The following is a 72,089-nucleotide window of genomic DNA, read 5'->3' as shown; positions in this document are numbered from 1 at the left end:
GTGTACAGGGTCTTTCATTATACACTCAACAGCAAAAAAAGGCTTTTGCATTCCAAGAGTCACTTACCCTTTGTGTTTCTAAGTTCAGGTCTTGACCCTGGAAATGAAGCTGCTGTCCACATCAGAGACGTATGAATATCAAAGAAGCTGGCAAACTGACGGGATAGCTGTGACTCATAAATTGTTACCACTGTTGGCTGGTTATATACCTAATTAATAAAAATCTGCAGTTGCCATTTCGCATAAGGTTCTGGATGCAAGGGGAGTGAGTACTGAGGAATTGGCTGAAAACAAACTTGAAAGACATAGAAAGGGAAACGTCCAAGACTGAGTATGGAGATGGGATCTTTTTCACGGCTGAGTACAAGATAAAAGGAAAATTAGTGACTGCTTGCTATCAGAGGCATATACATTGAGGAGTCTTCACAACAAAGGAGGAGGGAGTCTTTCATAACATTGCTTCTGACGTCACTGAAAACTGGTCCAAGGTGATCAGTGTGAGAACTTTGGAAGCAGTGAAATCGAGAAATGCAGCATTACACCTCTCCTTGACAGGAAATATGAACTTTTAAGTCAGTGTGAGATAAATAAGTCCTTGACTGACTGGCTCTTACGTGTTACTAGGAACATGCTATTTCTGTCTGACATTTGAGTGATTTAAAGAGACCAAATGAACGTTGAAGGTGAATCAGGCATGCTTGAGGGAGTTTAACACCTAAGAGTCAGTTTTTTTTGGCCAGTTCACTGCAGGGCATCAGTCTGTGTTTTCTGTTAAGAGAGAAAACAGAACTGGTATTATTCTTTAGGTGCTGTGTTGATCCAGACCATGAGACATTATTAGAAATGAAAGGCTCTGTAATGTAATGATACAGATTTCTATACATACAACAAAAATAAGTATACACACACACACACACACACACACACACACACACACACACACATATGCGCCATACATGTCTTCTGGGACTGTGCTACCTCACTCAGAATGATGTTTTCTAGTTTCATCCAGGTACGTGCAAATTTAATGATGTCATTGGTTTTAATAGCTGGATAGTATTCCATTATGTAAGTGTACCACACTTTATTCATCTAGAAAATCTATATTTATTGGGAATGGGCAGAAGGAAGCAAAGACAGCATGTAGTTGTACAAAATCATACAGTCTGTGGGAACTTTTGACCCATACCATAGAGAACTGGGTTATGTACTTTCCCAATGGGTGCTTTGTCCAGGGGATACAAAAGGGAGATGCAATTTTATGTTAAACCAAAGATGGCTCCAGCTGAGAAAAGATAGGGGAACCTTTGCCCTGCCATGAGAATATAGATATATTCTGATGGTATTAATCATTTCTCATTACTTATCTTTGACTTTTAGATGATCTATGCATTAAGAATTGCTTTATAAAATAAAACTTACCAATCTCCAGGAAGTATATAGGTAACACATATTGGGCTTGACATTTTCAGTATTTATTATTTTTTCTTCTTTTCTTTGGGGGAAAGCTATAAGAAGAGGATGCTGGGAAGATTGGGAAGTGAATGTAATCAGAATAAATTATAGGAAAATCCCAAATAGTCAATAAAATATTATGGTGATGAAAAATAATTGCCTTATTTAAGCTTTATGGTTATCATTGAAATCTATTTCTTTTACAACATAAATAGCAACTTAAGCATAGTTTGAAAAGTTTGTCATTGTGTTGTTTATATTGCCTGTCACTTTTACTTGTTTATCACTCCATTGTGAGTGCCTCATCTATGAGTAAACTTCATGGTTTTCATATGAACCAATATGCGCACTGTGAGGTATTGAGGAATCCCATAGTAACAAATATAAAATGTAACCACGTCTGTCAAAATTGTTGGGATCGTACCTTTTTATGTGGCTTAGGATGGAATTTTACTCCTGATTTTAAAGTATGCTCTGCTTCAGTCTCTCTTTAATTCCATGGATAAATGGCATCTTTTTTCACACCAGGCTACAATCATCTACCATTATTCTTTTGACTAGAGAAATATGACGGTATGTTGTAAAGGAAAATGCGATGAATCACCCAATGGGCTTTTGGAACCTCACAATCAGAATTGCTTTCTTATCACAAACTACAACTGGAATCCTGGGCAATTTCTCTCTTGTGTTTTACTATCTAGTACATTACTATAAAGAATGCAAATTGAAGCCCACGGATATGATTCTCTTGCATCTAATGGCTGCCAATGCCTTGATCACTCTCTCTGCAGGAGTTCCTCAAACAATGGCAGTTTGGGGACTGAACAAGTTCTTGGATGACTTTGGATGCGAACTCTTACTGTACATTCAAGGGTTTGCTCGAAGTGTGTCCATTTGCACCACCTGCCTCTTAAATCTTTTCCAGGCCATGACCATCAGTCCCAGGGCATCCTGTTGGAAAGATCATAAAGTTAGAGCTATAAAGTACACCGGCTGCTTCGTTTCCCTCGTATGGGTCTTGTATATCTTGATACATTTCATTTTCTTCGTGCACCCATTTATCAAAACGAATAACAAAAACGAGACAAGACTCCGGGACTTCGGATACTGCTGTATTGACAAGAATGACAGAATCAGTGAGTTACTCTATGTAGCATTGGTGATGTGCCCTGAATTATTTTTCTCTGTGCTCATCGCCTGGTCTAATAGCTCCATGATTGCGATACTGTTCAGACACAAGCAGAGGGTTCAGCACATCAGGAACTTTCATCATTCCAGCAGAAATTCCCTTGAGTTGAGAGCCACCCAGAACATCCTGGCTCTGATGTGCACCTTTCTGGCTTTTTATACCCTCTCCTCCATCTTACGAGGCTGCATTGCTCTTTTGTATACTCACAATTGGTGGCTGGTGAACATTAATCACCTCATTTCTCTGTGCTTTCCATCTTTTGCACCCTTTGTTCTTATGAATCATTACAGCAACGTGTGCAGACAGAGTTTCATCTGCACGAGAAATAGAAGTCACTTAATATTATTCTAAGTATGCAAATGGTGTTTTGTGTTGTCTCTAGCAGTTTTGTGATCTCGTTTTTTAAGAGTTGAGTATTACTCCGTTATAGGATATACCACATTTTCTTGATCCATTATTTGTTGATGGACGTTCAGCTTGTTTCCAGTTTCTGGCTACTATGAATACAGAAGCAATGAATATATACACCAATGCCAGATTTTAGAGAGATGCAGCAGTGCACAATTGATGAGGTTGTCAGAGGGTGGAAACAATGCTGAATTCCATCATGGTACAGACCTTGCAAAATACCAGATCCCTTCCATAGAGAGTGCTCATGCCTACTACAATTATGCAAGTTAATGGTTCTTGACATCATGTCAGTGGCTGGAAGCAATTCTGGGGAAGCATCACAGTACAGACCTTGAAAAATACGGTAACCTGCTGTCCTTCCTCTGAGTGCCACCAGGTCTCCCCCTCCAGGGGACATGGTCAAATATGAGGCACCAGAGTACATGTGAAAGTCATACCCCACTCTCCACTCCACTGTGGAGAATGTTCTGTCCATTGGCTAGATCTGGGTAGGGGTTTAAAGTTTACCTCCTGTATTGTCCTTGGCTAGTGCCTTAGTTTGAGCGGGACCCCTGGGCCCAAATCTGCCTATCATAATGTTCTACTTGTAGGCTTCTAGAACCCTCTGGATCCTTCTACTTTGCTATTCTCCCATGCTTCTCTCATCTAGAGTCCCAATAGGATGTCCTTCCCTCTGTCCCTTCTGAGAAGAGACTTCTTGATCATGTACAGGGGGAGGAAGTTCCCCTCAGGTACAGCCATAGGGGAGGGGAATAAGGGGAAAATGGGAGGGAAGGAAAAATAGGAGGATACAAGGGATGGGATAACCATTGAGATGTAACAAGAATAAATTAATAAAAAATTAAAAAAAAAAAGAAAAATACTGTATACTCTCATAAAGAGCTCTCTTAACAGAATGGTTTTTTTGCAGATTAGTAAGGACACTTCACACTTACCAGAGGAAAAATCCACCCAGATCACCTCTCAATTTTTAACATCTATGCCACAAATGCAAGGACGCCCATTCATAAAAGAAACATTACTAAAGATTAAATAACACATCAAGTTGCACACATTAATAATAGCAATGTCTCACCAATGGACAAGGAAGTGAGATGGAAAATAAAAGGAAAAATAAAGAAACTAACCAGTATTATTAATCAAATGGACCTAATAGATATCTAAAGAATATTCCATGCAGACACAAAGAATATACTTTCTTTACAGCATCTCATGGAACTTTCTCCAAACTTTACCATATAGTTGGTCACAAAGCAAGCCTCTACAGATATAAGGAAATTGAAATAACGTCTTGTATTTTTATCAAATCACCATATATTAAAGGTGAATTTCAACAAGAAAAGAAACAACAAAAAGCCTAAAAACTCATGGAAAGTGTGCAATCCTCTAAGCAATGGCCACTGGGACATGGAGAAAATAATGCAAGAAATTAAAGATTTTCAAGAATTCAAGGGAAATAAAGCCACAACACACCTAATCTCATGGGACACAATGAAAGTAGTGGTAATAGGAAAGTTCATAGCACCTTCAAGGCACCAAGTGACTTATTAAATAAATTGGAGAGCTCTCAAACTAGAAATTTAGAAGCATATCTGTACACTCTAGAACAAAATAAAAGCAAATACACCAAAGAGGAGTAGACAGCAGGTACAAATCCAACTCAGGGCTGAAATCAATAAATTAAAAACAATACAAATAATCCACAAGCCCAAGAGGTGTGTTTTTTAAAAAAGAAAATCAACAAAATAAACAAACTCTTCTACAAACTAACTAAAATTCAGAGAGACAGTTTCCTAATTAAAAAGACGAGAAATAAAAAGTGGAGTGTATCAACAGACAGTGAGTAAATCCAAAAAACAATTAGGTCTTATCTTAAAAAGCTGTATTCCACAAAATTGAAAATCTAAATGAAATAGATGATTTTCTTGATTGATAACACTTACAAACATTAAATCAAGACCAGGTGAACAGTTTAAATAGACCTGCAATCCCTTCGAAATTGGATCAGTTAATAAAAGTCTCCTAATCAAAAACAAAACAAAACAAAACAAAACAAAAAAACCCAAACAAACAAACAACAAACAAAAAACTTGATTAACATAGTAAAAATGGAGAGGATCCAAGGTGGCAGCGAGCAGTGTGGACCCTGTTTAGGAACTCCAGTAAACAATTCAGGGAACTGCACAGAATTCTGACCCGAGGTCCCCACACCACTGCAGCAGGAGTGCTCCACAGTTAGAAGGGACCAGGGTGCAGAGAACCTACGTGCTCCTGCACACGGGAGGAGCGCGGATTTTCTTTGACCTGAGCGGCAGCTGAAGTGGCAGTGGTGGCAGCAGCAGCCGCAGCAATGTCAGCGTCGGAGGCAGTGGCAGCTGAGGTTTGCAGCTCAGAGCCCTCTGGCGGAGGTGATTGGTGTGGTCGGCATTGGGAGTTCCTGCGGGAGAGGGGACCCTGGGCAGGATTTGGGCCTCCCGCGCAGTTTGAGCTCCGTGACCCTAGCTCAACTTGGCTCATGGCTCGTGACCTGAGACCCAAACTGGACTCGGTGCGCAATTCGGCCCCTGTGATCCAAGCTCAGCTCAGGGCACACTACCTTCGGGGAGACGCTAGCAGAGCTCAGCGAGCAGTTACGCTGGAGACACTAGCTCAACTCAGCTCACAGTTTTGCTGGAGACGCAAGCTTAGCTCAGCAAGCAGTTCAGCTGGAGACGCTGAGCTGAGCTTGGATCTAAGGAGCCGAAATGCACGCTGAGCTCAGCTAGTGTGTCAGCAGTGGAACTGCACTCATCAGAGAGGTTTCACCCAGCAACTGATGGAAACAGATGCAGAGACCCACAGCCTAACATGATGCATGGCTTGGGGAATCCTGTGAAGGAGTAGGATGAAGAATTAAAGGAGTCAGAGGGGTCAAGGACTCCACAGGAAAACCTACAGAATCAACTATCTTGGCACAATTAGTGACTCAGAAAGAATGAATTTCTAACCAATGAGCTTTCCTGGGACTGACAAAGGCCTTCTGCATATATGTCTTAGTTGTGTAGGATGAGCTTCTTGTGTGGTTCTTAACAGTGGGAGAAAGGGCTGTGTCTGACTCTATTGCCTGCTTTTGGGACCCTTTCCTCCTATTACCCTCCTACTGTCTAGCCTTGTCTACCTCAATGGGAGAGGATGCCCTTAGGCTTACTGCAATTTGATGTGCTGATGCTGGTCATTGGAGGCCTCTCCTTTTCTTAGGAAAAATGGAGGAGTAGACAGGGTGGAGAGACGTAACAAGGACTGAGAGGAGAGAAAGGATGAGACACTCCAGTAGGATGTTAGGAAAATAGATTACTTAATTGTATTTAAAAAAACAAACAAAACCAAAAGTTGCATATTTCTGACGTTTGTTCCTCAACTAATGCAGGGAAATTATTAGAAAATACAGAATGTGTATCTGCCTCCTATCTTGGACAGGGCAGTATTGTGTGACTTCGGATGTTATATATGATGCACAGTTCCTTCTTCTTACAATCTTCTATCATTAAAAAGCCAGAGACTCCTCCTCCACACATAGTTATTGTCTTAATAGTCTTCTCAAGCACAGTGGCTCAAAGACCTTTTTACATCACATCTAAAACCACGAACAAATGCAAATCTATCAAGTTGTTCATTAACTATTTTTTGTCGTATGTCTATAAAATTAACTAATCTATGTGGTGGAAAGATGGCTCAGTGTCTAAGAGCACTGACTGATCTTCTAGAGGACCTGGGTTTATTTATCAGCACCACATGGTGACACACAGCCACCTCTCATGCCAGTTCCTGCATCTCTGAGGTCCCTTCTGGCCTCTATGAGTCCCCGGCATGCATCTGTTACATGGACAGACACGCAGGAAAACACCCAAACACATAGAATTAATTAGCTAATTAATTGAATATAACTAATACAAATTTAATATGCAAACCTTACTTAGATGTGTAACTCAGACACTTAAAATACTAGTAGATATATTTGCAGAAATGGTATCTTACGTCACATATTGAATCTTCATCATTAAATACCTACTGATCTGTAAATAAAGAAACAATACACTATGATCCATAACTATGTATAGATGGAGAGGTGGATCTTTAGATAAAGTCACTTGCTGCCTTTGTAGAAGACCAAGGTTCGATTTTGTAGAACCCACACAATGTATCCCAATCACTTGTAACTCCAGTTTCCTGGAATCCAATGCCCTCTTCTGCCCTCAGTGGAAATTTCCTGTATACTGTATGCATCCATACTGTGGGCACTTGCATAAACCTACGAAGTGAGAATATATTTTTAAAAACTAATTCTATTCACAAATACTGAAGTTTTTCTGCAGACCCATCCCCTCACTGATTTGCTACTACTGCAAATTATAATTGTTGGGTGAGAGGGAATATGTCCCTTCAGAGTTTTTAGCCACTCAGGATCTACAAACTCCAGTGGATGTTCATATAGTTATGGATTTAATGACAACATTGATTATATTTAGTGGTTTATAAAAAAGAAAAATGAGGGGGAACTTATTGATAGGGGCCATGCAAGAGGAAAGGCAAAACAGCTTAGAACTAATGGAATGCCGTCCACCTGTTAGCACAGTCGCTATGGGTGTGCATCTGAGAGGCAGAGCCCTGAGGACAATGTGTTCTGAGGGCCTCAAGCTTTTGTGGAGTGTCATTTTGCTTGCGGCGCTCATGATCACCACTTCCCTTATATTCTTAGAGTTTTTTTTTTGAAAACTCTATGGGGATTTCTAGCCCCTCCTTGGGCAGTGTCATTGGCACATACAATATTAGTGATTGATCTTTTCCAAGCATTGCTGCTGGAGCCAGCTAATGATTCACCCACCAGACTTAGAAATAATTTAGAGATGTAGATTATTAATAAAGTTGGGTTAAAATGTTTTTGTTAGTGGCTTTCCTGTTAAAAATTTGGAGAACAATTTGAGGTTGGAAAGGCCTACTCTTGATACTAATGAAAGGGATTTTTTTTGAGGTCAGATAGCAGGAAGAATGGCATCCTGACTTGAACTGGCTAATGTGCTTCATTTGCTAAAGTTGAGTTTGTGACAAAAATTGATTATTAACTTCTTATACCTATTTTTGCCCTTTGATTTCTGAAATTATTTAAAGAAAATTTGAAGAATATAGATGTGCCTCCTGATAGTTTAAAGTAAAAATGGCTGATTGCTTTCTATATAAAAGTTTAGATTCGTGATTCTTTTAAGAATTTTTCTTTATAAGATAACATTGTAAGATGAATAATAAAATGATTACAGCCTGCGTTTTTTTCGCATTTTTAGTAAATAAAACCATTTGAGAAGAACATATCTTGCCTGCATACATTTTTGTCTATGTATAATATGTTGCTTACATATGATTGTATGTGGATTCTTGGGAATAATTTGTTTTTCACTTGTAAGTTCCTGTCTGTATTTTGTTACATTATTTTAAATGTTTTGGGATTCATGTTTAGGGCCCTTTTCCCATTTGGGATTAATTTTTGTGCAGAATTGTAGATACAAATGTAATGTCATTTCCATCACTGTGGAAATTCTATCTTCACAGTGCCCTTTGTTGACAATGCTTATTTTGATCCATCATCCGTTTTTGGCACATTTTTGAAATATTAAATGGCTGAAGATATATGTACTCATGACAGGGTCTTCAATGTTGTCTCTTTGGTTTACATCTGTGTATTTGTGTCTTTATAGCATTTCTCAAGATTGGAATGGTAATCCCCACAGCATTGATATTGATTGCTGTGGCTAACTAGGGTCTTTTGTAATGCCATATGAATTTTAGAATTATCTTTGTTTATTTCTGTAAAGAATGAGATATGGTTTTTCATTGGGAATGTATGTATTAAATGTGTAAAATAGACAGGTAGAAAAAATGGGTTACAGCTTCTATCCATCTGGACAGTCATGCACTTTGCCAAGACGGGGAGAAAGAAGCATAGCATTTGATGTTTGATCTTCGCTATTAGAACATATAAGTACCACAAAATAATGAATCTCATCATATATTGGTATACCCAAATACAGGATCAGACATTACATCACACAACATTATATTCAACATCTAAATATCTGGAAGAGCTCTAGGCATATTGAAAGTTAGAATGGGAACTGAACTCTCAAGTGTCTGAGGAAGTTGAAGACCAGGTAGCTTAGTTTTACAATGAAGCTTAATTCTTTATGGTTTAAGATGGTTTTAGGTCTACATAGGTGTGATAAGTGGATAATGACAATATGTGACAGAGATTGATTTTTGTTCAGAAATTTAGATGCTCCAAGATAGGAACGATGTCTTCTTCAAGGCTGACAAATACAAGTAGCCCAAACACTAAGAATGTAACATTTATACAATTCCTGATTGTGTTACGGTTCTTCTTGCCAGAGGTTGTATATATGTGTAATAATATAAATGTATGTGTACAAACATAAAATAATTTCAAGAAAACTTTAAACAAGAGACAGCATGGAGAAGGAGAAATAGCTCTTCGGTGTTAAGCTTTTGGCTTTCTACTCTTGGCATGTCATGTGACCTAGCTGGCCTTTTCCATCTGGGACATGAGCTGACTAGTAAATTAGTTGGGTGCTTTGTCTGCATTTCTGAGTTACTAGGATTTTACTCCAGCATCCTAGCTCCTGAGTCTTAATTGGTAAAATTAAGTGATTGCGATTCTCTTTCTTTAAAAAAACCGGAGAACATGTGAACTTTTTTCTTCCTGAGTTTGTGTGACCTGGCTTAATGTGATCCATTCTCAGTCCATCAATTTTTCTACACATGTCATGATTCCATGTTTCCCTGTAGTTGATGTAGTACATTTTATATATGAAAAGTATTGAATGTTGGATTTACCTGTTTATGGATAGGTAGGAAGACTCCATTTCATTGCTACAATAAATAAAGTAGCAAGTATACTCGATATTCAAATATTTCTATGGTATGAAATGGAGTTCACTGGGTATAGGCCCATGATTTGAATACTTCAATATAATCATAATTCCAATTTTTAGCTTTTCACCAAATCTCAAAACTGACCCCTGTAATAGCTGTATTAATTTCCCCAAATCCTTTTGCTGATGTTAGCATTATCATGATGCTAAACAAATAAAGACAGAACAATGACAAATAAGGATTATAATCCAATAGGCATCACGATAAAAATAATCACTAAAATGTTAGCAAACAAACTTCAGAGTCATGTCAAAACCTTCCTTGTTTGGGATAGATATCTGTAAGAGGTGGTGACAGACATTACTATTAATTTTGATAGGACTGGTGCAGTTTCTAGATGTTGTGACAGTACCACAGCCTTCTGAAGCATAAGTTCACGGCCGGACATGGTTTCAGTTTTCCTTGCAGATAGAATGTTGTCCCTAAAAGCTGGCCGTGATAGCCATAAGCATCCAAGCTGCCCTGCCAGAATGAACGCCACACGAAGCTTAGTATTACTGACAGAGTTCTTGCTGACCCCTTTGCTTATCAGATGGCCAAAGAGAAGACTCTCCCAGCAGCAGGTTGACGGATATGAGACTCAATATGGCCAGCCTGTGTCAGCTGCTAATTCAACAAGTTGAAACACTTCTTAGGTCATCTTTCCAACCTTTCAAAGACAAAGTGCCACCCACCTTTTTAAGTCTCTGTATTGACCTATGGAGGAAAGAGTGTGAATTATCCACTGCATACAGAGCAAGGCATATCACTTAAATAATTAAAATATGATTAAGAAAGATTATTCTTCATCCAGAACAATCTGAGTCGGGGCATGGCAGAGTAATGATTCATAAGGACAAAAGGCCCAAAACAGGGAAAACAAAGAGAAGTGAGGGTAGTGATGGTCACCAGCCACCAGTTGTGTTTGGGCAACAGAGCAATGCAGCCTCTTAAGAACGAGGATAGAGTATAAAAACCCAGAAAGATAGACACCAGGGACAAGATGTTCTGGGTGGCTCTGGACTCAGGGGAAGTTCTGCTGGAATTATGAGTGCTGCGGATGTGTTGAGCCATCTGTTTGTATCTGAACAGCAGGACAATCATGGAGCCACTGGACCACGCAATGAGCCCAGAAAGGAAGACTTCAGGACATACTATAAATGCTGCATAGAGGGAGTCGTTAATATAATCACGCCCTACAGTGGAACAGTATCCAAAATCTCGCTTTCTTGTCACATTTTTTGAATTTCTTTTGCTAAATGGGTACACAAAGAAAATGAAATTTATCAACAAATATATGAGCCAGATAGTAAATATGCAGCATCCAATGTACTTTTCCATTTTGACTTTATGATCTGTCCAATACGATTTCCTAGGATTGATTGTCATGGCCTGGAAGACACTCAAGAGACATGTGGTTCCAATGGACACACTCCGGGAAATTCCTTGAATGTAAAACATGAACTTGCATCCAAAGTCATTGAAGTAATGCTTCAATCCCCAAACTACCATTGTTTGGGGAACTCCCATAGAAAGAATGGTCAAGGCATTGGCTGCCATTATATGCATGAGAATCAAATCTGTGGGCTTCAGTTTGCATTCTCTGTAGTAAAGACCTACATAGTAGAAGATAAGAGATAAATTTCCAACAATTCCAGTGGTTGTTTGTGATAAAAAAACAGTTTTGATTGCCAGATTCCAGAAATCCATTTTGTGATTCAGCACTACTTCCTTTAGAATATGTCCACACAGTTTCTCTGGCTTAAAGGATAACTGTAAATAATTGCAGTTTGGGGTGAAAGAAGAATCCACTAATCCATAGAGCTACTGAGAGACTGAAACAGTGGGTCCTTTATACTCCTGAGTACAAAACTGGAAGAGACATATAAGAGCACCTCATGCAGAACTTCTTTGTAAGAATGATTACTTTCCATGTCTTTACTGTGAGAATGCTCAATAGTAATAACATACAGGGTGATGGAAGAACAGACAAAAAGTTCTACATGATATGAATCCTTCAAGATGATTTGATGTTGGTTAGTGAGAAACAATAAAAAACAAACATGAAGCAGGACATGCAGAATTTATTGATATTTGCTCATAATGGTGTAAAGGAAGAGCACTTTAATAATTATGACAAAAATTTTAATTTTGAATTTTTAAATTTGTTTTTAATTTATATATTCCCTTTACATCTTGGTCATAGCCTCCTCAATAGTCATCTTCCAGTTCCTCCCTCTCATACTCTTCCCACTATCTGCCTTGCCCTTGTCCTCAAAAAAGGGGAGTGCAAGCACACAGGCACACGCACTCACATGCACACACACACACACACACACACACACACACACACACCTCAGTACAACATCTCCTAAAAACACCGAGTTCGACCTTATGCACTGAGGCCAGACAAGGCAGCATGGATATGGTAAAGTAATCAAAAGCAGGCAACAGAGTCCATAGGCAGAAGTCACTCTACTTACTAGGGGACCCACATGAAGATCAAACTGATCATCCATCACATGTGTGGTGAGGGCCTAGATCTAGTAGATGTGTGTTCTTTGGTTGGTGCTTCCATCTATCCATCAGGCAGAAGAAGCTGTGAAGAAGGTAAAACACATTTGGAGATATTCTGAGACCTTTAGAGGCTATCAGATACTAGCTGTCTTTTCTCTATGTGTTGGTACTGCAGAGGCAATGGATACTGAACAAAATAGAAAGTATTCTTTGAATTAATCCAGGTCCAAAGAGATCACTAGCCTGTATTCTGTCTTAACGTAGTTTCTTTGCTTATGGCTATAACACATGTTTGTTTATGTGGGATAAACATGTGTTGAGCCAAAGAAAGTGTGATGCAGCTCATTAGATGGTTACAAAGAGCTTGTATGAAAGGGTGTGAGAAAACCAAGTAAATGTAATATGAGAGTAGAAGAATAAGTAATGTGACAAGGTTAATAGGAGCAAAAGTGAAAAAAAAAAGGTAGATCAACCAAAACACTAAATATAAAGAGGTTTTAAAGAAACTAGCTACTTTTATGTTAACTAAAACAAAAGAAAATAAGAAATGACCAAAGGGTGAAAGAAAAAAAGGAATACAAATAACAATCTTGTACATTTTTGTAAATTGACTAAGAGCCTTATAACTCCTCATTATATGAATGTGACTGCAAACTTTGTAGAACACTGGTCACATCTGCTTAGGAAGAAAAAATACAAACCTACATGCTAAGAACAAACCAGTGCTAAGTATAACAACAGTAATTTTTTTTGGTCAAAGATAGAAGAAATTATAATCCAGTATTCTCTTAGGTGCATAAACCAGGATATCAAATACATGTGCCCATATATAATTCATGATTAATTAATCAAAATACACATCATAAAATTCTATAAACTTATAGACTCCTGAAAAGTCGTACATTATTGTTTTATTCTACTGTGTTCCATGTGATGTTTCACTTGGAAAATTTCCGTGAGATGTATGGTTATGAAGTCACCAAGAAAACAAGAAAGTGATTTTGATTTAAAGTTTTCCTAGAATGGAGTTTGGTGGCAGCTGAGGTCTGTACATAAAATTCATGGAATTACATTTGAGAGCATTATCCCAACAGACATCATCCAATATTTGTGCACAATGATACTGACTGAGCTCTGATACCATGAATTAGTCTAAAGTAGTGATGGTACAAAAGAGGACTGCCCATTAGTACACATAAGTTGGAGAACACTCTTAGGACAGCAAATGTAATTCCTACAAGGAAAGGTAGGGTGAGACCCCCCCTGTAGAAGCCGACAGAAGCAACTGTGAATTAGTACTAGACCAAAACAAACAAACCAAGAAAGGGGACCATTGTTACATGCTGATACGCCACGCAAGGACAGTCAACAAGCCAGTCAAGAACTAGAAGAAAATTGTCTATAAGGCTTGGTATCTGTAGAAGTTAATATGAGTAGGATGGTGAGCTGGCTGAAATCCTTTTAATTAATGTGAGATGCCCTTGAATGTTCGGAGCCCTTCCAGACTGGTTTGTTCACCGTGGACAGTGTGATCCACAGAGGGTATAAGGAGTCAGTGAGGAAAGTGAGTCAGACCTGATGGTCAGTGGCTCTTGCACCTCTGAGTGAGTAGCAGTCAGATCACTTCTGCATGTCTGACTGACTGACTGTCATTCAGACTGCTTCTGAAACATTGAATGACTTCCATCATGGCGCTTCTTTATTTATACAGGGTTCACAGAACAAAAGGAGACCAAGGCTTATGCAAAAGGTGCACATTATGTGTTTGGGTTTTTTTTTCACTATATATCTAGGTTTACAAGCTCAGTCACAAATAGAATATACAACCTGAAAGGACTTTACTTTCATCAGTCCTATTACTCCAATTTAAAGATTCTAAAGAATGTGTCCTCCAAATATAACATATTTGTTATATAACAGCCTGCTTGTTTACAGTTTGAAAGCACTCCAGACAAACAGAAAATATCTGAGCCAGGCTTCTTAGGAATGGCAAATGCTAACACCAAACATATTTTACTAAATGTCTCATCATCTGTGCTGTAAAATAAGAAACATTTACTTTGGTCAATCAGATTCGACTTACATTGAGAGTATGACTAACCGAGGAGAGGTAAGTCGGGACATAGTTGGTCTTAACTATGATAGCACAATACTTACAATATGACCATACCTTTCCAAATTCAGATGGAAGATGCTTCAAATCTGTCATTGTATCAATGACCATTAAATACAGATTCAGTTACTAATGGCTCTAAAACCAGAAGATAAGTGAGATGTCAAATAAAAATACATTTCAATCCAGAAACAGATAGTATGCATTATCTACCCAGGACTGTCAGCTTCTTATAATTCCATTTAAATGTCCAATATGGGAATGAAATCATGATGAGTTCACTCCTCTCTCCTCTTTTTCTTCCTCCTCCTCCTATGACAGCTACTACTACTACTTTGATGATATACTAAATCTCATTTAAGGTAAAGTGAATAAGCACAATGATTTATTACAATAGTTCATCAGCACCGTTACAAATGGTCTGTAATGTCCTATTGTTGCCTCAGTCAGCCACAATTAGCAAATTATATCACAGCAAGAACCATCAGGAGCTGGAACAAAGCTAGGAAAACTGCCATTTCCACTCACCTCTTAGTTATGTAGCTACTCCTGTGTCTTCTCTCTCAGTGCTATGAATCTTTTTCTACACCAACTTCCCACTACAAAACTTGAACATATACTAAGTCCTCTCTTCTCTACTGACTTTGCCACTCAGACTGATAGCAAAGCACTCACCTGGATTCTTGCTTCTGCAGGGTGGTGACTCCATTCAGCACATCTCAGACTCATTAATAAGCAGAGCTGTGAGAGAGCCAGCTCAAGACCTGAGGGCGAGGTCTGTGTCACTGTGACCTCACCTCCCTGCAGAACTGCAATTTTCTTTTCATCGGTAGTGGTGATGACAATGCTGGCTTTGGGAGACAGAATTATTCATGAAACTTTCTCCAATTGTCAATTAACAAAAACTTTTAATAGTTCCTGGTGGGTTCCAAAGATGCAGTGTATCTGGGAAAGCATTGTGTTTTTAAGGTGCCTCAAAATTGAATGGGGCACTGGAAGGTGTTAGTAACATTGGAGTAACATGCATAAGAAATTGAACTCTTTATATCCCACTGTATATAGACTTCACTTACTGTTTTAACACAGATCAACGTAGTTCTTTTAAAAATATTTACAACAACTATTATAGTTAGTATTCTTTGTATATTTTATATAAGCATATGAGTTTTATTCAAGTGCACCCTTCAGTTTACAATTACAAAGTTTTGTATCCTTCCACCACTATCTTATTTTTATTTGTTTCTGTAGAGTAATTTTAACCCAGCACAATGGGCTACTCCAATTATGCCCAGATACCTTGTAGGTCTGTGTGCCCTAGGTGAAATGCAGACACACATTTAGCACACACCTTTAATAGGAAGCAGTGAAGGTCAATTTAATTTGTATAAGAAATTACCCATGTTTAAATGTGATATCTAATTGAGAGGCAGACAAAGTGATGAATCAGACAGAGAAAGATGTGACAGAATAGGCAATGCCTAACTTTCAAGAAAATAGAAAGGAAACACAGGCTACAGTTGGAAATCAATTTGGCAGTTTCTTTAAAAATTGGAACTATATCTAACCTCATGATACAGCTATATCACTCATAAGCATATGCACAAAATATGGTCCAGCATGCTACAATGATATCTGTTCAAGTATGTGCTTAGGAGCTTTATTTGTGAATGCCTGAAACTGGAAACACCCTAGATATCCCTGAACTGAAGAATGAATACAGAAAATGTGGTTCATGTATACAGTGCTTTATTAATCAGCTATCACAAACAATGGCATCGTGAAATTAACAGGCAAATGACTGAAACAAGGAAAGATCATGATGAATGAGGTAACCCACACTCATAAGGACAAACATGGTGTGTGATCACTCATAAGTGGATGTTAGCTGTACAATAAAGGATAACTAGTCAGCAACCCACAGAGTCAAAGAAGCTAAGTAACAGAGGCGGGGCAGTGTGGTTTTCTTGAATTTCACTGAGAAAAAGAAACAGGATAGACATCGTGGGTGGATGGAGAAAGATCCTGGACACGGGTGGGAGTGGGAATGGGAGAAGAGGGATCAGGTAGTGGAAAGATGGATTTAGAGAGTACAGGAAGAGGAGACTAGAATGGGGGACCATCACTGAAACAGTCTGGAAGCCAAGGGCAATAGAAACTCCCTGGACACCATGACAGTGACTTTAGCTATAACTCATAGTAATGGAGAATATGGATCCTTAATTAGCCATCTTCTCTAACCAGGAAAGACTTCCAATAGAGGTTTTGGCACTTCAACCCAGCTGCAAAATCTTGGATCTACAATTTGTCCTGCCAACAGGATGTGCAGAGACAGGAGCCTAGTATAATTATCATCAGAGAGATTTCACCCAGCAACTGATGGAAACAGATGCAGAGACCCACAGCCTAACATGATGCATGGCTTGGGGAATCCTGTGAAGGAGTAGGATGAAGAATTAAAGGAGTCAGAGGGGTCAAGGACACCACAACTAAACCTACAGAATCTACTACCTTGGCACCATTAAGGGCTCAGAAAGAATGAATTTCCAACCAATGAGCTTTCCTGGGACACAGAATATTAGTGATTGATCATTGAAAGGTCTTTCTGCTGCAGCTGACCAATGAGTGTACGACCACACTTAGAAATATTTTAGAGACGTAGATTTTAATAAAGTTAAGTGAAGAAGTTTTGTTAGTGACTTTCCTGTGTAAAATTTTGGGGAACATTTTGAAGTTGGAGAGGCACACTCTTGATAGTAGTGCAAGGGATGTTTTTGAGGTCAGACAGCAGGAAGAATGGCAGGCAGACTAGCACTTGCTAATGTGCCTTCCTTGCTAAAGGTGGGTGGATGACAAAAATGATTATTAATTTCTTGTACCCAATTTTGCCCTTTGATTTCTGAAAGTATTTAAAGAAATGTCAAAGGCTACAGATGTGCATCCAGATGTTTTAAAGTAAAAATGGCTGATTGCTTTTTATATGAAAGTTTAGATTTTTTCTTCTTTTTTTGGTTTTCCAAGACAGGGTTTCTCTGTATAGCCTTGACTGTCCTGGACTTGCTTTGTAGACCAGGCTGGATTTGAACTCACAGAGATCCACCTGCCTCTGCCTTCCAAGGGCTGGGATTAAAGGCGTGCACCAACATGCCCAGAAAGTTTAGATTTTTTTGTACTTTTAAGAGCTCATTTTAAGACTACATTTTAAAGTGAATAATAAAATGATTGGATCCTCTTTTGTAACCACAAAATACAGTATGCATTTTCCCATATTTGTAGTAAATAAAACCATGTGAGAGAAGCATATCTTGCCTGCTTACATTTTCTTAATATATAATAAGTTGCTTAGGTAGGGTTGTATGTGGGTTCTTGGGAATAATTTGTTCTCTCACTTGCAATACATAAGAATATGGATCATGTCTCCTTATAATTGTTGATTTGAAGAAACATAGGATGCAATCACGTTGTAATTTTTATATTGCTTGAAACCTTTTGCCATGATAGGGAAAAAATAAAGTTGTTGAGCTTAGTGTCATCCTCTGTGTCTTCTCTCTCTCTCTCTCTCTCTCTCTCTCTCTCTCTCTCTCTCTCTCTCTCTGTCTCTGTGTGTGTGTGTGTATGTGTGTACTCATGTCACATTCATTGTTGATGTCATATCTGTTTCTCAGGTAACAGAACACTGTTGGAGCTGGATTTCATAAAATTGGGAGGGAAGATGTTAGGAGAGATACAGGTAGAATTAGGAGGGAGCAATTAGGCATAGATAGATGATCATATTTCATTATACACATGTATGAAGTTTCCAAAGTATAAAAAGTATCAGAAGGTAATATCTATGGATAATGATATAATAATTCTATATAGTAGGTTTAAAAATGTGGTTTTTTAGAAATTTAATTCTTGAGTCTGTTTTTGGGTATGTAGGCATTGTCTTGATGTTCCTGTGTGACCTAGATCAAGATTAGGAGTCAGAAAGTAAAGCAGATACAGAAGATGATCCGAGTGTCTTACAAAAGCTATATTTTATGGAAAACAATTTTATTAAGGTTCATAGCATCTTATTTAGAATTTTCCAGAAAGGAGAAATGAAGAAATAATAATGGTAATAGTTATAATCATCATCATCATCATCATCATCATCATCCTCTATCATAAAATGAGGCAAAGTCAATGAGAAGCTAAATCAAACTATCCTGCCCAAATGAACACAAGATATTTCAAGGAAAACATCAAATGTCAATCACGCAGCATTCTTGGAGTTTAACCTTAGTTTTATGGTGTGCAAAAAAAAATGATATTTCTGATAATCAGAAACGGCAGCACCCTTAAGGCCTGCTCCAGCCAACACCTGGCTCTTCCATTGCATATTTCTGTCTTTAGAGCAGAAGCTGTGTCCCCTCTATATACAATCGACCCTCAGCGGAAGCCTTTGTCAATTGGATTCCTCAAATGTGCACATGTTAAGTGGGCATTGTGCAAAGTCAGCACTGTTACTGAAATCTTCCAAAGTATTAATGGTTAATGCGGCCATTAATAAATTAGGAGTACTTAAGAATCACTAATATGTATATATATTGTATTAAATATATTTATAACTTTGATATATTGAATATCCATGTTTTCATTGATTGGACATTCTATGAGGATGGATATCTCAGAATTCCCAGACTTGCATGCAGATCCTGTTGGATTCCTGGTGTGGTGCTTGTCAAGTGACTTGAAAACTACCACACATTGATGGACCTTTTAATTTTGAAAGCATCACAGCAACAACAGAACAGAATGTCAATAGGACAATATATATGTATTTTAAGTATGTATACATATGAAATCATCAAAGCATAATTTACACCAAAAAATAGAAAAATGCTTTTTTCTTAATTCTTTTATTTTGTTTGAATTAATAATTAAATATATGTTTGTATTCCCATTTTTCCATGGAAGGCTTCCAAAATATAATTTTATTTGCGTAAAACTGTAGCATCTTTCATCATAGCACATCATGTCTTTAAAACATGACTTACAAGGGAAGCATCTTTGTCATGAGCACGTTTGACTTTTACAGTGGTTGTATTTTTAATAATCTTTCTTGTCTTATAGATTTAATTAAGAAAGCTATCATATTCTAAGAAAATCTTTCTTTAGATAAATCAACGCTTTTCTTCTATTCTTAGCATAGTTCTCTTTTTTCAATTATTTAATTTAATTTAATTTTATTTTTTTAATAGGGATGGGATAACCCTTGAGATGTTACGAGAATAAATTAATAAAAATGTAAAAAAATTAAAAAATAAAATTTTTCTTAATTCTTCAGCAAAACTCTCTCTGTTCACAAAGTTCTTCCATACAGCTATACCGTGTAATTTCCTGTCTATATTTTCTTACATCATTTTAAAAGTTTTGGCATCCATGTTTAGGGGCCTTTCTCAATTTGGAATTAATTTTTGAGCAAACTCATGTCGTTTTCCTCACTGTGGAAATTCAATTTTCACAACACCAATTGCTGACCAAGCTTTTTTTGATCTATCATGAGTTCCTCGCACATTTTTCAAATACTAAATGGCTGAAGGTATATGTACTTATGTCTGGGTCTTCTATTTTGTCCTTTTGTTTACATCTATGTATTTATGGTAATGCCATACAATTTCATCATTATGTCTTTACAGTATTTCTTAAGATTGGAATGGTAATCGCTCCTGCATTGATACTGATTGCTCTGACTAACTAGGGCCTTTTAGAAGCCATACAAATTTTAAAATTATTTTTGTTTATTTCTGTAGGGAATGAGATGTGCTTTTTCACTGGGATTATATATATTAAATGTGTAAAATAGGGGGGAAATGGGTTACAGCTTCTATCCATCTGGACAGTCATCTGCTATGTCAATAAGGGGAGAAAGAAGCATAGCCTGGTATCCATTTAATCTTCGCTATAACAACATATGAATTACACAAAATAATGAATCTTGTCCCATATTGATACTTCCCAGTATAAGCTCAGACATTACATCACACACCATTATATTCTACATCTAAATATCTGGAAGAGCTCTAGGCATATTGACAGTTAGAATCGGAATTGAATTCCCAAGTCTCGGAGGCGATTGAAGACCAGGTAGCTTAGTTTTACAATGAAGCTTAAGCCCTTCTGGGTTAAGACGGTTTTAGCTCTAGATAAATGTGAGAAGTGGATACTGAAACTATGTGATGGAGATTGATTTACATTCAGAAATTCCTATGCACCAAGATAGGAAAGATGTGTTCTTCAGGGCTGTCGAATACGCATAGCCCAAACACTAAGAAGTAACATTTATATAATTCCTGACTGTGTCACGGTTTTTCTTGCCATAGGTAATCTATTGTATATATGTGTAATAATATAAATGTATATGTACACATATAAAATAATTTCTGGAAAACTATAAACAAAAGACAGCATGGAGACGGAGAAATAACACTTTGGTTTTGGGCTTTCGGCTTTCTACCCTTGGCATGTCATGTGACCTAGCTGGCCTTTTCCATCTGGGACATGAGCTGAATAGTAAAGTAGTGGGTGCATTGTCTGCATTTCTGAGTGAGTAGGATTTTACTCCAGCATCCTAGCTCCTGAGTCTTAATTGGTAAAATGTAGTGATTGGGATTCTCTTTCTTTAAAACAACCGGAGAACATGTACCCTTTTTCCTCCTGAGTTTGTGTGACCTGGCTTAATGTTATGCATTATCAGTTCATCAACTTTTCTACACACATCATGATTCTACCTTTCACTGTAGTCGAGTTATAGTACACATTATATACGAAAAGTATTTAATGTTGGATTTATCTGTTTATGTATATATAGGAAGACACCATTTCATTGCTACAATAAATAAAACAGCAAGGATAATTTATATTCATATATTTCTATGGTATGAGATGGAGTTCACTGGGTATAGGCCCATGATTCGAATACTTCCATCTAATCATACTTCCAATTTTTAGCTTTTCAACAAACCTCAAACTGACCCCCAAAATAGCTGTATTAATTTCTCCAAATACCTTTTGCTGACGTTAGCATTATCATGATGCCCAACAGATAAGGACAGAACAGTGACAAATAAAGTTGTTATCAAATAAGCATGTAGATAAAAAAATTCTCACTACAATATCAGCAAACAAGCTTCAAAATCATGTTAATACAATCATTCTTTGGATTGATATCTGTATGAGGTATGAGATATTACTCTTATGGTGATATTACTCTTGTGATGATACTACAGCCTCTGCAGAATAAGTTCATGGCCACACATGGTTTCAATTTTCTTTACAGGTGGAATGTTGGTCCCCTAAAACCGGCTGTGATAGCCATATGCATCCAAGCTGCCCTGCCTGGATGAACCCCACAAGAAGTTTAGTATTATTGACAGAATTCTTGCTGACCCCTTTGCATATCAGGTGGGAATTGAGAAGACTCTAATGTCTGCAAGTTGACAGAAATGAGACTCAAATGATATGGAAGCTCTTGTATGATCCTAATTAAACAAGTAGAAAAACTTGTATAGTTTTTTTTCTAATCTTTCAAACAGAATGTGCCAACCCCCTATTCAAGTCACTATTGACTTTTGAGGAAAGAGTGTGAATCAACCAGTTGATACAAAGCAAAACATATCACTTAAATAATTAAAATATGATTAAGAGGGTTTATTCCTTATCCGGAACAAGCTGAGTCTGGGCATAACAGAGTAATGATTCATAAGAACAAAAGGTCCAAAAGAGGGAAAACTAAGAGAAATGAAGGGAGTGATGTTCACCAGCCACCAGTTGTGTATAGACAAAAAAGCAAGGCAGCCTCTTAAGAAGGAGGATAGAGTATAAAAACCCAGAAAGAGAGACATGAGGGACAGGATGTTCTGGGTGGCTCTGGACTCAGGGGAAGTTCTGCTGGAATTAGGAGTGCTGCGGATGTGTTGAGCCACCTGTTTGTGCCTGAACAGCAGGACAATCATGAAGCCAATGGACCATGCAATGAGTCCAGAGAGGACGACTTCAGGACACACCACCAACGCTGCATAGAGGGCATCACTTATTTGATCACTCCACACAATGGAGCAGTATTCAAAATTTCGCTTTCTTGTCCCATTGTTTGTGTTTCTTTTGCTAAATGGGTACACAAGGAAAATGAAATTTATCAACAAGTACACAACCCAGATAATAAATATGCAGCATCCTGTGTATTTCTCAGCTTTTCCTTTGTGATCTGACCAACACGATTTCCTAGGATTGATGGTGACAGCCTGGAAGACACTCAAGAGACATGTGGTTCCAATGGATACACTCCGCGCACTTTGTTGAATGTACACTATGAAATTGCATCCAAATTCAGTCAAGAACTGCTTCCATCCCCAAACTGCCATTGTGTGGGGAACTCCTGCAGAGAGAATGATCAGGGCATTGGCTGCCATTAGATGCATGAGAATCAAATCTGTGGGCTTCAGTTTGCATTCTCTGTAGTAAAGACCAAGATAGCAGAACAAAAGAGAAAAATTTCCCAAAGTTCCAGTGGTTGTTTGTGATAAGAAAACAGTTTTGATTATCAGATTCCAGAAGTTCATTTTGTGATTTAGCACAGTTTCCTTTAGAGTCTGCCCACACAGTTTATGTGGTTTAATGAATAACTGCAAAAGATTGCAGCTTGGGGTGAAAGAAGAATCTATCAATCCATCGAGCTACTGAGAGACTGAAACAGAGGGTGCTTTATACTCCTGAGTACAAAGCCAGAAGAGAGACATAAAAACACTTCTTCCAGAACCTGTTTGTGAGAATGATTACTTTCCATTTTTTTTACTGTGAAAATGCTGAATAATTTTAACATACATAGTGATGGATAAGAGACAAAAAGTTTCATACAAAAGAATCATTCAAGATGATTTGATAATTGCCAGTGAAATAAATAAATAAATAAATAATAAAATAAAGAATAATAAAATAAAGAATAATAAAAGCAAACATGATGCAAACATTCAGAATATATTGATATTTGTTAGGAGTGCTGTAGCACAAAAGAACTTACAATACTACAAACTATTTTAATTTTAAATTTTATTTTTAATTTATTTATTCACTTTACATCCTGATTATAACTACCTCCATAGTTGTCTTCCAGGTGTTCTCTCTCTCATGCGCTTCCCCCTATCTGCCTTCCAGTTGCCCTCAGAGAAGGGGAGCACAACACACACACACACACACACACACACACACACACACACACACAGCGTGGATAAGGCAAAGTGATTGAAAGCAGGCAACAGAGTCCATAGACAGAAGCCACTCTACTTACTAGGGGACCCACATGAAGAGCAAACTGAGCATCCATCACATGTGTGTTGAGGGCCTAGATCTAGTAGATGAGTGTTCTTTGGTTGGTGCTTCCATCTCTCCATAAGGCAGAAGCAGCTGTGAAGAAGTTAAAACATGTTTGGAGATATTCTGAGACCATAGAGGCTATCAGATAATAGCTGTCTTTTCTCTATGTGTTGGTACTGCAGAGGCAATGGATACTGAACAAAATAGAAAGTATACTATTAAGTGTATTAACCCAGGTCCAAAGAGATCATTAGCCTATATTCTGTCTTAACGTAGTTTCTTTTCTTATAGTTATAACAGATATTTGTTTATGTGGGATAAACATGTGTTGAGCCAAAGAAATCGTGATACAGCTCGTTAGATGGTTACAAAGAGCTTGCATGAGAGGGTATGAGAAAACAAAGAAAATGTAATATGAGAGTAGAAGAATAAGTAATGTGCTTAAAACAGATAAGGTTAATAGGAGCAAAAGTGAAAAGAAAAAGAGTTAGATCAACCAAAGCACTAAATATAATGAGGTTTTAAAGAAACTAGCTACTTTTATGTTAACTAAAACAAAAGAAAATGAAAAATGACCAATGGGTGAAAGAAAAAAAGGAATAAAAAGAATCTTGTACATTTTTGTAAATTGACCAAGAGCCTTATAACTCCTCATTATCTGAATGTGACTGCAAACTTTGTAGAATACTGGTCACATCTGCTTAGGAAGAAAAAATACAAACCTACATGCTAAGAACAAACCAGTGCTAAGGATAACAACAGTAATTTTTTTGTCAAAGAAGGAAGAATTTATAATCCAGTGTTCTCTTAGGTGCATAAACATGTTATCAAATACATGTGCCCATATATAATTCATGATTAATTAATCAAAATACACATCATAAAATTATATAAACTTGTAGACTCCTGACAAGTCTTACACTATTGTTTTATTCTACTGTGTTCCATGTGATGTTTCACTTGGAAAATTTCTGTGAGATGTATGGTTATGAAGTCACCAAGAAAACAAGAAAGTGATTTTGATTTAAGTTTTCCTAGAATGGAAGTTTTGGTGGCAGCTGAGGTCTGTACATAAATTTCATGGAATAACATTTGAGAGCATTATCCCAACAGACATCATCCAATATTTGTGCACAATGATACTGACTGTGCTCAAATACCATGAAAGAGTCTAAAGTAGTGATGGTACAAAAGAGGACTGTCCATTAGTACACATAAGTTGGAGAACACTCTTAGGACAGCAAATCTAATTCCTTCAAGGAAAGGTAGGGTGAGACCCCCCCTGTAGAAGCCAGCAGAAGCAACTGTGAATTAGTACTAGACCAAAACAAAGAATCCAAGAAAGGGCACCATTGTTACATGCTGATACGCCACGCAAGGACAGTCAACAAGCCAGTCAAGAACTAGAAGAAAATTGTCTATAAGGCTTGGTATCTGTAGAAGTTAACATGAGTAGGATGGTGAGCTGGCTGAAATCCTTTTAATTAATGTGAGATGCCCTTGAATGTTTGGGGCCCTTCCAGACTGGTTTGTTCACTGCGGACAGTGTGATCAGCAGAGGGTATAAGGAGTCAGTGAGGAAAGCGAGTCAGACCTGATGGTCAGTGGCTCTTGCACCTCTGAGTGAGTAGCAGTCAGATCACTTCTGCGTGTCTGACTGACTGTCATTCAGACTGCTTCTGAAACATTGAATGACTTCCATCATGGCGCTTCTTTATTTATACAGTGTTCACAGAACAAAAGGAGACCAAGCCTTATCCAAAAGGTGCAGATTATGTGTTTGGTTTTTTTTTTCACTATATATCTAGGTTTACAAGCTCAGTCACAAATAGAATATACAACCTGAAAGGACTTTACTTTCATCAGTCCTATTACTCCAATTTAAAGATTCTAAAGAATGTGTCCTCCAAATATAACATATTTGTTATATAACAGCCTGCTTGTTTACAGTTTGAAAGCACTCCAGACAAACAGAAAATATCTGAGCCAGGCTTCTTAGGAATGGCAAATGCTAACACCAAACATATTTTACTAAATGTCTCATCATCTGTGCTGTAAAATCAGAAACAATTACTTTGGTCAATCAAATTCGGCTTACATTGAGAGTATGACTAACCGAGGAGAGGTAAGTCGGGACATATTTGCTCTTAACTATGATAGCCCAATACTTACAATATGACCATACCTTTCCAAATTCAGATGGAAGAGGCTTCAAATCTGTCATTGTATCAATGACCATTAAATACAGATTCAGTTACTAATGGCTCTAAAACCAGAAGATAAGTGAGATGTCAAATAAATATACATTTGAATCCAGAAGCAGATAATATACATGACCTACCCAGGACTGTCAGCTTCTTATAATTCCATTTAAATGTCCACTATGGGAATGAAATCATGATGAGTTCACACCTCTCTCCTCTTCTTCCTCCTCCCTCTCCTATGACAGCTACTACTACTGCTTTGATGATACACTAAATCTCATTTAAGGTAAAGTGAATAAGCACAATGATTTACTACAATAGTTCATCAGCACCGTTACAAATGGTCTGCAATGTCTTGTTGTCACCTCAGTCAGCCACAATTAGCAAATTATATCACAGCAAGAACCATCAGGAGCTGGAACAAAGTTAGGAAAACTCCTGCCATTTCCACTCACCTCTTAGTTATGTAGTTACTCCTGTGTCTTCTCTCTCAGTGCTATGAATCTTTACCTACACCAACTTCCCACTACGAAACTTGAACATATACTAAGTCCTCTCTTCTCTACTGACTCTGCCACTCAGACTGATAGCAAAGCACTCCCCTGGATTCTTGCTTCTGCAGGATGGTGACTCCATTCAGCACATCTCAGACTCATTAATAAGCAGGGCTGTGAGAGAGCCAGCTCAAGACCTGAGAGCGAGTTCTGTGTCACTGTGACCTCACCTCCCTGCAGAACTGCAATTTTCTTTTCATCTGTAGTGGTGATGACAATGCTGGCTTTGGGAGACAGAATTATTCATGAACTTTCTCCAGTTGTCAATTAACAAAAACTTTTAAGAGTTCCTGGTGGGTACCTCCAAAGATGCAGTGTATCTGGGAAAGCATTGTGTTTTTAAGGTGCCTCAAATTTGAATGGGGCACTGGAAGGTGTTAGTAACATTGGAGTAACATGCATAGGAAATTGAACTCTTTATATCCCATTGTATATAGACTTCACTTACTTTTTAACGCAAATCAACTTAGTTCTTCTAAAAATATTTATAACAACTGTTATAATTAGTATTCTTTGTATATTTTATATAAGCATATGAGTTTTATTCAAGTGCACCCTTCAGTTTACAATGACAAAGTTTTGTATCTTTCCAGCACTATCTTATTTTTATTTGTTCCTGTAGAGTAATTTGAACCCAGCACAATGGGCTACTCCAATTATGCCCAGATACCTTGTAGGTCTGTGTGCCCTAGGTGAAATGCAGACACACATTTCAGTGAAGGTCAATTTAATTTGTATAAGAAATTACCCATGTTTAAATGTGATATCTAATTGAGAGGCAGACAAAGTGATGAATCAGACAGAGAAAGATGTGCCAGAATAGGCAATGCCTAACTTTCAAGAAAATAGAAAGGAAACACAGGCTATAGTTGGAAATCAATTTGGCAGTTTCTTTAAAAATTGGAAATAGATCTAACCTCATGATACAGCTATATCACTCATAAGCATATGCACAAAATATGGTCCAGCATGCTACAATGATATCTGTTCAAGTATGTGCTTAGGAGCTTTATTTGTGAATGCCTGAAACTGGAAACACCCTAGATATCCCTGAACTGAAGAATGAATACAGAAAATGTGGTTCATGTATACAGTGCTTTATTAATCAGCTATCACAAACAATGGCATCGTGAAATTAACAGGCAAATGACTGAAACAAGGAAAGATCATGATGAATGAGGTAACCCACACCCATAAGGACAAACATGGTGTGTGATCACTCATAAGTGGATGTTAGCTGTAAAATAAAGGATAACTAGTCAGCAACCCACAGAGTCAAAGAAGCTAAGTAACAGAGGCGGGGGCAGTGTGGTTTTCTTGAATTTCACTGAGAACAAGAAAGAGGATCGACATCATGGGTGGATGGAGAAGGATCCTGGACATGGGTGGGAGTGGGAATGGGAGAAGAGGGGTCAGGTAGTGGAGAGATGGATTTAGAGAGTACAGGGAGAGGAGACTAGAATGGGGGACCATCACTGAAACAGTCTGGAAGCCAAGGGCAATAGAAACTCCCTGGACACCATGACAGTGACTTTAGCTATAACTCATAGTAATGGAGAATATGGATCCTTAATTAGCCATCTTCTCTAACCAGGAAAGACTTCCAATAGAGGTTTTGGCACTTCAACCCAGCTGCAAAATCTTGGATCTACAATTTGTCCTGCCAACAGGATGTGCAGAGACAGGAGCCTAGTATAATTATCATCAGAGAGGTTTCACCCAGCAACTGATGGAAACAGATGCAGAGACCCACAGCCTAACATGATGCATGGCTTGGGGAATCCTGTGAAGGAGTAGGATGAAGAATTAAAGGAGTCAGAGGGGTCAAGGACACCACAACTAAACCTACAGAATCTACTACCTTGGCACCATTAAGGGCTCAGAAAGAATGAATTTCCAACCAATGAGCTTTCCTGTGACATAGAATAGTAGTGATTGATCATTGAAAGGTCTTTCTGCTGCAGCAGACCAATGAGTGTACGACCACACTTAGAAATATTTTAGAGACGTAGATTTTAATAAAGTTAAGTGAAGAAGTTTTGTTAGTGACTTTCCTGTGTAAAATTTTGGGGAACAATTTGAAGTTGGAGAGGCACACTCTTGATTGTAGTGCAAGGGATGTTTTTGAGGTCAGACAGCAGGAAGAATGGCAGGCAGACTAGCACTTGCTAATGTGCCTTCCTTGCTAAAGGTGGGTGGATGACAAAAATGATTATCAATTTCTTGTACCCAATTTTGCCCTTTGATTTCTGAAAGTATTTAAAGAAATGTCAAAGGATACAGATGTGCATCCAGATGTTTTAAAGTAAAAATGGCTGATTGCTTTTTATATGAAAGTTTAGATTTTTTCTTCTTTTTTTGGTTTTCCAAGACAGGGTTTCTCTGTATAGCCTTGACTGTCCTGGACTTGCTTTGTAGACCAGGCTGGATTTGAACTCACAGAGATCCACCTGCCTCTGCCTTCCAAGGGCTGGGATTAAAGGCGTGCACCAACATGCCCAGAAAGTTTAGATTTTTTTGTACTTTTAAGAGCTCATTTTTAGACTACATTTTAAAGTGAATAATAAAATGATTGGATCCTCTTTTGTAACCACAAAATACAGTATGCATTTTCCCATATTTGTAGTAAATAAAACCATGTGAGAGAAGCATATCTTGCCTGCTTACATTTTCTTAATATATAATAAGTTGCTTAGGTAGGGTTGTATGTGGGTTCTTGGGAATAATTTGTTCTCTCACTTGCAATACATAAGAATATGGATCATGTCTCCTTGTAATTGTTGATTTGAAGAAACATAGGATGCAATCACGTTGTAATTTTTATATTGCTTGAAACCTTTTGCCATGATAGGGAAAAAATAAAGTTGTTGAGCTTAGTGTCATCCTCTGTGTCTTCTCTCTCTCTCTCTCTCTCTCTCTCTCTCTCTCTCTCTCTCTCTCTTTCTCTCTCTCTCCCTGTCTCTCTCTCTGTGTGTGTATGTGTGTACTCATGTCACATTCATTGTTGATGTCATATCTGTTTCTCAGGTAACAGAACACTGTTGGAGCTGGATTTGATAAAATTGGGAGGGAAGATGTTAGGAGAGATACAGGTAGAATTAGGAGGGAGCAATTAGGCATAGATAGATGATCATATTTCATTATACACATGTATGAAGTTTCCAAAGAATAAAAAGTATCAGAAGGTAATATCTATGGATAATGATATAATAATTCTATATAGTAGGTTTAAAAATGTGGTTTTTTAGAAATTTAATTCTTGAGTCTGTTTTTGGGTATGTAGGCATTGTCTTGATGTTCCTGTGTGACCTAGATCAAGATTAGGAGTCAGAAAGTAAAGCAGATACAGAAGATGATCCGAGTGTCTTACAAAAGCTATATTTTATGGAAAACAATTTTATTAAGGTTCATAGCATCTTATTTAGAATTTTCCAGAAAGGAGAAATGAAGAAATAATAATGGTAATAGTTATAATCATCATCATCATCATCATCATCATCATCATCATCCTCTATCATAAAATGAGGCAAAGTCAATGAGAAGCTAAAGCAAACAATCCTGCCCAAATGAACACAAGATATTTCAAGGAAAACATCAAATGTTTATCACGCAGCATTCTTGGAGTTTAACCTTAGTTTTATGGTGTGCAAAAAAAAATGATATTTCTGATAATCAGAAACGGCAGCACCCTTAAGGCCTGCTCCAGCCAACACCTGGCTCTTCCATTGCATATTTCTGTCTTTAGAGCAGAAGCTGTGTCCCCTCTATATACAATCGACCCTCAGCGGAAGCCTTTGTCAATTGGATTCCTCAAATGTGCACATGTTAAGTGGGCATTGTGCAAAGTCAGCACTGTTACTGAAATCTTCCAAAGTATTAATGGTTAATGCGGCCATTAATAAATTAGGAGTACTTAAGAATCACTAATATGTATATATATTGTATTAAATATATTTATAACTTTGATATATTGAATATCCATGTTTTCATTGATTGGACATTCTATGAGGATGGATATCTCAGAATTCCCAGACTGGCATGCAGATCCTTTTGGATTCCTGGTGTGGTGCTTGTCAAGTGACTTGAAAACTACCACACATTGATGGACCTTTTAATTTTGAAAGCATCACAGCAGCAACAGAACAGAATGTCAATAGGACAATATATATGTATTTTAAGTATGTATACATATGAAATCATCAAAGCATAATTTACACCAAGAAATAGAAAAATGCTTTTTTCTTAATTCTTTTATTTTGTTTGAATTTATAATTAAATATATGTTTGTATTCCCATTTTTCCATGGAAGGCTTCCAAAATATAATTTTATTTGCGTAAAACTGTAGCATCTTTCATCATAGCACATCATGTCTTTAAAACATGACTTACAAGGCAAGCATCTTTGTCATGAGCACGTTTGACTTTTACAGTGGTTGTATTTTTAATAATCTTTCTTGTCTTATAGATTTAATTAAGAAAGCTATCATATTCTAAGAAAATCTTTCTTTAGATAAATCAACGCTTTTCTTCTATTCTTAGCATAGTTCTCTTTTTTCAATTATTTAATTTAATTTAATTTTATTTTTTTAATAGGGATGGGATAACCCTTGAGATGTTACGAGAATAAATTAATAAAAATGTAAAAAAATAAAAAAATAAAATTTTTCTTAATTCTTCAGCAAAACTCTCTCTGTTCACAAAGTTCTTCCATACAGCTATACCGTGTAATTTCCTGTCTGTATTTTCTTACATCATTTTAAAAGTTTTGGCATCCATGTTTAGGGGCCTTTCTCAATTTGGAATTAATTTTTGAGCAAACTCATGTCGTTTTCCTCACTGTGGAAATTCAATTTTCACAACACCAATTGCTGACCAAGCTTTTTTTGATCTATCATGAGTTCCTCGCACATTTTTCAAATACTAAATGGCTGAAGGTATATGTACTTATGTCTGGGTCTTCTATTTTGTCCTTTTGTTTACATCTATGTATTTATGGTAATGCCATACAATTTCATCATTATGTCTTTACAGTATTTCTTAAGATTGGAATGGTGATCGCTCTAGCATTGATACTGATTGCTCTGGCTAACTAGGATCTTTTTCGAAGCTATATAAATTTTAGAATTATTTTTGTTTATTTCTGTAGGGAATGAGATGTGCTTTTTCACTGGGATTATATATATTAAATGTGTAAAATAGGGGGGAAATGGGTTACAGCTTCTATCCATCTGGACAGTCATCTGCTATGTCAATAAGGGGAGAAAGAAGCATAGCCTGGTATCCATTTAATCTTCGCTATAACAACATATGAATTACACAAAATAATGACTCCTGTCCCATATTGATACTTCCAAGTATAAGCTCAGACATTACATCACACAACATTATATTCTACATCTAAATATCTGGAAGAGCTCTAGGCATATTGACAGTTAGAATCGGAAGTGAATTCCCAAGTCTCGGAGGCGATTGAAGACCAGGTAGCTTAGTTTTACAATGAAGCTTAAGCCCTTCTGGGTTAAGACGGTTTTAGCTCTAGATAAATGTGAGAAGTGGATACTGAAACTATGTGATGGAGATTGATTTACGTTCAGAAATTCCTATGCACCAAGATAGGAAAGATGTCTTCTTCAGGGCTGTCGAATACGCATAGCCCAAACACTAAGAAGTAACATTTATATAATTCCTGATTGTGTCACGGTTTTTCTTGCCATAGGTAATCTATTGTATATATGTGTAATAATATAAATGTATACGTACACATATAAAATAATTTCTGGAAAACTATAAACAAAAGACAGCATGGAGACGGAGAAATAACTCTTGGGTTTTAAGCTTTTGGCTTTCGACTCTTGGCATGTCATGTGACCTAGCTGGCCTTTTCCATCTGGGACATGAGCTGAATAGTAAATTAGTTGGGTGCTTTGTCTGCATTTCTGAGTTAGTAGGATTTTACTCCATCATCCTAGCTCCTGAGTCTTAATTGGTAAAATGTAGTGATTGGGATTCTCTTTCTTTGAAACAACCAGAGAACATGTAATCTTTTTCTTCATGAGTTTGTGTGACCTGGCTTAATGTTATGCATTATCAGTCCATCAATTTTTCTACACACCTCATGATTCTATCTTTCACTGTAGTCGAGTTATAGTACACATTATATATGAAAAGTATTTAATGTTGGATTTATCTGTTTATGTATATGTAGGAAGACACCATTTCATTGCTACAATAAATAAAACAGCAAGGACAATCCATATTCATATATTTCTATGGTATGAGATGCAGTTCACTGGGTATAGGCCCATGATTCAAATACTTCAATCTAATCATACTTCCAATTTTTAGCTTTTCAACAAACCTCAAACTGACCCCCAAAATAGCTGTATTAATTTCTCCAAATACCTTTTGCTGACTTTATCATTATCATGATGCCAAACAGATAAGGACAGAACAGTGACAAATGAAGTTCTTATCAAATAAGCCTGTAGATAAAAAATTCTCACTACAATATCAGCAAACAAGCCTTAAAATCATGTTAATACAATCAGTCTTTGGATTGATATCTGTATGAGGTAACTGATATTACTCTTATGGTGATATTACTCTTGTGATGATACTACAGCCTCTGCAGAATAAGTTCATGGCCACACATGGTTTTAGTTTTCCTTACAGGTGGAATGTTGGTCCCCTAAAACTGGCTGTGATAGCCATATGCCTCCAAGCTGCACTGCCTAGATGAACCCCACAAGAAGTTTAGTATTATTGACAGTATTCTTCCTGACCCCTTTGCATATCAGGTGGGAATTGAGAAGACTCTCACGTCTGCAAGTTGACAGAAATGAGACTCAAATGATATGGAAGCTTTTGTCTGTTCCTAAGTCAACAAGTAGAAAAACTTGTATAGTTATTTTTCTAATCTTTCAAACAGAAAGTGCCAACCCCCTATTCAAGTCACTGTATTGACTTTTGAGGAAAGAGTGTGAATCAACCAGCGGATACAAAGCAAAATATATCACTTAAAGAATTATAATATGATTAAGAGGGTTTATTCCTTATCCAGAACAAACTGAGTCTGGGCATAACAGAGTAATGATTCATAAGAACAAAAGGTCCAAAAGAGGGAAAACAAAGAGAAATGAAGGGAGTGATGTTCACCAGCCACCAGTTGTGTTTAGACAAAAAAGCAAGGCAGCCTCTTAAGAAGGAGGATAGAGTATAAAAACCCAGAAAGAGAGACACGAGGGACAGGATGTTCTGGGTGGCTCTGGACTCAGGGGAAGTTCTGCTGGAATTAGGAGTGCTGCGGATGTGTTGAGCCACCTGTTTGTGCCTGAACAGGAGGACAATCATGTAGCCACTGGACCACGCAATGAGCCCAGAAAGGAAGACTTCAGGACACACCACTAATGCTGTATAGATGGCATCACTTATTTGATCACTCCATACAATGGAGCAGTATTCAAAATTTCGCTTTCTTGTCCAATTGTTTCTATTTCTTTTGCTAAATGGGTACACAAAGAAAATGAAATTTATCAACAAGTACAAAATCCAGATTATAAATATGCAGCATCCAGTGTACTTCTCAGCTTTTCCTTTGTGATCTGACCAACACGATTTCCTAGGATTGATGGTGACAGCCTGGAAGACACTCAAGAGACATGTGGTTCCAATGGACACACTCCGCGCACTTTGGTGAATGTATAATATGAAGGTGCATCCATATTCAGTCAAGAACTGCTTCCATCCCCAAACTGCCATTGTTTGGGGAACTCCTGCAGAGAGAATGATCAGGGCATTGGCTGCCATTAGATGCATGAGAATCAAATCTGTGGGCTTCAGTTTGCATTCTCTGTAGTAAAGAGCGAGATAGCAGAACAAAAGAGAAAAATTTCCCAAAATTCCAGTGCTTGTTTGTGATAAGAAAACAATTTTGATTGTCAGATTCCAGAAGTTCATCTTCTGATTTAGCACAATTTCCTTTACAATACGTCCACACAGTTTATGTGTTTTATTGTATAACTGCAAAAGATTGCAGCTTGGGATGAAAGAAGAATCTATAACTCCATAGAAACAGAGGGTCCTTTATACTCCTGAGTACAAAGCCAAAGGAGACACATAAAAACACCTCTTCCAGAACTTCTTTGTGAGATGGTTACTTTCCATGTTTTTACTGTGAAAATGCTCAATACTTTTAATATACATAGTGATGGATAAGAGACAAAAAGCTTCACACAAAAGAATCATTCAAGATGATTTGATAATTGCTGTTGAGAATGATAAATAAATAAATAATAAAATAAAAAATAATAAATTAAATAATAATAAAAGCAAACATGATGCAAACATTCAGAATATATTGATATTTGTTAGGAGTGCTGTAGAACAAGAGAACTTATATTACTATAAACTATTTTAATTTTAAATTTTATTTCTAATTTATTTATTCACTTTACATCCTGATCATAACCACCTCCATAGTTGTCTTCCAGGTTCCTCCCTCTCATGCGCTTCCCCCTATCTGCCTTCCACTTGCCCTCAGAAAAGGGGAGCACAACACACACACACACACACACACACACACACACACACACACACACACAACCTCGGAACATCAAGTCCCAAAAGAACTGAGTTCATCCTCATCCACTGAGGCCAGACAAGGCAGCCTGGATAAGGCAAAGTGATTGAAAGCAGACAACAGAGTCTATAGGTAGAAACCATTCTACTTACTAAGGAACCCATATGAAGATCAAACTGGGCATCAGTTACATGTGTGTTGAGGGCCTAGATCTAGTAGATGTGTGTTCTTTGGTTGGTGCTTCCATCTCTCCATAAGGCAGAGACAGCTGTGAAGAAGTTAAAACACATTTGGAGATATTGTGGGGCCTTAGAGACTATCAGATACTAGCTGTCTTTTCTCTATGTTTTGGCACTGCGGAGGAAATAGGCACTGAACAAAACTGGAAGTTTTCTATTAAGTGAACTTATCCAGACGCACAAAGATCCCTAGCCTGCATTCTGTCTTAACGTAGTTTCTTTGCCTATGGTGATAACAGATGATTGTTTATGTGGGATAAACCTGTGTTGAGCCAATGATATTTTCATGTGGCTCCTTAGACGATGACACAGAGCTTGTATGAGACACGGTGAGGAAACAAAGAAAACATAACATGAGAGAAGAAGGATAAATAATGTGCTTAAAACAGATAAGGTTAATAAGAGCAGAAAGAAAAATGAAAGAATTGGGTCAGCCAAAACTGTAAATATAAAGAGTTTTTAAACAAACCAGCTACTTTTAATTAACAAAAAAGAAAAGAAAAGAAAAAAGGAGCAAAAAGTGAAAAAAAATAAGAGCAATAACCTTGTACATGTTTGTGAATAAGCCAGGAACCTCATGACTTTGCTTTATCTGACCGTGCCCACAAGTTCTGTAGAATACTCATCCCATGTGCGTGGGCAGAACAAACGCAAACCTGCATGCCAGTAACCCCAGTGCTAAGAATAACAACAGTCATACTTTTTGTCAAAGAAAGAAGAATTTATAATCTATTCCTTTAATCTGCTGTGTTCCCTGTAATGTTTCCCTTGGAGAAAATCCATGAGATGTATGGTTATGAAGTCACAAAGAAAACAAGAATGTGATATTGGTTTAAGTTTTTCCTTGAATGGCAGCTTTGGTGGTAGCTACGTTCTGCACATAAAATTCATGGAATCACATTTGACAGCATTGTTGCAACAGACATTATCCAATATTTGTGTACAAAGATACTGCCTGAGCTCAGATACCATGCATTAGTAGTGTAAAGTAGTGATGGTACAAAAGTGGACAATGTGTTGGACTGCCCGTCAGTACACCTAAGGTGGATAACACGCTTAGGGCAGCAAACCCTATTCCTAAATGCAGAAGCAGGTGCTTCTTTATTTGTACAGTTTTCACAGAACAAAAGAAGACTAATGATTATCTCAGCGGTACAGATTATGTGCTTGTTTTTTTTCAATACCTGTCTAGGTTTAAAAGTCCATTCACAAATAGAAAATACAACCTGAATATATTTTATTATTGTCCATCCTATAACTCCATTTTAAAATATCCAAAGAATGTGTCCTTCAAATATAAAATGTTATATAACAGCCTGCTTTTAGAATGGCAGTGTTTATAGTTTGAAAAGACCCCAGACAAACAGAAAATATCTGAACAAGTCCTCTTGGACTAACAAATACTAAAACCAAACATCTTTTACTAAATGTTTCTTCATCTGGGCTATAAAGTCAGAAACATTTGCTTTGGTCAATCAGATTCTGCTTACATTTAGAGTATGACTAAGCAAGGAGAGATAGGTTGGGACATATTTGGTCTTAGCTATCCTTGCACAATACTTTCAATGTAAGTTCTCTTCCATGATACCTTTCCAAGTTCACATGGAAGAGACTTCAAAAGAGTCATTTTACCAATGACTATTAAATACAGAATCAGTTACTAATGTCTCTAAAAGCAGAATATAAGTAAGGTGGGAAATAAAGTATGTTTACCTCCGGAAACAGATAACATACTTGACCTATCTAGGACTATGAGTTTCTTATATTTCCATTTAAATGTCCAATATGGGAATGAAATCATAATGAGTTCATTCTTTCTCCTCTTTCTCTTCTTCTTCCTCCTCCTCCTCCAAGAACTACTACTACTAAGATACACTACATGCCATGCAGGCTAAGGTGAATTTTCACAATGATTTATTACAATAGTCCTTCAGCACCTTTACAAATGGCTTGCAATGTCCTGTCTTAGCCTCAGTCAGCCACAGTTGGCAAATCAAATCACAGTAAGAACCAACAGGAAATGTGACAAAGTTAGAAACACTTCTGTCATTCCCACTCACCTCTTAGGTATGCAATTATTCCTATGCCTTCTCTCTGAGTTCCATGGAAATTTTTCTACACCAACTTCCCACTACCAAACTTGAACATATACTAAGTTCTCTCTTCTCTGCTGACTCTGATACTCAGACTGATATCAAAGTACTCACCTGGATTCTTGCTTCTGCAGGATGGTGACTCCATTCAGCATATCTCAGACTCATTAATAAGCAGGGCTGTGAGAGAGCCAGCTCAAGACCTGAGGGCGAGGTCTGTGTCACTGTGACCTCACCTCCCTGCAGAACTGCAATTTTCTTTTCATCGGTAGAGGTGATCATAATGCTGGCTTTGGGAGACAAAATTAATCATGAAAGTTTCTTTGGTTGTCAATTGACAAAGACTTTTGAGACTTCCTTGTGAGTACCTCCAAAGACACAGTGATTAGGGGAGGCACTGAGTTTTCAAGATGTCTCAAAATTGAGTGGGTCACTGGAAGGTGTTAGTAACACTGGAGTAACATGCATAAGATATTGAAGTCTTTATATTCCATTGAATATAGACTTCATTTGCTCTTTAAATACAAATCAACTTATTTCCTTTAAAAATTTTATAACATTTTTCACAGTTAGTATTGTTTGTATATTTTATATCAGCCTGTGAATTTTATTCAAGTGCACCCCTCAGTTGAGAATTACAAATTTTTGTATCTTTCCACCACTGTGTCATGCTTATGTGTTCCTAAAGAGCAATTTTAACCCAGCAAAATGTCTACTTTGATTATGTCCAAATACCTTGTAAGGCTGTGTGAGCTAGCTGATATGCAGACACACCTTTAGCAGATACCTTTAGTAGAAAACAATGAAGATAAATGTAATTTGTAGAAGATATTACCACTGTTTAAATGTGATATCAAATTGAGAGGCAGACAAAGTGATGAATAAGAGAAAGATTTGACAGAATAGGAAATGCCTAACTTTCATGAAATTAGTAAGGAAATAGAGGCTCCTGTTGGAAACCTATTTACAGTTTCTTAAATATTGGAAATTGATCTATCCTCATGATCCAGCTATCCCACTCATTAGCATGCAGAAAATATGTTCCAGCATGCTACAATTATATTTGTTCAACTATGTTCATAGGAGCTTTATTTGTGGTAGCCAGTAACTGGAAACAACCTACATACCCCTCAATTGAAGAATGGATACTGAAAATGCAGTTCATGTATACAGTGCTTTATTAATCAGCAATTACAAACAATGGCATTATGGCATTTTCAGGCCAATTATGAGAACAAGTAAAGATCATGCTGCATGAGGTAACTCATAGCCATAAAAACAATCATGGCGTGTGATCACTTATAAGTGGATATTAGCTGTAGAACAAAGGATAACTAGTCAGCAACCCACAGGGTCAAAGAAGCTAAGTAACAGAGGAAGCAGTGGGGGATTCTTGAATTTCACTGAGAAAAAGATACAGGATAGACATCTTGGGTGGATGGAGAAGGATGCTGGACAGGAGTGGGACTGGGAATGGGAACAAGAGGGATCAGGTGGCGGAAAAATGGATCTACAGAGTACAGGGAGAGACGACTAGAATGGTAGCCCATGTCAGAAACAGTCTAGAAGTCAAGGGCAATGGAAACTTCTAGGAAACCATGAAGGTGACTCCTAGTACCAGAAGGTATGGAGCCTTAATTAGCCATTTTTTTCTAATCAGGAAAGACTTTCAATGGACGTTTTGGCACTTCAACCCAGCTACAAAATCTTTGACCTACAATTTGTCTTGCATACAGGATGTGCTGAGACAGGATCCTAGTATAATTATCATCAGGGAGGTTTCCCCAGCAACTGATGGAAACAGATGCAGAGACCCATAGCCTAACATGTCACATTGCTTGGGGAATCCTGTGAAGGACTAGGATGAAGAATTAAAGGAGTCAGTGGGGTCAAGGACACCACAAAAAAACCTACAGAATCAACTATCTTGGCACCATTAGGGGCTCAGAAAGAACGAATTTCCAACCAATGAGCTTTTATGGGACTGACAAAGGCCTTCTGCACATCTGTCTAAATTGTGTAGCATGAGATTCTTGGGTGGTTCTTAATAGTAAGAGAAAGGGCTGTGTCTGACTCTATTGCCTGCTTTTGGGACCCTTTCCTCCTATTACCCTCCTACTGTGTAGCCTTTTCTACCTCAATGGGAGAGGATGCCCTTAAGCTTACTGCAGTTTGATGTGCTGATGCTGGTTGATAGTCATTGGAGGCCTCTCGTTTTCTTAGGAAAAATGGAGGTGTAGACAGGGTGGAAAGAGGTAGGAAGGACTGAGAGGAGAGGAAGGATGAGAAACTTCAATGGGATGTAAGGAAAATAAACTAGTTAATTTTATTACAAAAAGTAAAATAAACAGAACCAACAGTTGCATATTTTTAATGTTTTTTTCCTCAAGTAATGCATGAAAATTTTTAGAAAATACAGAATGTGTATCTGCCTCCTATCTTAGACAGGACAGTATTGTGTGACTTCAGATGTTATATATGATGCACAATCTCTTCTTATTACAATCTTCTATCAACAAAAAGCCAAAGAGACTCCTCGTCCATACAGTTATTGTCTTTGTGGTGCCCGTGCCACCGTGGTATCGAGTCAAGGGCGAGGGACTGCTGATTTAACTCTCTCTCTCTCTCTCTCTTTCTCTCTCTCTCTCTCTCTCTCTCTCTGTACTTCTCTCTGTCTCTCTCATACACACACACACACACACACACACACACACACACACACACACACACACATTAACACAGCGGGTCCTTAGTGCTAAGAGAGCAGCAGCCACAGCAGCAGCCATGGCTGCGGTTTATTCTTCTCCTTTCCAGAGTTCCAAAGAGACTTCTTACAGGCAGCAAAACAGGAATTCCCCTCCCAGGTGAAATCCCTCAAGTGGTGATTGCACACAGGAGGCCAAGTCTAAAGGAAGGGAGGGGTGCGTTCTCACAGCAGTAAACATGACTAGTTAACCAAGATAAACACAGACATGGAAGCTGCTAGAAACAGAACATGGAACAGCAAGACAGGCAGGCAGCCCAGTCGGGCCTGGTTCCTATACTCTTAGTATTCTCCTCAAGCACACGGGCTCACAGAACTTTTTACATCACATCTAAAACCATGAACAAATGCAAGTCTATCAAGTTGTTCATTAACTATTTTTTGTCGTATGTCTATAAAACTAACTAATCTATGTGGTAGATGGATGGCTCAGTTTGTAAGAGCACCGACTGATCTTCTGGGGGATCTGGGTTTATTTATCAGCACTCACATGGTGACACACAGCCACCTCTCATGCAAGTTCCTGCACCTCTGAGGTCCTTTCTGGCCTCTATGAGTCCCTGACATGCATCTGTTACATGGACATACATGTAGACAAACACCCAAACACATAAGATTAATTAGCTAATTGATTAAGTGTAACTAATATAAATTTAATATACAAACGTTACTTAGATGTGTAATTCAGAAACTTAAATACTAGCAGATATATTTGAGGAAATTGTATCTTATATTACACATAGAATCTCTATCACTAAATACCTCCTGATCTGTAAAAAAAAAAAAAGAAATATATTATGATCCATAACTATGTATAGGAAATGGAGAGGTGGATCTTTAGACAAGGTCACTTGCTGCTTTTGTAGAGGACAAGGATTTGATTTACAGAAGCCACACAGTGTATCCCAGTCACCTGTAACTCAGGGTCCATGGAATCCAATGCCTTCTTCTGCCCTCCGAGGAAATTGCCTGTATATTTTATGCATACATACAGTTGTCAGTTACATTAACATATGAAGTGAAAATTGATTAAAAGAAAGAAATCTATTCACACATGTTGACGTTTTTCTCCAGACTCATCCCCTCTCTGATGAGCTATTGCAACTTAAAATTCTTCAGTGAGAGGGAACATGTCTCTTCAGGGCTTGTAGCAACTCTTGGGCTCTACAACTCCAATGGATGTACATATATTTACAGATTTAATGACAGCATTAATTATATTTAGTGGTTTATAAAAAAGAAAAATGAGGGGGAACTTATTGTTAGGGGCCAGGCAAGAGGAAAGGCAAAACAGCTTAGAACTAATGGAGTGCAGGCCACCTGTTAGCATAGTCGCTATGGGTGTGCATCTGAGAGGCAGAGCCCCGAGGGCTGTGTGTTTTGAGAGCCTCAAGCTTTTGTGGAGTTTCATTTTGCTTGTGGCGCTCATGATCACCACTTCCCACATAATCATAGAGTTTTATGAAAACTCTATAGGGATTTCTAGCCTCTCCCTGGGCAGTGTCATTGGCACATACAATATTAGTGATTGATCTTTTCCAAGCATTGCTGCTGGAGCTGACTAATGATTCAACTACCAGACTTAGAAATAATTTAGAGATGTAGCTGTAAAGTTAAATGACTGGCATTCTCTTTCCTTAAAATAAATGGAGAACATGCAGGTTTTTGTCTTGCTGAGTTTGGGTGCCCTGGCTTAATGTTATCCATTATCAGTCCATCAATATTCTTACACATGCTATGATTATGCCTTTTAATGTAGTAAAATTATAGTGCATTGTCTATATGAAAAGTGTTTAATGTTGGATTTCTCTGTTCATGCATATGCATGAAGGCTCCATTTCAATGCTATAATAAATAAAGCAGCAATGACAATCGATATTCAAATATTCCTATGATATCATATGGAGTTCACTGGGCACAGGGCCAGCATTTGAACACTTCAGTCTAATCATAGTGGCAATTTTTAGCTTCTCAGCAAACACCAAAACTGACCTCTTTAATAGCTGTATTAAGTAGTCCAAATAATTTGGGTTGAAGTTAGCATTATCATGATGCCAATCAAGAAAGACAGAACAATATCAAATAAAGTTATTATCAAATAAGCCTGATGATAAAAAATTCTCACTAAAATAATAGCAAATAATCTTCAAAATCATGTCAGAACAATTGTTCTTTTGCATTGATATCTGCATGAGGTAACAGATATTACTTTTATTTTCTATGGGACTGATGAAGTTTCTAGAAGTTATGACGGTAGTACAGTCTTCTCAAGACCAAGTTCATGGTCAGACATAGTTTCAGGTTTCCTTACAGGTACAATGTTGGTCCCCAAAACTGGCTGTGGTAGCCATATGCATCCAAGCTGCACTGCCTGGATGAATGCCAGAAGAAGTTTAATATTTTTGATAGAGTTGCTGCTGCGTTCGCTTATCATTTGGGCATAGAGAGGATTCTCACAGCTGCAAGTTGACAGAAATGAGACTCAAATAATATCTCAGGTTTTGTTGTTCTATAAGCTGAAAAACTTGTATGGTCATCTTTCTAACCTTTAAAATACAAAGTGGTACTTACTTATTTAAATCACTGTATTGGCATTTTGAGGATATAGTGTGAATTAACCAGTGGACACTAGGCAAACTATATCACTTAAATAATTAAAATATGATTAAAAGGGGTTCTTCCTTATCCAGAACAAACTGAGTCTGGGCATAACAGAGTAATGATTCATAAGAACAAAAGGTCCAAAAGAGGGAAAACAAAGAGAAATGAAGGGAGTGATGGTCACCAGCCACCAGTTTTGTTTAGGCAGCAGAGCAATGCAGCCTCTTAAGAAGGAGGATAGAGTATAAAAACATAGAAAGATAGAGACCAGGGACAGGATGTTCTGGGTGGCTCTGGACTCAGGGGAAGTCCTGCTGGAATTATGAGTGCTGCGGATGTGTTGAGCCACCTTTTTGTGTCTCAACAGCAGGACAATTATGGAGCCACTGGACCACGCAATGAGCCCAGAAAGGAAGACTTCAGGACACACCACTAATGCTGCATAGAGGGTCTCACCAATTGGAGCAATCCCTACAATGGAGCAATATTCAAAATCTCGCTTTCTTGTCACATTTTTTGTATGTCTTTTACTAAATGGGTACACAAGGAAAATGAAATTTATCAACAAGTACAAAACCCAGATAGTAAGTGTGCAGCATCCAATGTACTTCTCAGCTTTGCTTTTATGATCTGTCCAAAACGATTTCCTAGGCTTGATGGTGACAGCCTGGAAGACACTCAAGAGACATGTGGTTCCAATGGACACACTCCGTGCACTTTGGTGAATGTATAATATGAAGGTGCATCCATAATCAGTCAAGAAATGCTTTAGCCCCCAAACTGCCATTGTGTGGGGAACTCCTGCAGAGAGAATGATCAGGGCATTGGCTGCCATTAGATGCATGAGAATCAAATCTGTGGGCTTCAGTTTGCATTCTCTGTAGCAAAGACCAAGATAGCAGAACAAAAGAGAAAAATTTCCCAAAATTCCAGTGGTTGTTTGTAATAAGAAAACAATGTTGATTGCCAGATTCCAGAAGTTCATTTCGTGATTCAGCACTATTTCCTTTAGAGTATGTCTACACAGTTCCTCTGGTTTATTGTACAGTTGCAAATGATTGCAGGTTGTGGTGAAACAAGAATCCACCAATCCACGGAGCTCCTGAGAGAGTGAAACAGAGGGTCCTTTATACTCATGGATACAAAGCCAGAAGAGACGCGTAAAAACACCTCTTCCAGAACTTTTTTGTGAGAATGGCTACTTTCCATGTTTTAATAGTGTCACTGCTCAAGACTTACAATGTGCATAATGATGCAAGAAGAGACAAAAGCTTTTACACAAAATGAATCATTCAAGCTGACTTGATGTTGACCAGTGAAAATAATAAATAAATAAACAGTAAAACCAAACATGATGTAAGACATTCAGAATGTATTGATATTTGCTAATAATGCTGTATAACAAGAACACTTTAATAATTACAAGAAATTATTTTAGTTTTTTAGTTTATCTTTCATTTATGTATTCACTTTACTTCCTGGTCATAGCCTCCTCCATAGTCATCTTCCGGTTCTTCCTCTCATGCACTTCCCCCTATCTGTCGTTCCTTTGCCCTTAGAGTAGGGGAGCACAACAACACCAACACCAAGGACACACACACACACGAACACACACACACACACACACACACACACACACACACACACACACACACCTTGGTATCATGTCCTAAAAGGACTGAGTTCATCCTCATCCACTGAGGCCAGACAAGGCAGCCTGGATAAGGCAAAGTGATTGACAGCAGGCAACAGAGTCCATAGACAGAAGCCACTCTACTTATTAGGGGACCCACATGAAGATCAAAGTGAGCATCCGTTCCATGTGTGTTGAGGGCCTAGATCAAGTGCATACATGTTCTTTGGTGCGTCCATCTCTCCATTAGGCAGAAGCAGCTGTGAAGAAGTTAAAACACGTTTGGAGATATTCTTAGACCTTACAGACTACTAGATACTAGCTGTCTTTTCTCTACATGTTGGCACTGCAGAGGCAATGGACACTGAACAAAATAGAAAGTATTCTATTAAATGAATTAACGCAGGTCCAAAGAGATCAGTAGCCTGTATTCTGTCTTAACATAGATTTTTTTTATTATGGTTATAACAGATGTTTGTTTATGTGGGATAAACATGTGTTCATCCAATGATATTTTAATACAGCTCCTTAGATGATGACACAGAGCTTGTATGAGACACAGCGAGGAAACAAATAAAACATAATATGAGAGTAGAAGGGTAAATAATGTGCTTAAAACAGCTAAGGTTGATAAGAGCACAAAATGAACAAAAATAATTGGATCAACCCAAAATGTAAATATAAAGAGTTTGCAAACAAACCAGCTACTTTCAAGTTAACTAAAAAGAAAAAAATTTAAAAATGAACTCAAGTGGAAAAAGGGAATAAAAATAACAACCTTGTACTTGTTTGTAAATAAGTCAGGAACCTTATATCTTTGCATTATCTGAATGTGACCACAAGTTCTGCAGAACGTTGATCCCATTTGCTTGGGAAGAACAAGTACAAACCTGCATGTCAATAACCCCAGTGCTAAGAATAACAACAGTAATATTTGTTGTCAAGGAAATAAGAATTTATAACCTATTGTTTTGTTCTACTGTGTTCCATGTAATGTTTCATTTGTAAAATTTCCATGAGGTGCATGGTTATGAAGTCACAAAGAAAACACAAAGAACTGATTTTGATTTAAGTTTTCCTCGAATGGCAGTTTTGGTGGCACTTGAGGTCTGGACATAAAATTCATGGAATTACATTTGAGAACTTCATCCAAACATAAATCATACAATATTTGTGCACAATGATACTGACTGATTTCACATACCATGCATTAGTGTAAAGTAGCGATGGTACAAAATAGGACAATGTGTTGGACTGCCCGTCAGTACACTTAGGACAACAAACCCTATTCCTACAAGGAAAAGTAGGTGCCTCTTTATTTATACAGGGTTCACAGAACAAAAGCAGACTAATGATTATGCCAAAGGTACAGATTATGTGTTTGGTTTTTTTCACTATATGTATAGGTTGACAAGTTCAGTCACAAATAGAAAACAAACCTGACAAGGTTTTTACTTTTATCAGGTGTGTAACTCCAATGTAAAGAATCCAACGAATGTGTCCTCCAAATATAACATATTTATTATATAACACTCGACATGTCATGTAAGGTAAGGTGAATTATCACAATGATTTATTAAATAGTCCTTCAGCACCTTTACAAACAGCCTGGAATGTCCTACAGTACCTCATTCAGCCACAGTTGGCAAATCAAATCACAGCAACACCCAACGGGAACTGTCACAAAGTTAGGAATACTTATGTCATTCCCATTCACCTCTAAGGTATGCAATTAATCCTATGCTTTCTCTGTCAGTTCCATGGATCTATTTCTACACCAACCTCCCACTACCAAACTTGAACATATACTAAGTCCTCTCTTCTTTGCTGACTCTGCCACTCAGACTGATAGCAAAGCACTCACCTGGATTCTTGCTTCTGCAGGGTGGTGACTCCATTCAGCACATCTCAGACTCATTAATAAGCAGGGCTTTGAGAGAGCCAGCTCAAGACCTGAGGGTGAGGTCTGTGTCACTGTGACCTCACCTCCCTGCAGAACTACAATTTTCTTTTCATCGGTAGTGGTGATGACAATGCTGGCTTTGGGAGACAAAATTATTCATGAAACTTTCTCCAGTTGTCAATTAACAAGGACTTTTAAGAGTTCCTTGTGCATATCTGCAAAAATAGAGTGAATTTTGGATGGCATTGGGTTCTTATAGTAGCCTCAAAATTGAATAGGGCGCTGAAAGGTGTTAATAACATTGGAGTGACATGCATAGGAAATTGAACTCTATATATCCCATTGATATAGACTTCACTTACTTTTTTAAAGAAACAAATCAACTTAGTTCTTTTATAAATATTTATAACCACTGTTATAGTTAGTATTCTCTGTATATGTTATACAAGCATATCAGTTTTATTCAAGTGCATCCTTCAGTTTATAATTACAAATTTTTATGTGTTTCCACCACTATCTTATTTTTATTTGTTCATGTAGAGCAATTTTAACCCAGCACAATGGGCTACGCCAATTATGTCCAAATACCTTGTAGGTCTGTGTGACCTAGGTGAAATGAAGACACACCTTTAGCACACACCTTTAATAGGAAACAGTGAAGGTAAATTTAATTTGTAGAAGGAATTACCCAGGTTTAAATGTGATATCTAATTGAGAGGCAGACAAAGTGTTGAATCAGGAAAAGAATTGACCGAATAGGAAATGCCTAACTTTCATGAAAATAGAATGGAAAAAAAGGTTACTGTTTGAAAACAAATTGGCAATTTCTTTAAAAATTGGAAAGAAATCTAACCTTGTGATACAACTACTCGACTCACAAGCATATAGAGAAAATATGTTCCAGAATGCTACAGTGACATTTGTTCAACTATGTGCATACAAGCTTTATTTGTGGTAGCCAGAAACTGGAAACAACCTAGATACCCCTCAACGGAAGAATGGAAACCAAAAATGTGGCTCATGTATACAGTGCTTTATTAATCAGCTATCACAAAAAATGGGATCATGAAATTTGCAGGCAAATGATTGAAACAGGAAAGATGCTGCTGCATGAGGTAACCCATACCCATGAAGACAAACATAGTGTGTGATCACTTATAAGTGGATAGTAGTGTAATATAAAGGATAACTAGTCAACAATCCACAGAATCATAGAAGCTAAGTAACAGAGGGAGCAATGGGGGATTCTTGAATTTCATTGAGAAAAAGTAATAGGATACCTTTTTGATCATATGTTTGTATAGTTGTTCCCTGATTGGTAGAGCTGAGTGGGAAGAATTAGTAAGTGTATCTTTGTTGGATCCCGATTTTAGGTTTCAAAATACTCCTGTTATTCCCAGAATACTTGTTCTGCTTCCTAATTGTGAAGTAAAATGTGAGCTCTTGACTGTTCCTGACCCCATCCTTTTGGTCTGTCAGTATATACTCTAACTTTGTGGAACCCTAAGTCCAATTATACTCTTAAAAAAAAGACATAGGATAGACATCTTGTGTGGATGTAGAAGAAAGCTGGACAGGACTGAGACTGGGACTGGGAGCAAGAGGTATCAGGTAGGGAAAAGTGGACCTAGAGAGTGCTGGGAGAGAAGACTAGAATGGGGGCATATCTCTGAAACTTTCTAGAAGCCAAGAGGAATGAAAACTCCCAGGACACCATGAATGTGACTTTGCTGTAAAACCTAGTAATGGATAAAATGGATCCTTAGTTAGCCATCTTCTCTAACCAGGAAAGACTTCCAATAGAGGTTTTGGCACTTCAACCCAGCTGCAAAACCTTTGGTCTATAATTTGTCCTGCCTATATTATGTGTAGAGACAGGAGCCTAGCATGATTATCATAAGGGAGGTTTCACCCAGCAACTGATGGAAACAGATGCTGAGACCCACAGCCTAACATGATGCATGGCTTGGGGAATCCTGTGAAGGAGCAGGATGAAGAATTAAAGGAGTCAGAGGGGTCAAGGGCACCACAAGAAAACCGACAGAATCAACTATCTTGGCACCATTAAGGGCTCAGAAAGAACAAATTTCCAACCAATGAGCTTTCATGGGAAATAGAATATTAGTGACTGATCTTGTCCAAATATTTCTGCTTCAGCAGAGTCATGATTCTACCACCGTACTTAGAAATAATTTATAGATGTATATTATTAATGAACTTAGATTAAGATGTTTTGTTAGTGGCTTTACTGTATAAAATTTTGGGGAACAATTTGAAGTTGGAGAGGCACACTTTGATAGTAGTGCAAGGGATGTTTTGAAGTCAGACAGCAGGAAGAATGGCAGCCTGAGTAGAACTCAATGATGTGCCTCTATTGCTAAAGGTGGGTGGATGACAAAAGTGATGATCAATTTCTTATACCCATTTTCGCACTTTCATTTCTGAAATTATTTAAAGAAACGTTAAGGAATATAGATGTGCATCCTGATGGTTCAAAGTAAAAATGGTTGCTTGCTTTTTATATAAAAGGTTAGATTTCTTTTTCTTTTAAGAGTTCATTTTTATAAGATTACCATTGAAGATGAATAATAAAATGATTGGATCCTTTTTTGTAACCACAAGTTACAGCCTGCGTTTCCCCCTCATTTGTAGTAAATAAAACCATGTGAGAAAACCATATCTTGCCTGCTTACATTTTGTTAATATATAATAGGTTGCTTAGATAGGTTTGTATGTGGGTTCTTGGGAGTAATTTGTTCTTTCATTTGCAAAACATGAGGTATAGAATCATGTGTTATTGTAATCACTGATTGGAAGAAACATAGGATGCAATCACATTCTAGTTTTTATATTGCTTGAAACCTTTTGACCCGACAAATAAGCTGAAGGAAAAAATAAAGTTGTTGAGCTTAGTGCCATCCTCTGTGTCTTGTGTGTGTGTGTGTGTGTGTGTGTGTGTGTGTGTGTGTGTATGTGTGTGTGTGTGTGTGTACTCATGTCAAATTCATTGTTGACCCCATATCTGCTTCTCAGACAACAGAACACTGCTGGTGCTGGCTTTGATAAATTAGAGGGGGAAGATGTTAGGAGAGATACAGGTAGATTTGGAGCGAGCAGTTAGGCATAGATAGATGATCCTACTTCATTACACATGTATGAAGTTTCCAAGGAATAAAAAGTATCAGAAGGAAATACCAATGGATAACGGCATAATAATTCTGATAGTAGCTTTAAAAATATGGTATATTTTCTATTTAATTCTTGAGTCTGCTTTTGAGTATGTAGGCATTGTCTTGTATGTTCCTTTGTGACCTAGATTAAGATTAGGAGTCAGAAAATAAAGTAGATCCAGAAAGGGTTCTGAGTATCTTACAAAAGCTATGTTTTATGGAAAACAATTTTATTAAGATTTATAGCATCTTATTTAGACTTTTCCAGAAAAACAGAAACGAAAAATAATAATGGTAATAGTAACAATAACAACAACAACAACAATAATAGTAATAATAGACTATTATAAAATGAGTCAAAATCAATGGAATGTTGAAGCAAACACTCCTGTGCAAGATGAACACAAGATATTTCAAGGAAAACATTAAATATCAAGCACACAGCAGCCTTGGAATCTAACCTTAGCCCCTTAGTGTGGGAAAACTTGTTTCTCATAACCAGAAACTGCAGCATCCCTAAAGGTCTGCTCCAGCCAACATCTGGCTCTTCCTTTGCATATTTCAGGCTTTAGAGAAGAAGCTGTGTCCCCTCTATGTACAATAGACCCTCAGGGGAAGCCTTTGTCAATTGGATTCCTCAAACCTGTGCACATACCTAACTGACTACGTATGCAAAGTCACCACTGGTATTGAAGTATCCCAAAACATTAATGGCTAATATGGCCATTAATAAATTAGATGAACTTAAGAATCACAAATATGTACATGTATTGTATTAAATATTTTTATAATTTTGATATCTTGGATATCCATGTTTTCATTAAAGTGGACATTCAATGAGGATGGATATCTCAGTATTCCCAGACTGGCACGCAGATCCTGTTGGATTCTTGGTGTGGTGCTTGTCAAATGAGCAGAAGAAGTACTGCACCTTGATGGACCTTTTGATTTTGAAAGCATCACACCAGCAACAGAGAAGGATGTCAATGGAATAGTATGTATGTGTATAAATATGTATACATATAAAATCATCAAAGAACAATATATATGAAGAAAAAGGAAAAAATTTTTCTTAATTCTTAAGCAAAAGTACCTCTATAAAAAAGTACTTCCATAGAGCTATACCATGTAAGTTCCTGTCAATATTTTACTATAGCATGTTTAAAGTTTTGGCACTCATGTTTAGGGCCCCTTTTCCATTTGGATTTAATTTTTGTGCAAACTTGCCGATACAAAAGTAATGTCATTTTCCTCACTGTGGAAATTTAGTCTTCACAGCGCCATTTGTTGATAATGCATCTCTGAACCATCATGAGTTCTTGGCACATTTTTCAAATACTAAATGCCTGAAGGTATACGTACTCATGCCTGGGTCTTCAATTTTGTCCTTTTTTTTTACATCTGTTATTTATGGTTATGTCATATAATTTCATCATTATGTCTTTATAGTATTTCTTAAGATTGGAATGGTAATCGCTCCAGCATTGATATTGGTTGCTGTGGCTAATGGGGTCTTTTGTGATGCCACATGAATTTTAGAATTATTTTAGTCTATTTCTGTAAAGAACGAGATGTGGTTTTTCATTGGGATCGTATATATTGTACAATAGACAGGTAGGAAAAATGGGTCACAGCTTCTATCCATCTGGACAGTCATGTGCTTTGCCAAGATGGGGGGAAAGCACCATAGCATGGTATCCATTTGATGTTTGCTCTTTGCTATTAGAACATATAAGTTCCACAAAATTATGAATCTCATCATATAATGGGACCAATATATAAGCTCCGAGATTACATCACACAACATTATACTCAATATCTAAATATGTGGAAGATCTCTAAGCATATTGACAGTTAGAATGGGAGTTGGATTCCCAAGACTCTGAGTGGGTTGAAGACCAAGTAGCTTAGTTTTACAATAAAGCTTAATTGCTTAGGTGTTAAGATGGTTTTAGCTCTAGATAAATGTGATAAGTAGATAATGAGAATATGTGATGGAGACTGATTTACGTTCAGAAACTCTGATGTACCAAGATAGGAAAGATGTCTTCTTCAGGGCTGTCGAATACACATAGCCCAAACACTAAGTGTGTAACACTTATACAATTCCTGATCGTGTCACGGTTCTTCTTGACAGAGGTAATCTATTGTATGTATGTGTAATAATATAAATGTACACATGCAAATATAAAATAATTTAAAGAAAACTATAAACAAAAGACAGCATGGAGATAGATAAATAACACTTTGGTTTTAAGCTTTTGGCTTTCTACTCTTGGGATGTCATGTGACCTAGCTGTTCTTTCTATTTGGGACATGAGCTGAGTAGTAAATTCAGTTGGGTGCTTTCTCTGCCTTTCTGAGTTAGTAGGATTTGACTCCAGCATCCTAACTCCTGAGTCTTTATTAGTAAGGTTACGTGATTGGGATTCTCTTTCTTTAAAACAACCGGAGAATATGTACTTTTTTTCTTCCTGAGTTTGTGTGACCTGGCTTAATGTTATGCATTATCAGTACATCAATTTTTCTATACATCTTATGATTCTATCTTTCACTGTAGTCAAGTTATAGTACACATTATATATGAAAAGTATTTAAGTTGGATTTTTCTGTTTATGTATATGTAGGAACATGCCATTTCATTGCTACAATAAATAAAACAGCAAGGATAATCCATATTCAAATATTTCTATGGTATAAGAAGGAGTTCACTGGGTATAGACCCAGGATTTGAATACTTCAATCTAATCATACTTCCAATTTTTAGCTTTTCAACAAATCTCAAAACGGACCCCAAAATACCTGCATTAATTTCTCCAAGTACTTTTTGCTGACATTACCATTATCATGATGCCAAACAGATAAGAACAGAACAATGACAAATAAAGTTATTATCCAATAAGCATGTCGATAAAAATTTCTCACTAAAATATTAGCAAAGGATCTTCAAATCATGTTAAAACAATCAATCTTCTATTGATATCTGTATGAGGTAACAGATATTACTTCTATGGTAATATTACTCCTGTGATGGTCCTACAGCCTTCTACAGAACAAGTTCATGGCCACACATGTTTTCAGTTTTTGACAGGTAGAATATTGGCCCCCTAAAACTGGCTGTGATAGCCATATGCATCCAAGCTGCCCTGCCTGGATGACTCCACAAGAAGTTTAGTATAATTGACAGAATTCTTGCTGACCCCTTTGCATATCAGGTGGGTATTAAGAAGACTCTCACAGCTGCAAGTTGACAGAAATGAGACTCAAATAATATGGAAGCTTTTGTCTATTCCTAATTCACCAAGTAGAAAACTTGTATGGTCATCTTTCTAATCTTTCAAACAGAAAGTGCCAACCCCCTCTTTAAGTCACTGTATTAACTTTTTGAGGAAAAAGTGTGAATCAACCAGTGGATACAAGGCAAAACATATCATTTAAATAATTAAAATATGATTAAGACGGTTTATTCCTTATCCGGAAGAAACTGAACCTGGGCATAACAGAGTAATGATTCATAATAACAAAAGGTCCAAAAGAGGGAAAAGAAAGAGAAATGAAGGGAGTGATGTTAACTAGCCACCAGTTGTGTTTAGGCAACAGAGCAATGCAGCCTCTTAAGAAGGAGGATAGAGTATAAAAACCCAGAAAGAGAGACACGAGGGACAGGATGTTCTGGGTGGCTCTGGACTCAGGGGAAGTCCTGCTGGAATTATGAGTGCTGCGGATGTGTTGAGCCACCTGTTTGTGTCTCAACAGGAGGACAATCATGTAGCCACTGGACCACGCAATGAGCCCAGAAAGGAAGACTTCAGGACACACCACCAATGCTGTATAGAGGGACCCACCAATTGGATCAATCCCTACAATGGAACAGTATTCTAAATCTCGCTTTGTTGTCACATTTTTTGTATTGCTTTTACTAAATGGATATACAAGAAAAATGAAATTTATCAACAAGTACAAGACCCAGATAATAAGTGTGCAGCATCCAATGTACTTCTCAGCTTTGGCTTTATGATCTGTCCAACACAATTTCCTAGGACTGATGGTGACAGCCTGGAAGACACTCAAGAGACATGTGGTTCCAATGGACACACTCCGGGCAATTTGTTGAATGTACACTATGAAATTGCATCCAAAATCAGACAAGAACTTCTTCAATCCCCAGACTGCCATTGTTTGGGGAACTCCTGCAGAGAGAATGATCAAGGCATTGGCTGCCATTAGATGCATGAGAATCAAATCTGTGGGCTTCAGTTTGCATTCTCTGTAGTAAAGACCGAGATAGCAGAACAAAAGAGAAAAATTTGCCAAAATTCCAATGGTTGTTTGTGATAAGAAAACAATTTTGATTGCCAGATTCCAGAAGTTCATTTTGTGATTCAGCACAATGTCCTTTAGAGTCTGTCCACACAGTTTATGTGGTTTAACGAATAACTGCAAATGATTGCAGGTTGTGGTGAAAGAGGAATCCACCAATCAATAGAGTCACTGATAGACTGAAACAGAGGGTCCTTTATACTCCTGAGTACAAAGCCAGAAGAGACACACAGAAACACCTCTTCCAGAACTTCTTTGTGAGAATCTTTACTTTCCATGTTTTTACTGTGAGAATGCTCAATCCTTATAACATACATAGTGATGGAAGAACAGACAAAAAGTTTCACATGATATGAATCACTCTAGACAATGGACAGAACACTCTCCACAGTAGAGTGGAGAGTGGGATATTACTTTCTCACATACTCTGGTGCCTCACCTTTGACCATGTCTCCTGGAGGGGAAGACCTGGTGGCACTCAGAGGAAGGACAGCAGGTTACCAAGAAGAGACTTGATACCCTATGAGCATATACAGGGGGAGGTAATTTCCCTCAGGAATAGTCATAGGGTAGGGGAATAAGGGGAAAATGGGAGGGAGGGAAGAATGGGAAGATACAAGGGATGGGATAACCATTGAGATGTAACAAGAATAAATTAATAAAGTAAAAAAAAAAAGAAATGTAAAAAAAAAGGTGATGTGATGTTGGCCAGTGAGAAAAATGAATAAATAATAATAAAATAAGTAATAAAAGTAAACATGGTGTAAGATTTTCAGAATATATTGATATTTTTTAGGAATGCTGTATAACAAGAATACTTATAACACAACACTCTATTTTAACTTTTAAATTTATTTTTAATTTATATATTCACTTTACATCCTGATCATAACCTCAAGAGTCATCTTCCAGTTATTCTCCCTCTTATGCACTTCCCTCTATCTGCCTTCCCCTACCTCAGAAAATGGTAGCACAATACACAGACACACAGACACACACACACACAGACACACACACCTCCCTACATCAAGTCGCAAAAGAACTGAGTTCATCCTTATGCACTGAGGCCAGACTAGGCAGCCTGGATAAGGCAAAGCAATCGAAAGCAGGCAAAGTGTCCGTAGACAGAAGCTACTCTTATTACTAGGGCACCCACATGAAGATCAAACTGAGCATCCATTACATGTGTTTTGAGGGCCTAGATTTAGTGGATGCGTTTTTCTTTTGTTGGTGCTTCCATCTCTCCATAAGGCAGAAGCAGCTGTGAAGAAGTTAAAACATTTTTTGAGATATTCTGAGACCTTAGAGACTATCAGATACTAGCTGTCTTTTCTCTATGTGTTGGCACTGCAGAGGGAAAGGATAAGAAACAAAATAGAAAGCATTCTATTAAGTAAATTAATCCAGATGCACAAAGATCCCTAGCCTGTATTCTGTCTTAATATAGTTTCTTTGCTTATTCTTATAAGAAATGTTTCTTTATGTGGGATAAACATGTGTTGAGCTAATGATATTTTAATGCAGCTCCTTAGATGATGACACAGAGCTTGTATGAGACACGGTGAGGAAATAAAGAAAACATAATACGAGAGTAGGATAAATAATGTACCCAAGTCAGATAATGTTAATGAGAGCAGAAAGAAAAATGAAAGAATTGGATCAACCAAAACTGTAAATATAAAGAGATTTTAAAGAAACCAGCTTCTTTAAGTTAACTAAAAGAAAAGAAAAGAAAACGGAACAAACCATGAAAGAAAAAAGGAATAAGAGTTACAATCCTGTACATGTTTGTAAATAAACCAAGAACCTTATATCTTTGCATTATCTGAATGTGCCCACAAGTTCTGTAGAAAACTGATGAGATCTGCTTGGGAAGAACAAATAGAAGCCTGCATGCCAGTAACCCCAGTGCTAAGAATAACAACAGTAATGTTTTTGTCAAAGAAAGAAGAATTTATAATCTATTGTTTTATTCTACTGTGTTCCTTGTAATGTTTCCCTTGGCACAAAATCCATGAGATGTATGTTATGAAGTCACAAATAAAGGAAGAATGTGATTTTGGTTTAAGTTTTTTTTTTTGAATGTCAGTTTTGGTGGCAGCTGAGGTCTGCACATAACATTCATGGAATCACATTTAAGAGCATTGTTGCAACACATGTTATCCAATATTTGTGAATAATGATACTGCCTGAGCTTAGATACCATGAATTAGTGCAAAGTAGTGATGGTACAAACGTGGACAAGTGTTGGACTGTCCATTGATACAGTTAAGTTGGGTAACACCCTTAGGACAACAAACCCTATTTATACAAGGAAAAGTAGGTTTTTCTTTATTTATACAGGGTTCACAGACAAAAGCAGACTAATGGCTATTCCAAAGGTACAGATTATGTGTTTGGTTTTTTTCATTATACGTCTAGGTTTACAAGTTCAGTCACAAATAGAAAACAAACCTGAAAAGATTTTACTTTTATCTGTCCTATAACTCCACTGTAAAGAATCTTAAGAATGTGTCCTCCAAATATAACATATTTATTATATAATAGCGTGCTTTTAGAGTGGCAGTGTTTACAGTTTGAAAACACTGCAGACAAACAGAAAATATCTGAGCAAGTGCTCTTAGGAATAGCAAATACTAATCCATTACATCTTTTACTAAATGTTTCATCATCTGTGCTATAAAGTCAGTAACATTTACTTAGGCCAATCAGATTCTTCTGACATTTAGAGTATGACTAACCAAGGAGAGATAAGTCAGGACATGTTTGGTCTTATCCAACCATGCACAATACTTGTAATGCAACTCTCTTCCATAATACCTTCCCAAGTTCAAATGAAAGAGACTTCAAATCAGTCATTGCACCAATGGCCATTAAACACAGAATCAGTTACTAATGCCTCTAAAAGGCAGGAGGTGATGTGCCAAATAAAAATATGTTTACATCCAGAAACTGATAATATATTTACCCTACCCAAGAATGTGACCTTCTTATAGTTCCATTTAAATGTCCACTATGGGAATGGAATCATGATGAGTTCACTCCTCCTCTTCATCCTTTATCTTCTTTTCCACCTTCTCCTTCTCCTCCCCATCCACCTTCTTGTCCTCCTCCACCTTGTTCTCCTCCTCCACCTCCTCCAAGAACTACTACTAAGGAGATACACTACATGTCATATAGAGTAGGTGAATTTTCACAGTGATTTCCTACAATAGTCCTTCAGCACCTTTATAAATGGCCTGCAGTGTCCTGTTGTAGCCTAAGTCAGTCACAGTTGGCAAATAAAATCAGAGTAAGGACCAACAGGAACTGGGACAAAGTTAGGAACACTTCCGTCACTCCCACTCATCTCTTAGTTATGCAATTCCTCCTATACCATTCTCAGTTCCATGGATCTATTTCTACACCAACTTCCCACTACCACACTTGAACATATACTAAGTCCTCTCTTCTCTACTGACTCTGACACTCAGAGTGATAGCAAAGCACTCACCTGGATTCTTGCTTCTGCAGGATGGTGGCTCCATTCAGCACATCTCAGACTCATTAATAAGCAGGGCTGTGAGAGAGCCAGCTCAAGACCTGAGGGCGAGGTCTGTGTCACTATGACCTCACCTCCCTGCAGAACTGCAATTTTCTTTTCATCTGTAGTGGTGATGACAATGCTGGCTTTGGGAGACAAAATTATTCATGAAACTTTCTCCAATTGTCAATTGACAAAGACTTCTGAGAGTTCATTGTGAGTACCTCCAAAGACACAGTGATTTGGGGAGGCATTGAGATTTTAAGATGCCTCAAAATTGAATGGGTCACTGGAAGGTGCAAGTAACATTGGAGTCACAAGCATAAGAAATTCTAGTCTTTATATCCCATTGTATATAGATTTCACTTACTTTTTAAAAAATACAAATCAACTTATTTCCTTTAAAAATACTTATAACATTTGTTATAGTTAGTATTCTTTTTATATTTTATATCAGCAGGTGAGTTTTATTCTAGTTTACCCCTCAGTTTACAATTATAACGTTTTACATCTTTCCACCACTATCTCATTTTTATGTGTTCCTCTTGAGTTACTTAAACCCATCAAAATGTCTATTCTGATTATGTCCAAATACCTTATAAGTCTGTATAACCTAGCTGATATGCAGACACACCTTTACCAGATACCTTTAATAGGATACAATGAATATAAATTTAATTTGTCGAAGAAATTACCAGTGTTGAAATGCAATATCTAATTGAGAGGCAGACAATGTGATGAATAATATTAAGATTTGATAGAATAGGATATACCTATTTCATGAGAACAGAAAGGAAACAGAGACTACTCTTGAAAACCAATTTGGCAGTTTCTTAAAAATTGGAAATTGATCTAACCTCATGATGGAGCTATACCACTCATAAGCATATACACAAAATATTTTCTACCATCCTATAATGATATTTGTTCAGCTATGTTCACAGGAGCTATATTTGTGGTAGCCAGAAACTGGAATCAACCTATATACCCCTCAACTGAACAATGTAAACCGAAAATGCAGTTCAGGTATACAGTGCTTTATTAATCAGCTAGTACAAACAATTGCAATATGGAATTTGCAGCAAATGATGGGAACAAAGAATGATCATGCAAAATGATATAACCCAAACCCATATAGACAAACATAGTGTGTGATCACTTATAAGTGGATATTAGCTGTAAAATAAAGGATAACTAGCCAACAACCCACAGGGTCAAAGAAGCTAAGTAACAGAGGGAGGAGGAGTGGACGACTCTAGGATTTCACTGAGAAGGAGAAACAGGACAGACATCTTGGGTGGATGGAGAAGGAGCCTGAACACAGGTGGGAGTGGGAATGGGAGCAAGAGGGGTCAATTGGGGAAAAATGGATCCTGAGAATACAGGGAGAAAAGACTAGAATGGTTGCACATCTCAGAAACAGTCTAGAAGCCAAAGGCAATGGAAACTTCTAGGAAACCATGAAAGTGACTGTAGCTAAGACTCCAAGTAATAGAAGATAACGACCCTTAATTAGCAGATTTTCTTTTTTTACCAGAAAAGACTTCCAATAAAGGTTTTGGCACTTCAACCCAGCTGTGAAATCTTTGACCTACAATTTGTCCTGCCTCCTGGATGTGCAGAGACAGCAGCCTAGTATAATTATCATTAGGGATGTTTCACCGAGCAACTGATGGAAACAGATGCAGAGCCCCATAGCCTAACATGATGCATGGCTTGGGGAATCCTGTGAAGGAGTAGGATGAAGAATTAAAGGAGTCAGAGGGGTCAAGGGCACCACAAGAAAACCTACTGAATCAACTATCTTGGTACCATTAGTGACTCAGAAAGAGTAAATTTCCAACGAATGAGCTTTCATGGGACTGACAAAGGCCTTCTGCATGGATGTCTAAATTGTGTAGCATGAGCTTCTTGGGTGGTTCTTAACAGAGGAGAAAGGGCTGTGTCTGACTCTATTGGCTGCTTTTGGGACCCTTTTCTCCTATTCCCCTCCTACTGCCTAGCCTTGTCTACATCAATGGGAGAGGATGCCCTTAGGCTTACTGCAATTTGATGTGCTGATGCTGGTTGATATCCATTGGAGGCCTCTCCTTTTCTTAAGAAAAATGGAGGATTAGACTGGGTGGAAAGAGGTAGGAAGGACTGAAAGGAGACGAAGGATGAGAAGCTCCAGTAAGATGTAAGGAAAATAAATTAATTTTATGTAAAAAAGTAAAAAAAAACAGTTGCTTATTTTTAATGTTTTTTTCTCGAGTAATGCAGGGAAATTATTAGAATATACAGAATGTGTATCTGCCTCCTATCTTGCACAGGACAGTATTGTGTGACTTTGGATGCTATATATGATGCACGGTCCCTTCTACTTACAATCTTCTACCAATAAAAGGCAAAGAGACTCCTTGTCCACATATAGTTATTGTCTTTGTGCTGCCTGCACCACCAGAGTACCGAGTCGAGGGCGAGGGTCTGCGTATTTAACTCATACACACACACACACACACACACACACACACACACACACACACACACACACACACACACCCCACACACAATAACACAGCGGGTCCTTCATGCTAAGAGAACAGCAGCTGCAGCAACAGCCAGGGCAGTGGTTTATTAGTCTCTTTTCCAGAGTTCTAAAGAGCCTTCTCATAGGCAGCAAAACAGGAATCCTCCTCCCAGGTGAAATCCCTCAAGTGGTGATTGCACACAGGAGAACAAGTCTCAAGGAAGGGAGGGGTATGTTCTCAGAGCAGTAAACATGACTAGCTGACCAAGATAAACACAGACATGGAAGCTGCTAGAAACAGGACATGAAACAGCAACACAGACAGGCAGCCCAGTCGGGCCTGGTTCCTACACTCCTAATATTCTCTTCAAGCACAGTGGCTCGAAGAACTTTTTACATCACATCTAAAACCATGAACAAATGCGAGTCTATCAAGTTGTTCATTAACTATTTTTTGTAGTATGTCTATAAAATTAACTAAGCTATGTGGTAGAAAGATGGTTCAGTATCTAAGAGCACTGACTGATCTTCTAGAGGATCTGGGTTTATTTCTCAGCACCACATGGTGACACACAGCCACCTCTCATGCCAGTTCCTGTACCGCTGAGGTCCTTTCTGGCCTCTATGAGTCCCTGGCATGCATCTGTTACATGGACATACATGCAGACAAACACCCAAACACATAAGATTAATTAGCTAATTCATTAAGGGTAACTAATATAAATTTAATATACAAATATTACTTAGATGTGTAATTCAGAAACTTAAATACTAGTAGATATATGTGAGGAAATTGTATCTTATATTACACATAGAATCTCTATCACTAAACACTGACTGATCTGAAAAAAATATATATATATTATAATCCATAACTATGTATAGGAGATGGAGAGGTGGATATTTAGACAAGGTTACTTGCTGCTTTTGTGGAAGACAACGATTTGATTTACAGGAGCCACACAATGTATCCCAGTCACCTGTAACTCAGGGTCCATGGAATCCAAAGCCTTCTCCTGCCCTCTGATAAAATTGCCTGTATATTGTATGCATACATACCGTTGTCAGTTATATAAAGTTATGAGTTGAAAATCGATTAAAAAAAAAGAAATCTATTCACACATGTTGACATTGTTCTTCAGACTCATCCCCTCACTGATGAGCTATTGCAACTTATAATTCTTCAGTGAGAGGGAACATGTCTCTTCAGGGCTTGTAGCAACTCTTGGGCTCTACAACTCCAATGGATATACATATATTTACAGATTTAATGACAGCATTAATTATATTTAGTGGTTTATAAAAAAGAAAAATGAGAGGAACTTATTTTTAGGGGTCATACAATAGGAAAGGCAAAACAGCTTAGAACTAATGGAATTCAGGCCACCTGTTAGCACAGTTGCTATGGGTGTGCATCTGAGAGGCAGATGCACGAGGGCTATGTGTTCTGAGGACCTCAAGCTTTGGTGGAGTTTCATTTTACTTGTGGCGCTCATGAGCACCACTTCCCTCATAGTCTTAGAGTTTTATGAAAACTGTATTGGGTTTCAAGCCCATCCTTGGCAGTGTCATTGACACATACAATATTAGTGTTTGATCTTTTCCAAGCATTGCTGCTGGAGCTGACTAATGATTCAACCACTAGACTTAGAAATAATTTAAAGATGTAGCTGTAAAGTTAAATGACTGGCATTCTCTTTCCTTAAAATAAATGGAGAACATGCAGGTTTTTATCTTGCTGAGTTTGTGTGACCTGGCTTAATTTTATCCATTGTCAGTCCATCAATATTTCTACACATGCTATGATTATGTCTTTTAATGTAGAAGAATTATAGTACACTTTATATATGAAAAGTGTGTAATGTTGGATTTCTGTTTATGCATATGCAGGAAGGCTCCATTTCATTGCTACAATAAGTAAAGCAGCAATGACAATGGATATTCAAATATTTCAGTGGTATGATATGGAGTTCACAGGGCACAGAGCCAGCATTTGAACACTTCAGGCTAATCGTAGTTGCAATTTTTAGCTTCTCAGCAAACCCCAAAACTGACCTCCTTAATAGCTGTATTAAGTTGTCCAAATATTTTTTGTTGAGGTTATCATTATCATGATGTCAAACAAATAAGACAGAACAATATCAAATAAAGTTATTATCAAATAAGCTTAATGATAAAAAATTTTCACTAAAATGTTAGCAAATAATCTTCAAAATCATGTCAGAACAATTGTTCTTTTGCATTGATATCTGTATGAGGCAACAGATACTACTTTTATTTTCTATGGGACTGGTGAAGTCTCTAGATGTTATGACGGTACTACAGTCTTCTAAAGACCAAGTTGATGGTCATACATGGTTTCAGGTTTCCTTACAGGTAGAAGGTTGGTCCCCAAAACTGGCTGTGGTAGCCATATGCATCCAACCTGCCCTGCCTGGATGAACGCCACAAGAAGTTTAGCATTTTTGACAGAGTTACTCATCTGTTTGCTTAAGATTTGGGCAAAGAGAAGACTCTCACAGCTGCAAGTTGACAGAAACGAGATTCAAATAATATCTCAGGTTTTGTTTTTTGCTAATCCAATAAGCTGAAAAACTCGTATGATCACTTTTCTAACCTTTCAAAGACAAGTGCTACTCACCTATTTAAGTCACTGTATTGGTGTTTTGAGGATAGACTGTGAATTAACCAGTGGATACCAGGCAAAATATATCACTTAAATAATTAAAATATGATTAAGAAAGGTTATTCCTTATCCAGAACAAACTGAGTCTGGGCATGACAGAATAATGATTCATAAGGACAAAAGGTCCAAAAGAGGGAAAACTAAGAGAAATGAAGGGAGTGATGGTCACCAGCCACCAGTTGTGTTTAGGCAACAGAGCAATGCAGCCTCTTAAGAAGGAGGATAGAGTATAAAAACCCAGAAAGATAGACACCAGGGACAGGATGTTCTGGGTGGCTCTGGACTCAGGGGAAGTTCTGCTGGAATTATGAGTGCTGCGGATGTGTTGAGCCACCTGTTTGTGTCTCAACAGCAGGACAATCATGGAGCCACTGGACCACGCAATGAGCCCAGAAAGGAAGACTTCAGGACACACCACCAGTGTTGCATAGAGGGACTCAACAATCGGATCACTCCCTACAATGGAACAGTATTCAAAATTTCGCTTTCTTGTCACATTTTTTGTATTTCTTTTACTAAATGGGTACACAAAGAAAATGAAATTTATCAACAAGTACAAAATCCAGATAATAAGTGTGCAGCATCCAATGCACTTCTCAGCTTTGGCTTTATGATCCTTCCAACATGATTTCCTAGGATTGATGGTGACAGCCTGGAAGACACTCAAGAGGCATGTGGTTCCAATGGACACATTCCGGGCACTTCGCTGAATGTACACTATGAAAATGCATCCAAATTCAGTCAAGAACTGCTTCAATCCCCAAACTGCCATTGTGTGAGGAACTCCAGCAGAGAGAATAATCAAGGCATTGGCTGCCATTAGATGCATGAGAATCAAATCTGTGGGCTTCAGTTTGCATTCTCTGTAGTAAAGACCGAGATAGTAGAACAACAGAGAAAAATTTCCCAAAATTCCAATGGTTGTTTGTGATAAGACAACAATTTTGATTGCCAGGTTCCAGAAGTTCATTTTGTGATTTAGCACAATTTTCTTTAGAGTCCGTCCACAAACTGTATGTGGTTTAACGAATAACTCCAAATGTTTGCAAGTTGTGGTGAAAGAGGAATCCACCAATCCATTGAGCCACTGATAGACTGAAACAGAGGGTCCTTTATACTCCTGAGTACAAAGCCTGAAGAGACACATAAAAACACCTCTTTTAGAATTTCTTTGTGAGAATCGTTACTTTCCATGTTTTTACTGTGAGAATGCTCTATACTTATAACATATACAGTGATGGAAGAACAGACAAAAAGTTTCACATGACATGAATCACTCAAGATGATCAAATGATAGCCAGTGAGAACAATAAATAAATAATAATAAAATAAATAATAATAAAAGTAAGCATGATGCACGATATTCAGAATATATTGATATTTGTTAGGAGTGCTGTAGAACAAGAACACTTATAACACAACACACGTGTTTACTTTTAAATTTATTTTTAATTTAAATATTCACTTTACATCATGATCATAACCAGCTCCACAGTCATCTTCCAGTTATTCTTCCTCTTATGCACTTCCCCCTATCCGCCTTCCCCTTGACCTCAGAAAAGGGTAGCACAATGCACGCACACACACACACACACACACACACACACACACACACACACACACACTCCCCTTGCAACATCAAGTCACAAGAGAACTGAGTTCATCCTCATCCACTGAGACCAGACAAGGCTGCCTGGATAAGGCAAAGTGATCGAAAGCAAGCAGCAGAGTCCTTAGACAGAAGCCACTCTACTTACTAGGGCACCCACATGAAGATCAAACTGAGCATCCATTACATGTGTGTTGAGGGCCTAGATCCAGTAGATGCATTTTGTTTTGTTGGTGCTTCCATCTCTCCATAAGGCAGAGGCAGCTGTGAAGAGGTTAAAACATTTTTGAAGATATTGTGAGACCTTAGAGAATATCACATATGAGCTGTCTTTTCTCTATGTGTTGGCACTGCGGAGGGAAAGGAGAAGAAACAAAATAGAAAGCGTTCTATTCAGCAAATTAATCCAGACAGACAAAGATTCCTAGCCTGTATTCTGTCCTAATGTAGTTTTTTTTGCCTATGGTGATAACAGATGTTTGTTTATGTGGGATAAACCTGTGTTGAGCTAATGATACTTTCATGCGGCTCCTTAGATGATGACACAGAGCTTGTATGAGACATGGTGAGGAAATAAAGAACACATACTATGAGAGAAGAAGGATAAATAATGTGCTTAAAACAGATAAGGTTAATAAGAGGTGAAAGAAAAATGAGAGAATTGGGTCCACCAAAACTGTAAATATAAAGAGTTTTTAAACAAACCAGCTACTTTTAATTAACAAAAAAGAAAAGAAAAAATGAGCAAAAAGTGAAAGAAAAAGGAATAAGAGCAACAATCTTGTAAATGTTTGTAAATAAGCCAGGAACCTCATGACTTTGCTTTCTCTGAATGTGCCCACAAGTTCTGTCGAACACTGATTCCATGTGCTTGGGAAGAACAAATGCAAACCTGCATGCCAGTAACCCCAGTGCTAAGAATAACAACAGTAATACTTTTTGTCAAGGAAAGAAGAATTTATAATCTATTGTTTTAATCTACTGTGTTCCCTGTAATGTTTCCCTAGGGAAAAAATCCATGAGATGTATGGTTATGAAGTCACAAAGAAAAGAAAAATGTGATTTTGGTTTAAGTTTTTCCTTGAATGTCAGCTTTGGTGGTAGCTGCGTTCTGCACATAAAATTCATGGAATCACAGTTGAGAGCATTGTTGCCACAGACATTATCCACTATCTGTGAACAATGATACTGGCTGAGCTCAGATACCATGAATTAGTGTAAAGTAGTGATGGTACCAAAGTGGACAATGTGTTGGACTGCCCTTCAGTACACCTAAGTTGGATAACAAGCTTAGGGTAGCAAACCCTATTCCTAAAAGGAAAAGTAGGTGCTTCTTTATTTATACAGGGTTCACAGAACAAAAGCAGACTAATTATTATCCCAAATGTATAGATCATGTGCTTGGTTGTTTTCAATACCTGTCTAGGTTTACAAGTTCATTCACAAATAGAAAATACAACCTGAAAATATTTTATTTTTGTCCATCCTATAACTCCACTTTAAAGAATCCAAAGAATGTGTCCTCAAAATATAACATATTTATTACATAACAGCCTGCTTTTAGACTGGCAGTGTTTACAGTTTGAAAACACTGCAGACAAACAGAAAATATCTGAGTAAGTCTTCTTAGGAATAGCAAATACTAAAACCAATCATATTTTACTAAATGTTTCATGATCTGTTCTGTAAAATCAGAAACATTTGCTTTGGTCAATCAGATTCTGCTTACATTTAGAGTATGACTAAGCAAGGAGAGATAGGTTGGGACATATTTGGTCTTAGCTATCCTTGCACAATACTTTCAATATAAGTTCTCTTCCATGATACCTTTCCAAGTTCAAATGGAGGAGACTTCAAAAGAGTCATTATACCAATGACCATTTATTACAGAATCAATTGCTAATGCCTCTAAAAGCAGAAGATAAGTGAGGTGTCAAATAAAAATATGTGTATATCCAGAAACAGATAACATACTTGCCCTACCCAGGACTGTGATTTTCTTATATTTCCATTTAAATGTTCACTGTGGGAATGAATCATGATGAGTTCACTCTTCCTCCTATTTCTCCTATTATTTCTCCTGTTCCTCTTTCTCCTCCTGCTCCTCCTCTTTCTCCTTCTTCCCCTCCTCCTCCTCCTCCTCCAAGAACTACTACTACTAAGATACACTACATGTCATGTAGGTTAAGGTAAATTTTTACAATGATTTATTACAATAATCCATCTGCACCTGTACAGATCACCTGCAATGTCCTGTCTTAGCCTCAGTCAGTCATGGTTGGCAAATCAAATCACAGTAAGAACCAACAGGAAATGGGATAAAATTAGGAACACTTCTGTCATTCCCACTCACCTCTTAGTTATGCAATTATTCCTATGCCTTCTCTCTCAGTTCCATGGATTTTTTTCTATACGAACTTCCCACTACCAAACTTGAACATATACGAAGTCCTCTCTTCTTTACTGACTCTGCCACTCTGACTGATAGCAAAGCACTCACCTGGAATCTTGCTTCTCAGGATGGTGACTCCATCCAGCACATCTCAGACTCATTAATAAGCAGAGCTGTGAGAGAGCCAGCTCAAGACCTGAGGGCGAGGTCTGTGTCACTGTGACCCTACCTCCCTGCAGAACTGCAATTTTCTTTTCATCTGTAGTGGTGATGACAAGGCTGGCTTTGGGAGACAAAATTATTCATGAAACTTTCTTTAGTTGTCAATTGACAAAGACTTTTGAGAGTTCCTTGTGAGTACCTCCAAAGACAGTGAATAGGGGAGGCACTGTGTTTTCAAGATACCTCAAAATTGAGTGGGTCACTGGAAGGTGTTAGTAACACTGGAGTCACATACATAAGATATTGAAGTCTTTATATTCCATTGAATATAGACTTCACTTACTTTTTAAATACAAATCAACTTATTTCCTTTAAAATTTTTATAACAATTTTCACAGTTAGTATTTTTTGTATATTTTATATCAGCATGTGAATTTTATTCAAGTGCACCCCTCAGTTGAGAATTACAAATTTTTTGTATCTTTCCACCACTGTGTCATGTTTATGTGTTCCTGTAGAGCAATTTTAACCCAGCAAAATGTCAACTGTGAGTATGTCCATATACCTTGTAAGGCTGTGTGAGTTAGCTTATATGCAGACACACCTTTAATAGAAAACAATGATGGTAAATGTAATTTGTAGAAGATATTACTACTGTTTAAATGTGATACCGAATTGAGAGGCAGACAATGCGATGAATAAGAGAAATATTTGACAGAATAGGAAATGCCTAACTTTCATGAAAATAGAATGGAAACAGAGGCTCCTGTTGGAAACCAATTTGTAGTTTCTTAAAAATTGGAAATTGATCTAACCTCATGATCCAGCTATACCACTCATAAGAATATAGAAAATATGTTCCAGCATGCTGCAATTATATTTGTTCAAGTATGTTCATAGGAGCTTTATTTGTGGTTTCCAGAAACTGGAAATAACTAACTGAAAAATGTATACTGAAAAGGCAGTTCATGTGCTCAGTGCTTTATTAATCAGCAATTACAAACAGTGACATTATGGAATTTGCATGCCAATTATTGGAATAAGTAAAGATCATGCTGAATGAGGTAAATTATAGCCATAATGACGAACATAGTGTGTGATCACTTATAAGTGGGTATTAGCTGTAAAATAAAGGATAATTTGTCAACCACTCACAGAGTCAAAGAAGTTAAGTAACAGAGGGAGGAGGAGTGGAGGACTCTAGGATTTCACTGAGAAGAAGAAATAGGATAGACATCTTGGGTGGATGGAGAAGGATGCTGGACAGGAGTGGGACTGGGAATAGGAGCAAGAGGGATCAGGTGGAGAAAGGATGGAGCTAGAGAGTACAAGGAGAGAAGACTAGAATGGTAGCCCATGTCAGAAACAGTCTAGAAGCCAAGGGCAATGCAAACTTCTAGAAAGCCATGGAGGTAACTCCTAGTACCAGAAGGTATGGAGCCTTAATCAGCCATTTTTTTCTTCTAACCAGGAAAAACTTCCACTGGACGTTTTGGCACTTCAACCCAGCTGCAAAATCTTCGACCTACAATTTGTCCTGCCTACAGGATGTGCAGAGACAGGATCCTAGTATAATTATCATCAGAGAGGTTTCACCCAGCAACTGATGGAAACAGATGCAGAGACCCACAGCCTAACATGATGCATGACTTGGGGAATCCTGTGAAGGAGTAGGATGAAGAATTAAAGGACTCAGAGGGGTCAAGGCCACACAAGAAAACCTTTAGAATCAAATATCTTGGCACCATTAGGGGCTCAGAAAGAATGAATTTCTAACCAATGAGCTCTCATGGGATTGACAAAGGCCTTCTGCACATCTGTCTAAATTGTGTAGCATGAGCGACTTGAGTGGCTCTTAGTATTGGGAGAAAGGGCTGTGTCTGACTCTATTGCCTGCTTTTGAGACACTTTCCTCTTATTACCCTCCTACTGTCTAGACTTGTCTACCTCAATGGGAGAGGATGCCCTTAGGCTTACTGCAGTTTGATGTGCTGATGCTGGTTGATAGTCATTGGAGGCCTCTCCTTTTCTTAAGAAAAATGGAGGAGTAGACAGGGTGGAGAGAGGTAGCAAGGACTGAGAGGAGAGGAAGGATGAGAAACTCCAGTGGGAAGTAAGGAAAATAAACTAGTTAATTTTATTAAAAAAGTAAAATAAACAAAACCAAGAGTTGCATATTTTTAATGTTTTTTTCCTCAAGTAATGTAGGGAAATTATTAGAAAATACAGAATGTGTATCTGCCTCCTATCTTGGACAGGACAGTATTGTGTGACTTTGGATGCTATATATGATGCACTGTCCCATCTCCTTCCATTCTTCAATCAATAAAAAGGCAAAGAGACTCCTCGTCCACATATAGTTATAATCTTTGTGGCGCCTGGGACATCGCGGTACTGAGTCGAGGGCGAGTGATTGCGGATTTAACTCATACACACACACACACACACACACACACACACACACACACACTAACATAGCGGGTCCCTAGTGCTAAGAGAGCAGCAACCACAGCAGCAGCCACAGTGGTGGTTTATTCTTCTCCTTTGCAGAGTTTCAAAGAGCCTTCTTATAGGCAGCAAAACAGGAATCCTCCTCCCAGGTGAAATCCCTCAAGACGTGATTGAACATAGGAGGACAAGTCTCCAGGAAGCGAGCGGCGTGTTCTCAGAACAGTAAACACAACTAGTTAACCAAGATAAACACAGACATGGAAGCTACTAGAAACAGGACATGAAACAGCAACACAGGCAGGCAGCCCAGTCGGGCCTGGTTTCTACACTCTTAATATTCTCCTCAAGCACAGTGGCTTGAAGAACTTTTTACATCACATCTAAAACCACCAACAAATGCAAGTCTATCAAGTTGTTCATTAACTATTTTTTGTCGTATGTCTATAAAATTAACTAAGCTATGTGGTAGAAAGATGGTTCAGTATCTAAGAGCACTGACTGATCTTCTAGAGGATCTGGGTTTATTTATCAGCACCCACATGGTGACACACAGCCACCTCTCATGCAAGTTCCTGCACCTCTGAGGTCCTTTCTGGCCTCTGTGAGTCCCTGGCATGCATCTGTTACATGGACATACATGCAGACAAACACCCAAACACATAAGATTAATTAGCTAGTTAATTAAGTGTAACTAATATAAATTTAATATAAAACGTTACTTAGATGTATAATTCAGAAACTTAAATACTAGTAGATATATTTGAGGAAATTGTATCTTATATTACACATAGAATCTCTATCACTAAACACCTACTGATCTGTAAAAAAAAGAAACAATATATTATGATCCATAACTATGTATAGGAGGTGGAGAGGTGGATCTTTAGACAAGGTCACTTGCTACTTTTGTAGAAGACAACCATTTGTTTTACAGAAGCCACACAATGTATCCCAGTCACCTGTAACTCAGGGTCCATGGAATCCAATGCCTTCTCCTGCCCTCCAAGGGAATTGCTTGTATAGTGTATGCATACATACTGTTGTCAGTTACATAAACATATGAAGTGAAAATTGATTTTAAAAAAAGCAATCTATTCACACATGTTGACGCTTTTCTCCAGACCCATCCCCTCACTGATGAGCTATTGCAACTTATAATTCTTCAGTGAGAGGGAACATATCTCTTCAGGGCTTGTAGCAACTCTTGGGCTCTACAACTCCAATGGATGTACATATACTTATGGATTTATGACAGCATTATTAATATTTAGTGGTTTGTAAGAAAGAAAAATGAGGGGGAACTTATTGTTAGGGGCCAGACAAGAGGAAAGGCAAAACAGCTTAGAACTAATGGAATGCAGTTCACCTTTTAGCACAGTTGCTATGGGTGTGCATCTGAGAGGCAGAGCCCCGAGGGCTATGTGTTCTGAGGACCTCAAGCTTTTCTGGAGTTTCATTTTGCTTGTGGCGCTCATGAGCACCACTTCCCTCATATTCTTAGAGTTTTATGAAAACTCTGTTGGGGTTTCAAGCCCGTCCTTGGGCAGTGTCATTGGCACATACAATATTAGTGATTGATCTTTTCCAAGCATTGCTGCTGGAGCAGACTAATGATTCACCCACCAGACTTAGAAATAATTTAGAGATGTAGATGTAAAGTTAAATGACTGGCATTCTCTTTCCTTAAAATAAATGGAGAACATGCAGGTTTTTATCTTGCTGAGTTTGTGTGACCTGGCTTAATGTTATCCATTATCAGTCCATCAATAGTTTACACATGCTATGAATATGTCTTTTAATGTAGTAGAATTTAGTATGCTTTATACATGGAAAGTGTTTAATGTTGCATTTCTCTGTTTATGCATATGTAGGAAGGCTCCATTTCACTGCTACAATAAATACAGCAGCAATGACAATCGACATTCAAATATTTCTTTTTTAATTTAATATTTTTTATTAATTTATTCTTATTACATCTCAGTGGTTGTCCCATCCCTTGTATCCTCCCATTTTTCTCCTTCCTCCCATTTTCTCCTTATTCCCCTACCCTATGACTGTGATTGAGGAGTATTACCTCCCCCTGTATATGCTCATAGGGTCTCAAGTTTTTTCTTTGTAACCTGCTGTCCTTCCTCTGAGTCCCACCAGTTCTTCCCCTCCAGGGGACATGGTATGAGATGGAGTTCACAGGGCCCAGGGCCAGCATTTGAACACTTCAGGCTAATCATAGCTGCAATTTTTAGGTCCTCAGCAAACCCTCAAACTGACCTCCTTAATAGTTGTATTAAGTTGTCCAAATATTTTTTGTTGAGATTAGCATTATCATGATGCCAAACAAATGAAGACAGAACAATATCAAATAAAGTTTTTTATCAAATAAGCATGATGATAAAAAATTCTCACTAAAATATTAGCAAATAATCCTCAAAATCAGGTCAGAACAATTGTTCTTTTCCGTTGATATCTGTATGAGGTAACAGATATTACTTTTATTTTTTATGGGACTGGTGAAGTTTCTAGAAGTTATGATGGTACTGCAGTCTTCTCAAGACCAAGTTCATGGCCAGACACAGTTTCAGCTTTCCCTACAGGTAGAATGTGGGCCCCCAAAACTGGCTGTGGTAGCCATATGCATCCAAGCTGCCCTGCCTGGATGAATGCCACAAGAAGTTTAGCATTATTGACAGAGTTACTGCTCCGTTCGCTTAATATTTGGGCAAATA

At 37.7% G+C, this 72,089-nt stretch overlaps 7 protein-coding genes across 7 annotated transcripts; 1 reads left to right on the top strand and 6 right to left on the bottom strand.

Moving 5' to 3' along the window:
• Nucleotides 1–2,050: 2,050 nt before the first annotated feature.
• LOC311591070 (vomeronasal type-1 receptor 4-like) lies at nucleotides 2,051–2,995 on the top strand (the record flags this gene model as incomplete). Its single annotated transcript, XM_084770438.1, has 1 exon — nucleotides 2,051–2,995. The coding sequence occupies one exon, from the start codon at nucleotides 2,051–2,053 to the stop codon at nucleotides 2,993–2,995; it is 945 nt and encodes a 314-aa protein (XP_084626564.1).
• A 7,806-nt stretch (nucleotides 2,996–10,801) lies between these two features.
• LOC311591069 (vomeronasal type-1 receptor 4-like) lies at nucleotides 10,802–11,722 on the bottom strand (the record flags this gene model as incomplete). The annotated part of the gene is made up of 1 exon (XM_084770437.1): nucleotides 10,802–11,722. The coding sequence occupies one exon, from the start codon at nucleotides 11,720–11,722 to the stop codon at nucleotides 10,802–10,804; it is 921 nt and encodes a 306-aa protein (XP_084626563.1).
• A 10,581-nt stretch (nucleotides 11,723–22,303) lies between these two features.
• On the bottom strand, nucleotides 22,304–23,224 carry LOC311591068 (vomeronasal type-1 receptor 4-like; the record flags this gene model as incomplete). Its single annotated transcript, XM_084770436.1, has 1 exon — nucleotides 22,304–23,224. One exon carries the CDS (start codon nucleotides 23,222–23,224, stop codon nucleotides 22,304–22,306), a length of 921 nt encoding a protein of 306 aa, XP_084626562.1.
• A 10,544-nt stretch (nucleotides 23,225–33,768) lies between these two features.
• On the bottom strand, nucleotides 33,769–34,689 carry LOC311591414 (vomeronasal type-1 receptor 4-like; the record flags this gene model as incomplete). The annotated part of the gene is made up of 1 exon (XM_084770982.1): nucleotides 33,769–34,689. The coding sequence occupies one exon, from the start codon at nucleotides 34,687–34,689 to the stop codon at nucleotides 33,769–33,771; it is 921 nt and encodes a 306-aa protein (XP_084627108.1).
• An 8,383-nt stretch (nucleotides 34,690–43,072) lies between these two features.
• On the bottom strand, nucleotides 43,073–43,993 carry LOC311591067 (vomeronasal type-1 receptor 4-like; the record flags this gene model as incomplete). Its single annotated transcript, XM_084770435.1, has 1 exon — nucleotides 43,073–43,993. One exon carries the CDS (start codon nucleotides 43,991–43,993, stop codon nucleotides 43,073–43,075), a length of 921 nt encoding a protein of 306 aa, XP_084626561.1.
• Nucleotides 43,994–53,167: 9,174 nt separating this feature from the next.
• LOC311591066 (vomeronasal type-1 receptor 4-like) lies at nucleotides 53,168–54,088 on the bottom strand (the record flags this gene model as incomplete). The annotated part of the gene is made up of 1 exon (XM_084770434.1): nucleotides 53,168–54,088. One exon carries the CDS (start codon nucleotides 54,086–54,088, stop codon nucleotides 53,168–53,170), a length of 921 nt encoding a protein of 306 aa, XP_084626560.1.
• An 8,713-nt stretch (nucleotides 54,089–62,801) lies between these two features.
• Nucleotides 62,802–63,722, bottom strand: LOC311591065 (vomeronasal type-1 receptor 4-like; the record flags this gene model as incomplete). Its single annotated transcript, XM_084770433.1, has 1 exon — nucleotides 62,802–63,722. The coding sequence occupies one exon, from the start codon at nucleotides 63,720–63,722 to the stop codon at nucleotides 62,802–62,804; it is 921 nt and encodes a 306-aa protein (XP_084626559.1).
• Nucleotides 63,723–72,089: the final 8,367 nt, after the last annotated feature.

This window comes from Acomys minous (genome assembly GCF_964271855.1).
Source record: "Acomys minous genome assembly, chromosome: 20".
In the NCBI taxonomy this organism is placed as follows: Eukaryota; Metazoa; Chordata; class Mammalia; order Rodentia; family Muridae; genus Acomys; species Acomys minous.
Note: the sequence above shows the minus strand (reverse complement) of the source record. Positions and strands in the feature narration are given on the sequence as shown.